Source organism: Triticum aestivum, chromosome 6B (genome assembly GCF_018294505.1).
Source record: "Triticum aestivum cultivar Chinese Spring chromosome 6B, IWGSC CS RefSeq v2.1, whole genome shotgun sequence".
Taxonomy (NCBI): Eukaryota; Viridiplantae; Streptophyta; class Magnoliopsida; order Poales; family Poaceae; genus Triticum; species Triticum aestivum.
This window is the reverse complement of record NC_057810.1, coordinates 449,293,903-449,365,991: the sequence shown is the minus strand read 5'-3', so window position 1 is coordinate 449,365,991 and position 72,089 is coordinate 449,293,903. Positions and strand designations below refer to the sequence as shown.

The 72,089-nt window shown below is 47.6% G+C and overlaps 1 protein-coding gene and 1 pseudogene across 2 annotated transcripts; both read left to right on the top strand.

The window, feature by feature from the left end:
* The first annotated feature begins 38,895 nt into the window (after positions 1–38,895).
* LOC123137429 (uncharacterized) lies at positions 38,896–41,166 on the top strand. 2 transcript variants are annotated; one of them, XM_044557178.1, is made up of 2 exons: positions 38,896–39,163; positions 39,252–41,166. In XM_044557178.1, the coding sequence occupies exon 2, from the start codon at positions 39,278–39,280 to the stop codon at positions 40,406–40,408; it is 1,131 nt and encodes a 376-aa protein (XP_044413113.1). In that variant the 5' UTR covers positions 38,896–39,163; positions 39,252–39,277; the 3' UTR covers positions 40,409–41,166. The 2 variants fall into 2 exon arrangements, with proteins under 2 accessions (XP_044413113.1, XP_044413112.1); XM_044557177.1 differs by having other exon boundaries at positions 38,899–39,163; positions 39,270–41,166.
* Positions 41,167–43,965: 2,799 nt separating this feature from the next.
* LOC123137428 (26S proteasome non-ATPase regulatory subunit 7 homolog A-like) lies at positions 43,966–45,477 on the top strand (annotated as a pseudogene).
* The last annotated feature ends 26,612 nt before the right edge of the window (positions 45,478–72,089 follow it).

Sequence of the window (72,089 nt, the reverse complement as noted above, 5' to 3'; positions counted from 1 at the left end):
GAAGTATATGTTGCTCAACCCCCAGGTTTTGAAGATCCAAAGAATCCTGACAAAGTCTTCAGACTCAATAAGGCCCTCTATGGCCTCAAGCAAGCCCCTCGGGCGTGGTATGATACATTAAAGGAATTCTTCGTGAAGAATGGATTCACACCCGGTTCGCTCGACCCTACTCTCTTTACTAAATCTTATGATGGTGAACTCTTTGTGTGCCAAATATATGTTGATGATATTATCTTTGGCTGTACTGACCAACGTTATAGTGATGAATTTGCCTATATGATGAGTGAAGAATATCAAATGTCTATGATGGGAGAGTTAAAATTCTTCTTAGGTCTTCAAATTCGTCAGCAGCACAATGGCATATTCATATCTTAGGAGAAATACCTCAAAGATGTACTGAGGAAATTCGGCATGCAAGATTGCAAAGGCGTCAAAATTCCTATGCCCACAAATGGCCATCTATGCACTGATGAAAATGGTATTGACTTTGATCACAAGGTATACTGCTCCATGATTGGTTCTTTATTGTACTTATGTGCATCTAGGCTAGATATAATGCTTAGTGTTTGCATGTGTGCCCGATTTCAAGCTGCACCGAAGGAATCACACCATAAGGCTGTGAAGCATATTCTTCGATATCTAGCTCACACACCAACACTAGGATTATGGTACCCCAAGGGCTCTGCTTTTGATCTCATTGGATATTCTGACTCTGACTATGTTGGTGATCGTGTGGACCGCAAGTCAACATCTGGCACTTGTCATTTCCTCGGACGATCTTTGGTCTGTTGGTCCTCGAAGAAACAGAATTGCGTATCACTGTCTACTATGGAAGCTGAATACATTGCTGCTGGCTCTTGCTGTGCTCAACTGCTTTGGATGAAGCAAACCCTCAAGGACTATGGCGTCAACGTGAAGAATGTGCCTATCCTCTGCGACAATGAGAGTGCCATCAAGATTGCTCACAACCCAGTTCAGCACTCGAAGACAAAGCACATTCAAATTCGTCATCATTTTCTTCATGATCATGTGTTGAAGGGTGACATCTCCATCGAGCACGTGAAGACTAAAGAACAGCTAGCTGATATCTTCACTAAGCCCTTGGATGAGAAGAGACTTAGCAAGTTGTGGTGTGAGCTAAATATCTTAGAATCTTCGAATGTTCTTTGAAAAGGACACACATCCTAACACTTATGCAAAATTGATGACTTAGATGTGCAACACATGAAGAAACGTTTTTCTTCAATCAATGAAGAATAACATTCTAAGTGTGAAGAAATTAATGAAGAATTTGATTCTTAGAACCCTACGACAATTGTATGCGGTGTCTGAAATCATCATTCTTATACGGTGGGTCACGCCACCACAAAAGTTGAAAATCTTCAATTTGAGTTTTTCCTCAGTTTTGAAATTCTTCAGTTTTTCAAATTCTTCAACTTTGCAAAATCTTCACTGGTTCCGTTGTTTTTCTTCATTGGTTGTATATATATATATGAGTTTATGTCCTCTACAGCATTCACTTATAGCTATTTGTTCAAGTTGCTTTTTCTGCTAAGTGAATGTGATCGGACCCTTCCCCCTCTATGCTCTACTCAACCCAATCTATTCACAGATTCTTCATGGGCGTCCTATTTGAAACTCGTTCAAAATCTTCACTGTGTCCTTGTCAGCTGAAGAAATTGCGAACGAAACTTTAAAACAAATCTTATCCAGATTTTCAGTTTTACCGCTCAAACCGTTCCGGATCCCATGATGCATTATTCTATTCACCCACGATCTTACACGATCACAATTACACAGTACGTGGGTGACACGTGTCGCGTGAAGGAGAAAGGGCAGGGGCATGTTCGTCCCAAAATCTTCGGGCGAACAGTTTTTCAATGTGACTATAAATACCCCTCTCCCCTTCCTCACTTCATTTACTCCGCTCGACCGCTGTCTCTCGCTCGAGCTCCTCAAACCCTAGCGCCGCCGCTACTCCATCGTCACCGGTGAGGAAGAGCTTCGCTGCCTCGACCTCGTCGCCGTCGTACTCGCGCCGGTTGCGGAAATCTTCACTCCGCCGCCGCCGTAGCTGTCTCCCTCTGCCAAGTTAGGGCGTGGGAGATCTAACCTGACGAACTTCACATCTGTTCTTCTCAGTTCGTCGTGTTCTTCACTTCGGGTAATTAAAAGTTACTTTTATTACTCACTTTGATTCTCAAACTTTCCTGAAAATCTTCAAAGGTGTTTATTCTTCAAATCTTCACACATATGAACACCTCACGGATCATATGATCTTGAACTATTTCTCTAAGCAATCATTTTCTTCAAGATTCCCTATTTGTGTGGATCTTCGATCTGTACAACTCCGGAACCTAAGACAAGAACGCTTAGTGAAATTCCTCAAGGTTCATCTGGTCAAATTCCTCAAAACTTGTCTTTTCGAAAAACCTTCTGAGAACGCATATGACCTCTTCAAATTCCTCGCACCTACACTCTGTTCACAGGTACTCATGTCCGCTGCTGAATCACTAGGTTCTCATCAACTTAACTCATTTGCAGCGTTCCTCGAAGAAAAATTGCATACTTCTTCAGAGTGTTCAATTGTTCAAATTCCTCATCTGAAGAATATGGCTGAAGGCAAGAGACCGCAGAAAGGAGGAAAGAAGCCTGAGGTCATGACTGCTTTCGAGATCCCTGATGACATTTACAAGGACTACTGCACACCTGATGAAGCCAAGTTCGGCAAAGAAAACAAAAATCAGCGCAAGGTGCACATACAGAGGATTGAACGGAGATGGGCAAGAGAATGGAGGGAGTACAGATATGTTACTCCAAAGTATATGAAGAAATTTGCTTTAAATCCTCCATGCCCAAGAGCTCCATTGGCACCTGGCCAAGTAGCTGATCCCACCAGCATCAAGAGTGGTGAGGACTTCCCTGAAGAATGGGCTAAGCGCCAAGCCAAATTGGCAAGACAAGCCAAGGAGGCTGTGAAGAAATTCAATGAGGATTCTGCCGCTGCTGCTGCAACTGAGGCCTCGGTCAAACCAAGGAAATCCATGCCAAAGAAGCCTGCTCGTAAGCCAAGTGCTTCACCAACAGCGCCCTCACGGCCAAGTTCCTCAGCTATGCCCTCACGGCAAATTCCTCACACTGCTACTGCTCCACCACAGTCCTCAGCAGCTCCTTCAAAGTCCTCAGCTCCTGTGCATCTGGCTACATGTCAAAGGACTACGGGTTTCTCGATTGCCTCTGGTGTCTCAGCAAGTTCCTCAGCTGCACCAATGTCCTCATCAGGCCCCACACTGTTGAAGACTAAAGCAACAGCTGGACGCGGTCCTCGGCCAAGTCCAAGGAAGAAACAGGTTGCATTCCATGTGCCATCTGATGATGAAGCTTCTGATGATGAACTTGCAGAAATCATCAGAGACAGACAGGTGAAGGCCGCTAGAGCCAAAGGCACATCTGTGCCACTGCTTTTGGATCTGAGGAAAATCCTCGATTACATTGATCTCTGGCACAAGGATCCAAACACCCCAATGCCTAATCGTCCTCAGCTCCTCCTGCGCCTACACCAACTCCAATTCTTCCATCTGCCTATGAAGTGAAGAAGACCAAGGCTGCAGAGCGAGCTGCAGTGAAGAAAAGGAAGGCATCAGCTGCATCAAATTCTTTGGCTGCAAAGAAAATGAAGCCAATGACCAGCTCACTTGAAAATCCAATCGATGCCGTTCCAATTTCCTCCATGCCATCAAAGGACCTTGTTCCTTTTGGAGAATACTATGTGATCCCAAGCGGATCTGATGAAGAAAATCATTCTGCTGCTTCGTCAGAGCATATTGATGAAGAAATTGAAGTGGATGCAATCCCTTCAACGCCAGTCATTTCCTCACCTATGCCTCAGTTCACAACTGAAGAGGCTGGTGTTGAGGAAATTGAAGATGAAGATGTGGATATAGGATGCACCACACCAGTGATGAATGATGACTTTTGGGAAAGTCAGCATCCCCATACTCCTCTATTCACACCTATCCAACAAATTCCTCAGTCCCCGGCAACAACAGTTCAAATGGGCTCTGAAGAAACTCAACCCACTCCATCTGTTCATGAAGATATTCCAGCCACTAGTGCTGAAGAACCTGCTGCTGCTGATCATCAGGTTGCACAAGAAGAGGAACCAGAAATTCCTCAGCCTGAAGAACCTGAGCTCGTGATTCCTGAGGTGGTACTGCAACTCACTGACACCCCTCTGCCAAAGCCGAAGAATCCGTTCTCAAGCAAACAGAAGTTCAAGGCTGAAGACTTCTTTTCCGAGCATGTATTCTTCACGGACTACAACCCCTATGACTCTGCTCGCATAAGGAAGAGGAGTTTCTGGACTGCTAGTCAAGCCAACTTCTATTCCTCAGTGCTGTTTGACAAAGACAAAATCTTCGATCATGAACATATTCCTCACGTGGATATGGAATCTCTGCCATGCTTCGAGCCAGTCCTCAATGTTATTCACGATGCAGGATTACTGAATTTCTGCACTGACATTTGTGATTGGAATGAAGAACTCATTCTTTAGTTCTATGCCACACTGCATATCACTGGAGACGCTGAAGATGTCAACTCATGGGTGTTGGATTGGATGACTGAAAACACTCACTACAAGGCACCGGCAACTGAATTGCTTCGTGTCCTTCCTCTTGATCCTCCCCATGACAGTGCACGTTGCATCTACAATGACCCTGAACTGACAAATCACTATATGCAAGTGCTCATGAAGCCTTTGAAGCCTGGGCAGGCCCCTCGTACCAAATTCCTCGTCAAGGAATTACTCTATGTGCCTCGGACTGTCTATCGCATTCTGACGAAGACAATGAGTCCTATCAAAGGCCACGACTCAAATGATGAAGAAGTCATTGGCATCATGAAGAATATGCTTTTCAACATCATTCATGGCGTTCCCGTCAACTTCCATGATTTCTTCATGAGGACTCTGGCAAATGTTGCTATGTCACCATTCAAGCTGAAGCCCTATGCTCCTTGGATTATGAGATTCATAAGGACAAGATCTTCACTGAATTACAAAGCTGACACTCTGAACCACGGTAGCTACTTGCCTCCCATTGAAGTCCTCAAACGACCAGTTTCATCATCTGATGATAAAGGCAAGGCAGCTGCTGTGATCGATGAAGGCATTCGTCCATTGGATGGTCAATTTCGCCTGGCTACATCTTACTCTACCAATGACGACTCTGCCACACATGACACTGCCGCAAATACCTCGGCCAAGCAAAATCCTCAAGCCATAGCACCCAGGGTGATGACTGACCGTGAGTTACTCCTCAGTCTTCATCAGAAGGTTGATCGCAATCACAAATGGGTAAAGCGTCAGTTTGGTGCAATTCTTCACAACATGACCTCAACACACAATGCAGTGAAGAAGAACCATTACTACCTTCATGAAACCTTCAACCGCACCTGGGTTGTCCTCACTCATGTCTATAGCGCTGAAGAACTGAAGACTATGGGTCTCAAGGAAGAATTTGACTGGTCTGCACCTCCTCCGAAGAAATTCAAGAGGGTCAAAGTTCCTCCACTGGTGGCCAGCTCTTATTCTTCATCGCGTGACACTGATGAGTATGAAGATTTGGACGACACTGCGGTAGGCCCTGCTACAACAAACAACCCCGACAACGCTGGCGCTCCTCCATCGACTTGAAATTCTTCAGGGGCGTTAGTCCTCAGTTTCAATCCTTTTGGTCATTTGATGACAAAGGGGGAGAAATCTGAGTTAGTCTTCAAGCGGGTCTATATATAAGGGCATATTTTTTTTAAGTTACAACTCTTGTTCTTCTGAAAACTTTTATTTGGATCGAGTTGTAATCTTAAACCCGATGGTGCTCTGATACTTTTGGATGGTGCTCTGATACTTTTGATGCACTATGCTCTGATACTTTTGATGCTTTCGGCATGCTTATTCCTCGTTAATGACATTGCTCGCATGCTGAATTTCATCAGGCACCATATTTCATCATGCATTTCAAATTCTTCATATTATATATCAAATGCGTGTATGAATTACAAGATATAGGGGGAGATCTCCATGATTCAACTCTTCAAATGTGCATTGCCTCAAAAGCAATTTCCTCGCTATGCACATCTTCAGGGGGAGTTCTTCTATATCTTTCAATCAAATTCCTCAATATCAGTATTTACACTTCATATGTTTATCCACGTTGAAAACTTAACCTATGTTGTCATCAATCACCAAAAAGGGGGAGATTGTAAGTGCATCTAGTGCCCCTTTGTGATTTTGGTGTATTGAAGACTTATAGGTTAAGGGACTGATGCGTTTGTGAGTGTACACAGGTCTATAAGTCGATGAGGAGTTCGATATTTACAGAGAAAGTCGACCCCTAAAAATGAAGTTCTTCGACTGAAGACTTTGATATTCTGAAGACTTTCTGAAGACTTTGAAAGTGAAGAAATTGGTGTGACCTTGAAGACTTGGTATTCATTTGAGGAACATGAAGCGTGAAGACTTGTTTTCGTAGTTTCATTTTCTCTATGTCTTCCTGTTTTTGGTACATACTATGTCTTCCTATTAACCATGTTCTTACATCAAACTACTTTTCTTGTGTATCCCTCATCAATCACTTCTGACGAGACACCTTCAAGTTGACAGTGTAATATTGGTTGCATCTTGCATATCATTTCAAACATGTATTGCCTCTAATTTGTTGAAGTGCCACTTATAATGAGACACATCTAACTTGGTAGAGTGATTTTGGTTGGATCTTTCATATGGTGTCTAGATTGCATTGCTTCCAATTTGTTGAAATGCCTTCTGCTTAGCGTTTTTCATACATATTCCATCCTCCTACAATGTGGTTGCCTTACATAAAAGTTGTATTCATCAGTATCATGCATCAATGAATTTGGAAGTGCGAATTTCATTCCTTTTTCTTGTGTGTTTACTTGACAAGGCAAAATCTAAAAGGACGAAGGCACGGAATGATGGTGGTCCTTTGGAGCAACCGAAACAGATGATCTCTGCAGATTCTCCTTCTACTCCTACTGCAGTGCAAGTTCCAAATCTCATCTCCTCTACTCCATAACCCCAGGTGCTTGCTCTAACATGGCAGTGTGATATCTGGTTGCATGTTGCATATGGTGCCTGTAAGTGCATCTAGTGCCCCTTTGTGATTTTGGTGTATTGAAGACTTATAGGTTAAGGGACTGATGTGTTTGTGAGTGTACACAGGTCTATAAGTCTATGAGGAGTTTGATATTTATAGAGAAAGTCGACCCCTAAAAATGAAGTTCTTCGACTGAAGACTTTGATATTCTGAAGACTTTCTGAAGACTTTGAAAGTGAAGAAATTGGTGTGACCTTGAAGACTTGGTATTCATTTGAGGAACATGAAGCGTGAAGACTTTTGTTTTCGTAGTTTCATTTCCTCTTTCTTGAGTCATAGGAAACACCGTACTGTTAAAGGGGGTCGAGGAAATACTAAGGAAAAATCTCCATGTGATGCTCAACTCAAAATCCTACACCTACCAATCCCTTCGAGTGAAGCCATTGGAAATCTCATACAGTTCAGTCAATTTCTTCAGTGACAGAGACGCAGTTCTTCTGGTCACTGAGGACTTTGCTCTGACTGAGGAGTTAGGAATTCGCCAGTGCGAATTACCTACACAGTGAGGAACATGATATCCCTGAGGAATTTGAGAGTCAAATTTCTGACCGTTGCTGTGCTGTGCGCCGGCTGTCCCAAAATATCTTATCCACCTAACGGTCATTATCATTGAAGGGCATTTATGTCTTATCATGTCGGGCTGCTCCCTAGGCTATAAATAGCCGCCCCCTACAACCACGAGTTGGTTGGCTGCTCCGAGAGAACTTGACACTTGTCATTTGAGAGCAACCCACCCTCCGAGGACTTTGAGCGAAAATCATCAAGTGAGGAAAACCCAAAACCAAACCCCTACAAACCCAAAGTGATTGAGCATCACTGAAGAAATTGATCCTGCGTGGATCCGACGCTTGTTACCTTTGAAGATTGTGCTTCTTCCAGACGGTTAGGCGTCATGGTCTAGAGCATCCAAGAGGAATTGTGGATCGCCGAGTGACCAAGTCTGTGAAGGATTGGAAGTCGCCTGAAGACTTACCACGAGTGATTGGACAAGGCCTGCGTGGCCTTAGTTCAAGGAGAATACGGTGAGGACTGGGTGTCCTGAGCTACATGCTCAGTGACTGGGTGTCCGGGACTGCGTGTCCTCGAGTTTAAATACTCAGCCGCTCCAACCAGACGTACAACTGAGACAGCAGTTGGAACTGGTCTACCAAATCATTGTCTTCACCAACCTAACTGGTTCTATTTCCTCAACCCTTTCATTTCCTCATTACTGTGTTGAGTGTTTGTTCATATCTGTGTTTGAAGACTTTGACTGAAGACTTTCTCAATTTCCTCAGTTCAATTTCTTCAGTCTGCTGGTCTTCATCTTGTGTTATCCTGTGATTACGCTTTCTGTACTCTGTGCTAGTTTTCATTTCATCATGATGACCATGCTTGTATTCTGTTACGCTTACTTCTGAGTACTTATTCCGCTGCTAGTAGTTCTTCAGTAAGGAATTTCCTCACCGGCAAATTCCTCAGTGAAGAATTCATAAAAATCGCCTATTCACCCCCCCTCTAGTCGATATAACGCACTTTCAGTGCCTAGTTTGTATTGCTCCTAATTTGTTAAATTGCATCTCCTTAGCTTACACATTATACATGTGAATATGACACGCCTTCCTGTTTTTGGTACATACTACATCTGCCTATCACACCATGTTCTTACATCAAACTACTGTTCTTGTGTATCCTGCATCTATCACTTATGATGAGACAGTAATGTCCGTGGGTTAGTATGAAATGCACTACTCTTATAAAGAGTGCAGTTTCATCCTCCCCACATGATTCTCAAGAAACAGCAAGCCTAAATGAAGATATTGAACGTAGCTCTGTACTTGAAGACCGCATTTCCCCTACACCAGCATCGCAGGTGCTTGCTCTAACTTCGCAGTCTGATATGTGGTTGCATGTTGCATACGTTGTCTAGCTTGTAATGCTTCTAATTAGGGTAAATTGCATCTGCTTAGTTTACACATTACACCTATGAATATGACATGCCTTCCTACCATGTTCTTACATGAAACTACCTCTCTTCTGTATCCTGCATCAATCACTTACGATGAGACACCTTTATTCGTTGCATATTGCATATTATTTCTAGCTTGTTGCCATGTATTGCTTCTAATTTGCTCAAATGCATTTATGAGGCCACCCTTTTAATTTGGCAGAGTGATATTTGGTTTCATCTTTCATATGGTTTCTAGCTTGCATTGCTTCTAACTAGTTCAAACACCTTGTGCTTAGTTTACACTTTATACATCATACATGTCAATATGTCATGTCATCCTGTTTTTCATACATATTCCATCCTCCTATCATGCGGCCGCCTTACATGAAAGTAGTGTTCATTAGTATCATGCATCAATGACTTCTGAAGAGCAAATTTTATTCCTTTTTCTTGTGGGTTTGACTTGACAAGGCAAAATCAAAAAAGAGGAAGGAAAAGAGTAAGGAAGGCGATGATGGTGGTCCTCTGTAGCAACGTAAATGGAGCATCTATACGGATTCTCCTCGTACTGGTAGTGCATTACAAGTTCCAAGTCTCTGCTCCCCTACTCCACCATCCAAGGTGCTTGCTCTAACTTGGCAGTGTGATATCTAGTTGCATGTTGCATATGGTGTCTAGCTTGTATTGCTTCTAATTCATGTAAACTACATCTTCTTAGCTTACGCATGATACGTGTGAATATGGCACACCTTCCTGTTTTTGGTACATACTATATCTGTCTATCACATCATGTTCTTACATGAAACTACTCTTCTTGTGTATCCTGCATCAGTCACTTATGATGAGACACCTTTAAGTTGGCAGTGTGATATTGGTTTGCGTCTTGAATATGATTTCTAGCATGTAGTGCTTCTAGTTTGATGAACGCCACCTATGACGAGACAGTTTTAACTTGCCAGAGTGATATTGATTGCACCTTCCATATGGTGTCTAGCTTGCAGTGCTTCTAATTTGTTGAAGTGCCTTCTGCTTAGTTACCACATCATAGGTGTGAATATGTCAAGCCGTCCAGTTTTTCATACATATTCCATCCTCGTATCATGACCTTGCCTTTCATCAGAGTAGTGTCCGTTAGTTCATGCATGAATGAGTTCTGAAGAGCAAATTTTATTCCTTTTTCTTGTCGTTTGACCTCACAATGCAAAATCAATAAAGTGGAAGGAAATTGGTAAGGCATTGCATGATGGTGGTCCTTCCGAGCAACTAAAACAGAGGGTCTCTATAGATTCTACTCCGCCATCCTCCCAACAAGATTCGCAAGACAACACAAGGCTAGACAGTCAACGTAGCTATTTAGATGATGAGCACATCTCCCCTACTCCACCATCACAGGTGTTTAATCTAACTTGGCACTATTATACGTGGTTGCATGTTGCATATGATTTCTAGCTTGTATTGCTTCTAACTTTGTTGAATTGCATCTGCTTACTTTACACATAATGCCTATGAATATGACACGTGTTCCTGTTTCTAGAACATACTATATCTGATCACACCATGTTCTTACATCAGACTACTGTTCTTGCATATCCCGCATCAGTCACTTATGATAAGGCACTTTTAAGTCGCCACTATGATATTGGTTGCGTCTTGCACATGATTTCTAGCATGTACTACTTCTAATTTGTTGAAACACCAGACAGTTTGAACTTGGCAGAGTGATATCGGTTGCATCTTCCATATGGTGTCTAGCTTGTAGGGCTTCTAATTTGTTGAAATGCCTTCTGCATAGTTACCACATCATAGGTGTGAATATGTCACGCGGTCCTGTTTTCGTACATATTCCATCCTTGTATCATGTGTTTGCCTTTCATCCGAGTAGTGTTCATCAGTATCATGCATGAATGAGTTCTGAAGAGCAAATTTTATTCATTTTTCTTATCGGTTTGACTTCACAATGCAAAATCAATACAACTGAAGGAATTAGTATGGCAGTGGATGATGGTGGTCCTTCGGAGCAACTCAAACAGAGGGTCTCTATAGATTCTACTCCGCCATCCTCCCAACAAGATCCGCAAGACAGCACAAGGCTGGACAGTCAACGTAGTTGTGTAGATGATGAGCACATCTCCCCTACTCCACCATCACAGGTGCTTGCTCTAACTTGGAACTGTTATATGTCGTTGCGTGTCCCGTATGATGTCTAGTTTGTATTGTTCTGATTTTGTTGAATTGCATCTGCGTAGCTTACAACTTATACCTGCAACAATCACTTACCCATAAGACACATTTAACTTGGGAGTGTGATGTAGGTTGCATCTTGCATTGTCTTCTAGCTTGTACTACTTCTAATTTCTTGAAATGGCACTTACGACGAGACACTTTTTACCGATAGAGTGATATTGGTTGCATGTTCATATGGTGCCTAGCTTTCATTTCTTCTAATTTTGTTGAAATTCCTTCTGCTTATAGTTTTTCATACATATTCCATCCTCCCATCATACGTGTGAATATGCAATGCTATCTTTTTCTTGTATATATTCCATCCTCCTATCCTGCACTTGCCTTACATCAAAGTAGCGTTCGTCTATATCATGCATCAACCAGTTATGCAGAGCTAGTTTTATTCATCTTCTTGTGGTTTTGACTTCATAAGGCAATATCAGAAAAGAGGAAGGAAAAGTGTAAGTTAGGGGATGTTGGTGGTCCTCCGGACCGACGCAAACAGACTCTCTAGATTTTCCACTGCTACTGCTAATGCAGTTGAAGTCCCAAGTCTACACGATGAGTTCATCTCCCGTACTCCACCATCGTAGGTGCTTGCTCTAAGTTGATAGTGTGATAATTGGTTTCATGTTGCATATGGTGTCTAGCATGTATTTCTTCTATTTTGATTAAATTGAACCTGCTAAGTATATACGTTATACATGTGCATATGACATGCCTGTCTGTGTCTAGAATACACTGCATCTATCTATCATACCATGTTCTTACATCAAAGTATTGTTGTTGTGTATCCCGCATCAGTCACTCGTGATTGGACGCTTTTAACATGGCAGTTTGATAGTGGTTGCATCTTGCATTGATTTCTAGGTTATACTGCTTCTAATTTTTTGAAATGCCACTTATGACAAGACACTTTTAACTTGGCAGAGTGATATTGGTTGCATCTTTCATATGGTGTCCAGCTTGCATTACTTCTATTTTCTTGGAAATCCTTCTGCTTAGTTTACACATCGTAACTGTGAATATGTCACGCCGTCCTGTCTTGTGTATATCATGCATCAATGAGTTTTGAAGAGCGATTTTATTCTTTTGTGTTGTGGGTATGCCTTGACATGGCAAAGTCAAAAAAGAGCAAGGAAAAGAATATAGTAGGGAATGGTGTTACTCGTCGGGTGCAACGAAAAAGGATCTGCCCTCAATATTCTGCTGGTACTTATAGTGCAGTAAAAGGTCCAGGTCCACTTGCTAAACCTACAAACACAGTATCACCTGCTCCACTAGCTGTAGAATCCGCTTCAACTGTACTGGCATCTCAACGAGTTACTCGTTCGTTTGCTCCACAACTGGCCAGTTCCCAAGCTGCCTTCACACCTAACACTACTTCCGAAGGACTACTGATACAACAGGACTTGGCAAGATTAGATGAACCTCATGAGCATCAACACCAAGACGGTACCTGACCGAGTCAAGTTGCAGTTGCATGCTCCTTTATATGTACTCTCACGGTTTGATGTGCACTAACACTTTCCATGTTCGTTGTTGAACTAGCACCACGGTGCAAGCGGAAACAGACATCCGGGATAATGCTTGAAAGATTAACAAAATCTAAATGAGGAAGAATGGAGATCCATTTTGAGGCAGGTTTAAAAAGGCCACGTGATGCTACAGAGTCACCAAGTTAGTATTAGGGGCAGCTGCTGCCGTTAGGTGTCATGCACGTATCCTCCCAACGTGGATCCAGTACAGGAATGAGAAAGGCGATACCGAGTTTAACACCTTCCTTGACCATTTATCCGTAAGTAATGTTATTATTCATTGCAATTTGTAATATTGTCTTGTTCTATCCCATACTTTCTAGCTTCCTCCAAATAAGACTCACATTCTTTTTTCAACAGATGAGGTTCAAGTTGGATCCGAAAGATGATGCAACTAAACAAGCATGCACTCATGTTTTTTAGTCTGCTCTGCAACAGTATTGGCATCACCTTAGAAAAACTCACTTCGAAGGCAAGGCTAACAATGAAATCGCCCAAACATCTCCAGTGGAATATATTATAGACGAAGATTAGACAACCCTTGTTAAACACTAGTCGGATCCAAAGTATCAGGTAGGGTATATGTATTGGATCAGATCACATATTGAACTTGTATTTACGTATGTGCCTTACAAGTGTATGTTCTTCTAGGCTAACTGTTTGAAGAACAAGACCAACCGTTCTAAAGTGAAATTCCAACAGACAACAGGATCTCGTAGCTATATTGCACACTATGAGGCTCTTGTAAATAGCTGCTACTTCCTTTTTCTGTGTCATCTTATCATATCTATATTAACTTGTTCCAAGTACAGAGGAAAGCCTATGCAGACCAAAAAGAACCTGAACCGAATGCAGTGCAAATCTTCAATGATTGCCACACCAGCAAGATGAAGGGCATGAGCACACCAGTTCAAGCTACTGTTGTAAGTCCTTACTCCTCCTGCCTTTGAACTGCTTGTTATTGTGACATGTTCATTTAACTGCTTGGTTTGCAGCCAATGTCAGTTACTATGTTCACTTTTATACACAGTTGTCTTAACATATCATTTCACCTTACACGGTTTAAAGAGATGAAGGATATTCTTTTGGTCTTGATCTGTAATCTAGTTGTGATGCCCACATAATGATACAATAGCCTGTTTGTTTTATATCTATTTTCCCATGATATGAATGATGTCATACTATGTTCATCCTACTTTAAACCATGTCTCTTTATCCTTACATGTCAATGAATGTGAGGAAATAGACATACAGTAGGCATGCTACATGGACATATGTTCCGAAAGTGACTTTATTATGTACTAGGCACTACAATACATGCTAATGTATTACAATAGTTCACCAAAATAAGTTATGTATAAATGTGAAACCTACTTTGTTTGTTTTTATCTCATTAGTAACTTATCTGGTACACTAATCTACAAGTTCAAACTTTCAACAAGCTATGGAACAAATGATTGAACAGCCACAACCACCTGAAGGTGACGAGGCTACCATAGACACAATGTCACCTCTTGCTGCAGTGCGTCAGTATCTCTCCACTAACAGTGCAAAAAGCACCTTCCTGCGTAATTCTGGGTTGGTTGTCAAGGTAAGCTCAACCAAATTGCCTACTAAACAAAATCTTCCAGCTAGACAGAGTGATATATCTGTGCTCCAGACACAAGTCCAATCCCTAATGCACGTCATTTCAGAAACAAGAATAGTGGTTGACAAATGTCGTCAAGTATTATCGGCATTCTGGATATGGGGGTATCCATCCCTACCTACCTGTGGCCCACTACGTGGCTCCGTCGACGGCCTGGTATGACCCAACTTCAACATCAACAGCTCAAGACCCTCGCGAGGGGCCAAGCCTCACGAGGCGGACGACGCCAAGACCCCCGAGGGGATCGGCCTCTTCAGGCTGGCTCCCAAGGGGCGGAGAGTTCTATGCAAGGTATACCTCATGAGGCTCAGCTGACGTGAGCCATGATGACCAAGGCCAGGCAGGCGCCAGCGGGTGCGGAGCCCAGGTTTCCTCTTAGGTGCGAGGGAGGTAGCCCACAGGCGCGTAGTCCTAAGGAATCAGCCAAAGGTTTCCATTCTGGTGCAACAAGACCAAGACCGCCAGGACGGCAGGACGGAGGTCATCATCGAGCCCACCGCAGCATCACGACCAGAGGCTTTTCGCAGGCGAAGACTACTTTTGTCAGGATAAGCTATACTACTTGTCCCCTTTCAAATCCGGCCATTGTGGGATCCCTTCCCGCCAACATTTGGGAAGAGGACCAAGGCCACTATAAATAGGACTTAGCCACCACCATAGAGGCAAGACAAGCAGAACTAGTTCGCATCCACCAGCTCTCTCGAGCTCAAGAACACCTCACCTCCTTAGGCCAGTTCATCCACTGTACTAGTTCATCCTCAGCCCTCCGAGGCAATCCACCAAAACACTGGAGTAGGGTATTACACCGCAAGGTGGCCTGAACCAGGATAAACTGATGTGTCTCTTTGTCTCTTCGAGCTTGACGCGCTAGGCTTAGGAGAATCACGAGTAGGCAGGCTGGGTAGCTTGAGATCTCCGCACGCACCCCAGAGTTCGAACCTCTCAAGGGTTTGCAGAACTCGTAATCCGACATTTGGCGCGCCAGGTAGGGGTGTGTCGGATCTTCTCTTCCGTCGATCGATCCACCGTCACTCCGACAACTCCATGGCCGACACACGCCGAGCTCGTGCTGAGCGCCGGGCCACGGTCGCCGCTCACGTTGCGCAGACGGATCCGGCGGGCGATGGTTGTGCTCGTCGTGCTCCGTCTCCGGCGGCCAATGCCGCCACGGGCCCTGCCGGCCACGAGCAGCAAGCTTCTTCGCTACACCTGTCGGTGTGCCGCGATGGGTGCACCGCCACTCTGTCACTGACTCCAGCAGCTTCGTCCTCCCACGCACGTCACGGCCCAGCGGATGCACAGGCCGCTCTGCTCATGGCGCGGGAGCTCCTTCGCTACCGCTCGGTCGATGACTTCTACGAGGAATGGCTCGAGTGGATCGCTGAGCTCGTCAGCGTGGCCGGGGGCTCCGCTGCTCCGGCCCGCTCGCTGCCGCGGGCGACGTGGCTCACGGGGCTCCTCCACCACCTCCGGCCCAAGGCGTCATCATCGAGCCAAGGCGTGTGGCACCACAGCGCGACCCGCCTCGCCCGACGCCTGCTCGGGAGGATGTGAGCTTCCAGGTGGTGCAGCGACCTCAAGAAGAAGCGTGCGTACTTCCAGCACCCCCGCACCAGGCCCGCGTACCGCCACAAGAGGTGGCGGTGCGCGTGCACCAAGATCAGGTTCCACCCCCTCGACGGGCTCCAGTGGCCATAGCAGGATGTCGCGCATTCACCCCGGAGCTCCGCAACATCGTCTGGCCGAGCAAGTTCAAGCCTGACCTGCCCCCATGCTACGACGGCACCGCCGACCCCGCTGAGTTCCTGCAGCTCTACGAGTTGAGGATCAAAGTGGCCAGCGGCTACGAGAAGAGCATGGCAAACTGGTTCCCGATGGCCCTCAAGGATGGCGCGCATTCTTGGCTCCTGAACCTTACTGAGGGGTCGGTCTCTTCCTGGGAGGAGATGCGCAGCCGCTTCATCGCCAACTTCCAGGGCACTCGCGACCGTCCGTCGGTCGCGGGTGACCTATGTCACATCAAGCAGCAACCTAGAGAGACGCTGCATAAGTATATCCAGCGCTTCAACAACGTTCGCCTCAAGATCCCCAAGGTGTCGGACGAGGCCATTATCTGAGTGTTCATTGATGGCGTCCGCGATGTCAAGATGAAGGAGGAGCTCGCCATCCATGAGGATTTCTGCACAGCCCTGGAGATGTTCAACATGGCCAACAAGTGCGCAAGGGCTAAGGAGGGGCGCCTCTCCCTTCTCGAGCTCCCCGACGCTGACCCAGAAGACAAGAAGACCAAGACCAAGGACGTGAAGTGCAAGGGGCCGACCGTGCTTGTGGCAGAGCCAGAGATGAAGCGTGGTTGCGACCACCCCGAGTCCTCCAAGAGCAACCGACCATTCTACATCTTCCACAACGTTCATAGCCACAACACCAATGACTAACAGGAACTCATGGCCCTCCACGACGGACGCCTCGGTCGACACCCCGAGCGCAACGATCGAGGCTACGGCCGTGGAGCTGGCCGAGGCAGAGGACGCTGGGACGGACGCGACCACCGTCAGGAGTGGTGTGACCAGCCTCGGGAGGACCGTTGGCAGGGCCAACCTCGCAAGGGCGCGTGAAGGGAGCAGCCTCATGAGGAGCGCCCTGAGGGCAATGCTGGTCTGCCTCCACTGCCTCCACCGCCAAGAAGGAACGAAGATCACCACCATGACGAGGGGGCTGGAGGCTTCCAGGAGCCTCGAGCCATCGCCTGCATCCTAGGCGGCTCGAAGGCCCGAGCTTCCCACTGCATCTTCAAGCAGTTCGCGCGCGAGGTGAATGCGGCGCTCCTCAAACCCGAAGCAACTCACCCTCTCAGGTGGTCCAAGTGTGCCATCACCTTTAGCTCCTCAGACCAGCTCAAGTGCGCGGCCACTGCGGGCGCGCTCCCCATGCTCTGCTCTCCCGTCATCAGCAACGTGGTCGTCACCAAGACTCTCATTGATGGAGGAGCGGGGCTCAATGCCTGTCTGTTCAAACGTTCGATAGACTCCAAGTGCCGTACTACCAGCTTCACCCAACTAAGCCATTTTCAGGAGTGACCGACGGTTTCACACACCCGATAGGGCAGGTCCGCCTCCCTGTCACATTCGGCGAGCGCAACAACTACCACACCGAGCTCATCGACTTTGGCGTCACCGACATTCGCCTGCCTTACAATGCCATCCTAGGGTACCCAGCACTGGCCAAGTTCATGGCAGCTATGCACCACGGCTACAACATCCTCAAGATGCCAGGAAGCAGCGTCATCATCACGGTCGCATGTCAAGAGAAGGATGTGGTGTGCTCCCTCGAGCGCGCCTTCCAGGCTGCAGCAGTCGAGAACCCTGAAGATGAGGGTGGTGCCCTCCCTCCTGAGGTCGCCCCCAAGACGAAGAAGCTGCAGCTGGGTTAGGGATCTCATGAAGAAGCATCACCCGAGGATGCCGTGCTAAGCCTCGCATCGCCTAACGCGGCACCTTCACCCATCGCATAGGAAGGCGTGCCCAGTTCCCCTCTCAGGCTGGGCTTGGGGGCTCTCCTCGGGAGGGCCGCAGACCTAGCCAGAGCCATGAGCGAGGCGCTCGGGCACCATGTGGAGGCGCTCTTCAAAGCACGCTTCCCAGAAGAAGGCATCAGGCGGGAGGCGCCAGGCGTTCAGGAGTTCATCAGCAAGGCAATCGAGGAGATTCAAGAGGCAAGGGTTCTGCAAGGCGATTGTCGCCTGCCACGAGGCGCGGCTCACTTCCTTGGTGAGGGTAAGGAGTTACGCGTCTGCATCGACATCCCCGGGCTCAACAGGGTTGCATCTCGGCATCTCTTCTGACCGTCTCATGTCGGCCGATGCGAGGGTCCACCCCGCAGCTACGTCTGCATGCCTTTCGGCCTGCCGGGCGCGGCTGTGGCATTCCAGCGCTGCATGAGGGATGCCCTGGCGGCTCGTGAGGCCAGGCATCAGGCAATCCTGGTGAAGATGGAGGAGCACCTTCAGGAGCCTCCTGGGCCCTCTGGGCCTCCCGAGGCTCAGGGCCAGAGCGGCTCGTGAGGAACGACTCCAGCAGTGCGCATTTTTGGCTACCCCAAAACCTCTTCAACTACAGTACCAGGTGACATCTCTCTAGTTCGTTCAGTTTGGGGGCGCCCCTCGGTAGCAGCATCCCCAGGCCGCGTGGGTCTATCCCCAAGGCGTGTATCGTTTGCATTCTCCAGAATTGTCTAACTATCTTCTATGAGTTTTTCCTATGATCGTCACTCTACGGCTGCGAGTCCTAGCCGCCTCATGGCCCCCTTGTGTTTGCTGGCTTGTCCCTCGCTTGCCTCCCTGCATTGCAACTCACATCGTCACGACGCTTGTGCTTGGGTCCGTCCTGCAACACTGACAAACCCGAGGATCGAGCTCTGGTTTGCGACCCGCTCTGCATACACCACCTCACCAGGTCCTCGGTGCCTTCGTCCGGTGCCTAGGGCTCCGGGTTGCTAGCCCACTCCGCAGGGGTTCTCGGCCTCTTCTGTCATCTAACCTGCAGGTTCATCTGACGGTGATCTATGGGTCGGCTTGGGCGATCGCCATCTTGCCTCGCGGGTCACTTGCACGTTAAAGGGGGACCTCTCGAGCATCGCGTCTCGGTAGCTCCTACTCGCTCTCCAGCCCTCACCCTCTGGCCTTGGCCACAGCACCTTGACCTGGCATACCAGCGGCGGCTGAGCTCTCTCGAGGGCTGAGACCTGAGGACGTAGAGCACCTGGACGAGCGAGGCAAGGGGGAGGTCATTTCGGGTTGAGCCTGACGACGCCACCACAAACTCCAGGACAGGCATCATCCTCCTGACGGACCAGGACACCAAAAGATAAGTCACGGTTCGCTGCAGCACCGGCCTCGCTCCCTGCACGCCCCAGCCACGTAGTCCTACTTCGGCAATTTTGCTTCCCTTTTTGATTCTCTGGGCGACTGCTTGTATGATAGGGGGACCTCGTGAGCATCGCGTCTCATGAGCTCTCACCAGACCTCGGGCCGCTCACCTCCGAGCCTTGACCACGACATCATGACCTGTCATACTAGCGACGGCTGAAGCCTGCCTGGGGACTAGGTCGCGTCGGTGTAGAGCGTCGCGCTGTCTGGGGAAAAGAAAAGGGAGGAACCGTGCCGGGCTGGGATACGCGAATTCATCACAAAATCAAAGAAAGCAACGCTGATATTAAGTACATCCTGATCCTTACAAATCCCACGAGGGCTGATTTTCATTCTGCACAGGGAAAACAAAAGAAGGAAGGAAGCTATTAAGCCGTTGGGCATCATCGACGACGCCGGGCGGCAGCCGCTACCGTGCTCCGACCACGGCGGGAGCTTGGCGACACGTAGCTGTCGTCGCTTGACTCTGGAGACTCGCTGGGCTCAGGAGATCCAGTGGATTCCCAAGAGTCGTCGCTGCTGCCGGAAGAAGCGCCAAAGGAGACAGGCGCAGGCCCAGCGCCCGCTACTGCACTCCGCAGGCTGCTTCCTCTGGGGCAGCACTCCAGTCGTTCACCCTCGTCGTTGAAGACCTTGAAGAACAAGGTGGCTGCGCCATCATACTCAAAGTGAACCGCTAGGGCTCTCCCTCGCGCGGCAAGCCCGAGCAACGTCACCCCATCCATGCGTTATAAAGACATCTCCGAGGGGCACCACCTCAACTTCAGCTCCGGTGGCCAAGCTGCAACACCCAGCGTGTTGTAGCCACAGCTCAAGCGCCCCCCCTCGGAGGCAGCTTGCTGGCGAAGAACCTCGGGAGCTAGATCCATGAGTCGGGAGGCATCACTGCCCACACCACAAACTCGCGCGAGCTACCCTCGGTGTGAGTTCGTGGCGCGGTCAGCAAGGTAATGGCAGCCCTACCACCATTGTTAGGGACCGCTCGACGGTGCGCATCTTCTTCCTGAGCTCGGGCGTACATGGGGAGGGGGAAGCCAGGCGAAGACCTCGATTGCCAAGGCCTTGCCACCTCTCGCCCCGCACCAGCATCATGAGGGAGGCGGAGCCGCTTCTTCGGTGGGAGAGGATCAGGCCCCTCCCTAGGGGTCTTCCCCTTTTTGGCCGTTGAGAACCTCCTGATCGACGCCATGGAAGCAAGAAAGAGAAGAAGCAGGCGGCAGGAAGACGAAGGAGAGATGAGCGGGGGTTCTGCCACTCGCCCACATTTATAGCCGAGGAAGGCCAACTGCCAGCCTCCATGACCTCGCATCATCATGATCTTCTGCATGCCACATCGTTCCGTCAAATCGAATAGTTGCCGAGGCAGCATTGGGAAGTGGAGTCGCCCACGTCCCATCAATCGCCACAAGTCATCAAGGCTGCAGGCGGTTAGGGCCCGCGGTGCTCCGCACTTGCCCTTTGGCTTCGCCCGGAAGCCAAGTCCGAGCGTGCCTTGGGCCCGGGGGCTACTGTCGGCGTTCTGGATATGGGGGTATCCAGCCTTGCCTGCCTGCGGCCCACCACGTGGCTCCGTCATGGCCTGGTATGGCCCAGCTTCAACATCAACAGCTCAAGACCCTCGCGAGGGGCCAAGCCTCACGAGGCGGACGACGCCAAGACCCCTGAGGGGATCGGCCTCTTCAGGCTGGCTCCTGAGAGGCGGAGAGTTCTATGCAAGGTATACCTCATGAGGCTCGGCTGACATGATCCATGACGACCAAGGCCAGGCGGGTGCCAGCGGGTGCAGAGCGTAGGTTTCCTCTTTGGTGCGAGGGAGGCAAGCCACAGGCACGGAGTCCTGAGGAATCAGCCAAAGGTTTCCATTCTTGTGCAACAAGACCAAGACCGCCAGGAGGGCAGGACTGAGGTCATCACCGAGCCCACCACAACGTCAGGACTAGAGGCTTTTCGTAGGTGAAGACTACTTTTGTCAGGATAAGTTGTACTACTTGTTCCCTTTCAAATCCGGCCGTTGTGGGATCCCTTCCCGCCAACATTTGGGAAGAGGACCAAGGCCACTATAAATAGGACTTACCCACCACCATAGAGGCAAGACAAGCAGAACTAGTTCGCATCCACCAGCTCTCTCGAGCTCAAGAACACCTCACCTCCTGAGGCCAGTTCATCCACTGTACTAGTTCACCCTCAGCCCTCTGTGGCAATCCACCAAAATGCTGGAGTAGGATATTACACCGCAAGGTGGCCTGAACCAGGATAAACTGCTGTGTCTCTTTGTCTCTTCAAGCTTGACGCGCTAGGCTTAGGAGAATCGCGAATAGGCAGGCTGGGTAGGTTGAGATCTCCGCACGCACCCCAGAGTTCGATCCTCTCAAGGGTTTGTGGAACCCGTAATTCGACAAGTATGAATGGTTTTGAAACTAGACTATCAGACATTTGTTTCGTTGTTCAAGAGCAATGGCGGAAAAGGGGGATGATCATGCTGCTCCATCAGATTCTATAACCAGAAACATTAGCACTCAGGTCAAATGATCTATGCTTCTATACATCTGATGGTGCTTTTATCTACAAGGACTGTAAACTTCATGCCAACATGCATTTTTTTGTATGGCTGGAACTTATTTTGTTGTGATACATCATTTATCGTGCTGCCAAAGGCTGTAGAAATTACGACGCTATTTTTGTGTAGTGTAGGTTTATCTTAGTAATGTATTCGGCCGAAAGCTTCGTAGGAGCCCCACGTGCCAACATTCGTTAGGCCCATTCCAATTGGGCTAAAAATGATTATGGGCCATAATTTGCATGTAGCCCACTAAAAATATCTGGGCCTAAATCAGCATAAGCTTTCATATTTTTGGTAGGCATGTGCACCTAGTGGGCCTTTAACAGGCCTAAACATAATTTGGGCCCTCGGTATCAATAGGCCGTGAACATGTGTAAATATCTCAAGCCCATAAATAACATGGCCCTTTAATAGGACGAAAGTTAAATTGGGCCCTGATTGTGCCAAATAACCAACTGGTCATTAGCAGGCCGAAATGTATCTCAGCTCGTGGTGGCCCATTTATAATGTGGATCGTTCACAAGCCAAAATTCAGACGGGCCGTAAATGCACCGACCTACTACACGGGCCTTTAATAGGCTGAAAGTTTAGTCAGGCTTGATTAGTATCAGTTTTATATGGGCCATTAATAGGCCCGATGTGACGTTGGGCCACATATGGCCCATGGATTTTGTCTGACCTTAACAGGCCGAAAATTACAACAGGCTGGAAGTGGCCCAAATCTACAGTGGGCCTCTAACAGGCCGAATGTCAGACATGGACGAATATGACCCAAATCCTTCACAGTCATTTATGGGCCAAAAGTTTCAAGGGCCAAAAATGGTCCCAAATGAAGCAGGACATTAACAGGCCGAAAACACACCGGACCATAATTCGGCCCAAATACTTAGCAGACTGTTAACGGGCCAGAAGTGACCATGGGCCGCGACGATGACAAGTTTAGAACGGGTCATTGACGGGCCGATTTGACAATAGTCATACGGGCCTTAACTACGAATGGGTCGTCTGCAAGCAGGCCGTTAATGGGCCAGCCCGCTAATTTTGATTGGGCTGGCCTTTTTAACCTAAATGGGCCGCTGTTGGGCCTTGCCACATGTTGACATATCATAGGCGCCTCATGTCCATTGGGCGGTTGACATCTATCCTTTTCGGGTGCTGACACGTGGTTGCTATAGCCAATGATAATTTTACACGTGGAAAATCCCCATTGGTTGGGGCTGTTAATGGGTTATTGGATCCAAATCGGAACCCGTTACGGTGGATGCCACGTGTCGGTCACCCTTGACGAAAGCACTTCTATGACGCGCGATTTATCATCATGGAAGTGGACACTTCTGTGATGATAATTTTGGTAATGTCATGGAACACTTCTACGATAGCACAGGTATGCCTATCTTGATTCTATCATAAAATCGTCATGGATGTACATGCATGACAAAAAATGTGACCTACTATGACAAACACGCATCATCACGGAAGTGTATTTTTTGTAGTACAACTGATTCAACCACGCTCTGGCTAAGCCTTCCAGCATCAATGACAAGTGCTTCATGGCCACTTCATCATTTCCTCCACCGATCTACACAGCCACTCGGTAATCCTCTAACCATGTGTGGCTTCGACTCGCCGGTAAACTTGCTCACTCCTGCAGCCAATCAAAAGTTGCGAGGAATCTCAGCAGCTTGAATGGCTCTGCTGAAACACTCAGGCCCAGAGATGAACGCTCTGTTCCCACTCAGATGATCTTTGTCCAGACCTTGTCTGTTAGCCCTGCCTCTGTCAACCAGGCCCTAAACTAGGATTGACCTTGCATCAAACCCAGGTTCTCGGGGGTTGACTAGAATCCTCCGCTCGTCGCAATATGGGCGCCTGTCGTCATACCGCCGGGGCGCATATGAACCACCCCTCGGAGGGGGCGTGGGCACTCGACGACGGTCATCACGATGGTATCGAGGGGCAAACTGCCCGTGGCCTCGACCCAGGTACTGGTCCTGGTGGTAGCCACGATCTTCACGCCGCAGAGGTGATCTTGGACTATGTGCTGACTGAACTTTGTCTGCCATGACAGACCTGCTGTGGATCCTATTGCGCGACTGGGAAACAACCGAGTTCTGTTCTCCGGCCTTCCTGAGCAGTGCCCGAATCTGCTGTAAACCCCTACCGGCCTCGGAACGGGACGGCTGGATCAAATATGCAATACGGGCAACTGCTAAAAAAATTTGGATCGGGGTACAGTATACCTGACACTCTTCACGACGCCCAGTCGGAAACAAGTGTCGCTGCCGTCGACTGGAACCTGGGAGTTGCCTGCGGGCGCGGTCGTTGAGTGACTGCTGAAGATTCTCTAGGCGCGCACGTTCAGCCAGAGTGGCTACGCGCGCAGCCTCCAAGGCCTGAGCCTTGGGGGTATCCCCAACGATGGGGGTCTGGAGAGCTTGATCGTTTCTGCGCTGTAAGGATAGTACTCATTGTTGCCGCACGATGGACTGTCGCCTCCGCCACGGGGAAATCCAGGCGGGTTGTGCTGGGGGTCGTTGCTTTCGCACTCGGAGAGAGTATCCGAGTGGCCAGTCGATAGATCGAACAATCCATAGAGAGATTCATTGGGCTCGATCGCCGCGACTTGGGGAGTGGCCGACTGACGGGCCACCGCGGGCTTCACCCACCGCTGGAGCCGCGAGCGACCAGATCGCTTGTGGTGGTGAGCAGCGGGAAGCGAAGATGCCGCGGGAGCCAACCTATACTGAGTCGATGGCTGCTGCAGGAGGACGCCGCAGGCACTCGCGCGGAAGTGCGTCGCCCCTCAAATGGAAAGCGCCTCGACATCGAGAGGGGCTTCTTGGAGCCAAGCTAGGTCATCGACGATGAAGGTGAGTGTGCCGAGACGGATATCGCAGCCCAAGGACAATCCACCATCAGAAACCATGTTGATGAAGATCGAAGATCGCAACCTCATCGGAAGTCGCTCAGACGCCTGCCCCACGGTGGGCACCAACTGTCATGGGTACATATCTGAAAGTAGAGATAGGGGGTATGGAGGAGGAGGCAGTGCCTAGCTACAGCAAGGTTGTACACTCGGTTTTACGAGTTCAGACCCCTCTCGGAGGAGGTAACAACCCTACCTCTCAGTGCCGCGGAGGCTTGTTGATTGGAGTGTTGAGTTACAGGGAGTGCGAACCCTTGTACCAGAGTGAAGGGGTGGCTTATATAGAGTGCGCCGACCCCTCACTGTCCTCAATCACGCAAGGGTTCAATGAGAGAGTAATGCTATGAACGTTACTAGTAACGTCCGTATTTAATGACCTTTAAGGAGACGGAGTGAATGTCTGGCCGTTGCCATCCGGAGGTGGCTCTAGGTCTTCTGTTCTCCGGGTGGATTCTTGTCTTCGGAGTGAATAACGGTGGTTGAGTGCAATTGGCATATCCGAGTGAGATCTTCCGCCGAGTGGATTTGACTTCATGAGGATTTCAGTCAGTATATTCTGTTTAACTTTGTAGGTCTTGGTCTCTTGTGTAGTGTCCTTGTGTAACGCCCTCGATGCGGCTATAGCTCCCACGTGTCGAGGCACGACTTAGAGGCATAACCGCATTGAAAGCAATGTCGCAAGTCAGGCAAGGAAAGCATATAACCAGCAAGAAGGCACAAAGTGCTAGCTACACATGGCAAGAACGAAGGCAATGCATGCATGGAACACTAACGGTAGCATCGGCGAAATCGCAAACAAGTTGACGATCTGCCCAGATTAACAACGAAGCAAAAGTTGAGCTCGATTGAGTCAACCTAGAGCACTCCAAAAATGCCAACAAAGACATGGATGGATAGAGCATGACATAAATATCAAAACTCCCTTACTGATCATCCTCAAAAGAGGCACGGATCGCTAGGAAACAAGCTGGACATATAGCAACATGAACTAAAATATCCCAGACTTAGTGAAAATCACCAAGTCCCTGAAATCTGCATTCTCAGGTACCCTACTTCGCAAGCTTGCACAAGACAACACACACATCCTAAAAATGCATGGGTGGCACCTCTGGAAAGAAGACAAAATGCTTCACAATACATCCCAAAGGGGCACAGGCATATCATGCATGGATTAAATATAGCAAAAAATGACAAAAGTGCATGGTGAACTAACGGATCTGCAATTTAACTCACGAAGCCTCCTTCTAACAGCATTTTGGGTAACAAGATGACCTCAAATGCAAATGATGCAATGGAATGAAATGATGTACATGTCGAGGCGAAGATTTTGATATATCATACGCCCAAAACGGATCTACGGTTGCGGAGATAACATCAGTCAAAGAATGCATAAAAACTTAACGGAGAGAGGCAAAAGTCAACCCTAGGGTTTACTGTTCACGCGCGGATCTGGATCTGAGCTCGCCGGGGCACGGACGCCGAGGACCACCGGAGAGGCGCGGGACTCGCCGGGGAGAGGGGCTGCGGCCGGGGCCTTCGGCCGGCGACGAGGGGGCGGCGAGGAGGCGGCGGCGAGCTCCGGCGTCGAGCTGGGCGCCTCAGGGCGGCGAACGGCGGCGTGGAACGGCGCGGCAGGGCGGCCGGACCGCGTCGAGGTGGCGGCGGCGCGGCGAACTCCGGCGCCGGCGTCGGGGAAGAGGAGGTCGGGCGCGGGCGGCCGATCGAGGGAGTCGGGCGGCGCCGGTTCTGGCCCGTGGGGGCGAGAGGCGGGCCTCCCGCGGGCCGGCGGGCTTCGGCGGCGGCGAAGCGGTCCCCGGGCCACGTGGCGCGACGCGGATGGCGGAGGCGGGCGGCGGCGGACGCGTCCGGCTGGGGGCGGACGTGTCCGTCGGTGCGGGGAGGTTTGATCTGTTTTTTTTTTTTAGGGTTTCGGGGAGAGGGAGAGATCCGAAAACGGAGGGGTGTATATATAGGCATAGAGGGAGCTAGGAGAGTCCAAATGAGGTGCGGTTTTCGCCCACACGATCGTGATCGAACGCTCTAGGACATGGAGCAGAGTTTGGTGGGTTTTGGGCCAAAATTTGGGGGGTGTTGGGCTGCAACACACACGAGGCCTTTTCGGTCCCTCGGTTAACCGTTGGAGTATCAAACGAAGTCCAAATGATACGAAACTTGACAGGCGGTCTACCGGTAGTAAACCAAGGCCGCTTGGCAAGTCTCGGACCAATCCGGAGATGTTTAAACCCCACACACGAAAGAAGACTAGAAATGACCACCGGAGGAGAACGAAGCGCCGGAATGCAAAACGGACAACGGGGAAAATGCTCGAATGCATGAGACGAACATGTATGCAAATGCAATGCACGTGATGACATGGTATGAGATACATGAAAACGAAAACAACACACGGAGACAAGGACCCGAACCCGAGAAATAAATATAACTTAGCGCCGGAGACGGCAAGAGTTGGAGTACAAAAGGGGAAAGTTACCTCTGGGGCGTTACAACACTCCACCACTACGAAAAGATCTCGTCCCGAGATCTAGGACTGAAAGAACTCCGGGTACTCAGAACGAAGGTGATCCTCGCGTTCCCAGGTGGCTTCACGGTCGGAATGGTGAGACCACTTAACTTTGAGGAACTTGATTGACTTGTTGCGAGTCTTGCGTTCAGTCTCTTCAAGAATAGCAACTGGGTGCTCACGATAAGAGAGATCTTCTTGGAGCTCAATGTCCTCGAAGTTGACGGTGCGGTCAGGAGTCTTGAAGCACTTTCGAAGCTGAGAGACATGGAACACATCATGAACATTTGCAAAGTTTGAAGGAAGCTCGAGTTGATAGGCGAGGTCGCCTCTCTTGCTGACAATCTTGAAAGGTCCCATGTATCTAGGGGCAAGCTTCCCTTTGATACCGAAGCGACGAGTACCTTTCATTGGAGAGACGCGGAGGTAAACATGATCTCCGATCTCGAAAGCCAGATCACGGTGCTTACTATCATAGTAGCACTTCTGGCGGGATTGAGCTGCTTTGAGGTTATCACGAATGACTTTGCACATTTCTTCTGCTTCTGTGATTAAGTCATTACCCAGCAGCTGACGTTCACCGGTTTCAGACCAGTTGAGAGGGGTACGGCACTTCCTGCCATACAGAATTTCAAAGGGGGCCTTGCCCGAACTTGCTTGAAAGCTGTTGTTGTATGAGAATTCAGCATAAGGAAGACAATCTTCCCACTTCATGCCGAAAGAAATCACACAAGCCCTGAGCATATCTTCAAGAATCTGATTGACACGCTCGACTTGACCGCTTGTTTGAGGATGGAAAGCTGTGCTGAAGCGGATGTTGGTGCCCATGGCCTTCTGAAAAGAATCCCAAAACTTGGAGGTAAAGATGCTGCCACGGTCTGAAGATATCACTTGAGGAATACCGTGCAGAGAGACAATGCGAGAGGTATAGAGTTCCGCCAATTGAGCTGCAGTGATCGACTCTTTGATAGGCAGAAAGTGAGCCACTTTGGTGAGCTTGTCGATGACGACAAATATAGCATCATTGCCACGCTTGGACTTTGGAAACCCAGTCACGAAGTCCATTTCAATGTGGTCAAACTTCCATTCTGGAATGGCAAGAGGTTGGAGGAGACCAGCTGGCCTTTGGTGTTCTGCCTTCACTCTTCTGCAGACATCACACTCGTTCACGAATTGAGCGATCTCGCGCTTCATTCGAGTCCACCAATAAGCTTGCTTGAGGTCCTGATACATCTTCGTACTACCAGGGTGGATGGAGAGAAGAGAGTTGTGAGCCTCGTTCATGATCACCTTACGAAGTTCACCTGGCTCTGATACCAACTTGTAACGCCCTCGATGCGGCTATAGCTCCCACGTGTCGAGGCACGACTTAGAGGCATAACCGCATTGAAAGCAATGTCGCAAGTCAGGCAATCATTACAACATCCCATGTAATATATAATAAAAAGGGGGAGATAACATAGTTGGCTTACACTCGCCACGTCACATCAGAGTACATAAATAACAACCACCAAACAAACACTCATGGCCCGACTACGGCGCCAAAATAGAAAAGAACCCAACATGCGACAAGGTCCTGAATCGATAACCCCAACTAGGCACCACTACTGATCATCGGGAAAAGACACATAGTAACGCTGAGAGTCCTCGTCGAACTCCCACTTGAGCTCGTACTCGTCACCTGGAGCGAAATCACCTGGACCTGCATCTGGAGTTATAGTATCTGTGAGCCACAGGGACTCAGCAATCTCGTACCCTCGCGATCAAAACTATTTAAGCTCATAGGAATGGATAAGGCAAATATATGTGGAGCTGCAGCAAGCGACTAGCATATGTGGTGGCTAACTTATACGCAAAAGAGAGCGAGAAGAGAAGGCGAAGCACGAGCGAGAAGCTAAAGGAACAACCTGCGCAAGCATAACTCCAACACCGTGTTCACTTCCCGGACTCCGCCGAGAAGAGACCATCACGGTTACACACGCGGTTGGTGTATTTTAAATAAGGTCAACTTCGGGTTTTCTACAACCGGACGTTAACAAATTCCCATCTGCCCATAACCGCGGGCACGGCTTTCGAAAGTTCAATCCCTGCAGGGGAGTCCCAACTTAGCCCATGACAAGCTCTCACGGTCAACGAAGGAATAGACCTCCACCCGAGACATTCCGATCAGACTCGGTATCCCGGTACAACAAGACATTTCGACAGGGTAAAACTAAACCAGCAACACCGCCCGAATGTGCCGACAAATCCCGATAGGAGCTGTACATATCTCTTTCTCAGGGCACACTCAGATTGTCCTAGGTACGGGTAGGCCAGCCCAGAGTTGCCCCTGGTAGCCACCGGTAGCTGACAGGTGGACCAACACTCAGAGGAGCACTGGCCCGGGGGGGGTAAAATAATGATGACCCTTGAGTCTGTAGAACCCAAGGGAAAGAAAAGGCTAGGAGGCAAATGGTAAATCCAATGTTGGGCATTGCTGGAAGAGCTTTACTTAAGACGAACTGTCAAGGGGTTCCCATAATAGCCCAACCGTGTAAGGAACGCAAAATCCGGGAACATAACACCGATATGACGGAAACTAGGGCGGCAAGAGTGGAACAAAACACCAGACATAAGGCCGAGCCTTCCACCCTTTACCAAATATATAGATGCATTAAGATAACATAGCAATATAATGATATCCCAACAAGTAAATAAATGTTCCAACAAGGAACGGCTCCAATCTTCACCTGCAACTAACAACGCTATAAGAAGGGCTGAGCAAAGCGGTAACATAGCCAATCAACGGTTTGCTAGGACAATGGAGGGTTAGGGGATCACATGGCAATTGGGAGGCTGACAAGCAAAAGGTAGGCATCGTAGCAGTGGCAAAGCAAAAGAGCGAGCAAACTAGCATAGCAAAGATAGTAGTGATTTCGAGGGTATGATCATCTTGCCTGCACAGTTGTCAGAGTTGACTGGATCCTCACAAGCAAACTCAACGGGCTCCTCGGTAGCGAACTCGTCTCCCGGCTCTACCCAACAAGACAAACAAGCAACAAGGATACAATCAACCACGGGCAAGTCCAAGCAATACGATGAAATGACGATAGGCTATGCGGGATGCGATGCGGGATGCAAAATGCAAGATATGACAGGAAATGCATGAACCTGGCATCAACTTGGAAAACCAAGTGTGCCACTGGATAGAGGGGATGAAATCGCTTGAAAACGATATAAAGATCATAGGAATCGGAGCTACGGTTTGGAAATGGCAAGCGTTTTAAGATATGACACCGGTCTGCGATTTACAGCAAGTAGGCATCTAAATGCAACGAAATGAACATGCTACAGCCACCAAACATGAAAACAAAATATATGGCAGTGATGTACACAAGATGGTTGACAAAACACTAGCACTGAGCCCTAGGCAAATTCATCCATTAAGAGGTTCAAACAAGCATGGCTAAAACGCAAATGCAAAACAGATTTCAGACTTAGTGAATTTAACACTAGTCTGAAATTTCAGATCACGATGCTCTCTTCGGAGCAGCAAAACAACATGATAGAAAACCTGAACATGACAGGTAAGAACATGGCATGGAGCTACTCAACAAGCTTAATAAAACACCCAAAGTGACCTGGGGCCAAAAGGGTTCACAAAATACTCTACCGAGCTTACGAACATCGCTCGAACACAATCAGTTTTCAGACTTAGTGAAAACTGAGACATGCTGAAATTTAACTCACGAAGGCATATAAACGAGCTCGATGCACTCACTACGGTGCAAGTCATGGCAAGGAAAGCATACTTGTAACGCCCTCGATGCGGCTATAGCTCCCACGTGTCGAGGCACGACTTAGAGGCATAACCGCATTGAAAGCAATGTCGCAAGTCAGGCAAGGAAAGCATATAACCAGCAAGAAGGCACAAAGTGCTAGCTACACATGGCAAGAACGAAGGCAATGCATGCATGGAACACTAACGGTAGCATCGGCGAAATCGCAAACAAGTTGACGATCTGCCCAGATTAACAACGAAGCAAAAGTTGAGCTCGATTGAGTCAACCTAGAGCACTCCAAAAATGCCAACAAAGACATGGATGGATAGAGCATGACATAAATATCAAAACTCCCTTACTGATCATCCTCAAAAGAGGCACGGATCGCTAGGAAACAAGCTGGACATATAGCAACATGAACTAAAATATCCCAGACTTAGTGAAAATCACCAAGTCCCTGAAATCTGCATTCTCAGGTACCCTACTTCGCAAGCTTGCACAAGACAACACACACATCCTAAAAATGCATGGGTGGCACCTCTGGAAAGAAGACAAAATGCTTCACAATACATCCCAAAGGGGCACAGGCATATCATGCATGGATTAAATATAGCAAAAAATGACAAAAGTGCATGGTGAACTAACGGATCTGCAATTTAACTCACGAAGCCTCCTTCTAACAGCATTTTGGGTAACAAGATGACCTCAAATGCAAATGATGCAATGGAATGAAATGATGTACATGTCGAGGCGAAGATTTTGATATATCATACGCCCAAAACGGATCTACGGTTGCGGAGATAACATCAGTCAAAGAATGCATAAAAACTTAACGGAGAGAGGCAAAAGTCAACCCTAGGGTTTACTGTTCACGCGCGGATCTGGATCTGAGCTCGCCGGGGCACGGACGCCGAGGACCACCGGAGAGGCGCGGGACTCGCCGGGGAGAGGGGCTGCGGCCGGGGCCTTCGGCCGGCGACGAGGGGGCGGCGAGGAGGCGGCGGCGAGCTCCGGCGTCGAGCTGGGCGCCTCAGGGCGGCGAACGGCGGCGTGGAACGGCGCGGCAGGGCGGCCGGACCGCGTCGAGGTGGCGGCGGCGCGGCGAACTCCGGCGCCGGCGTCGGGGAAGAGGAGGTCGGGCGCGGGCGGCCGATCGAGGGAGTCGGGCGGCGCCGGTTCTGGCCCGTGGGGGCGAGAGGCGGGCCTCCCGCGGGCCGGCGGGCTTCGGCGGCGGCGAAGCGGTCCCCGGGCCACGTGGCGCGACGCGGATGGCGGAGGCGGGCGGCGGCGGACGCGTCCGGCTGGGGGCGGACGTGTCCGTCGGTGCGGGGAGGTTTGATCTGTTTTTTTTTTTAGGGTTTCGGGGAGAGGGAGAGATCCGAAAACGGAGGGGTGTATATATAGGCATAGAGGGAGCTAGGAGAGTCCAAATGAGGTGCGGTTTTCGCCCACACGATCGTGATCGAACGCTCTAGGACATGGAGCAGAGTTTGGTGGGTTTTGGGCCAAAATTTGGGGGGTGTTGGGCTGCAACACACACGAGGCCTTTTCGGTCCCTCGGTTAACCGTTGGAGTATCAAACGAAGTCCAAATGATACGAAACTTGACAGGCGGTCTACCGGTAGTAAACCAAGGCCGCTTGGCAAGTCTCGGACCAATCCGGAGATGTTTAAACCCCACACACGAAAGAAGACTAGAAATGACCACCGGAGGAGAACGAAGCGCCGGAATGCAAAACGGACAACGGGGAAAATGCTCGAATGCATGAGACGAACATGTATGCAAATGCAATGCACGTGATGACATGGTATGAGATACATGAAAACGAAAACAACACACGGAGACAAGGACCCGAACCCGAGAAATAAATATAACTTAGCGCCGGAGACGGCAAGAGTTGGAGTACAAAAGGGGAAAGTTACCTCTGGGGCGTTACACCTTGGGTATGGCATTTAGGTCAGGCCTAAGACCCTACCCTAGGAACACCTCATCGTCAGGAGGGGGAAGGGAGCAGCCAAGACGGCGCCCCAAGTAGGCCGAATCCTACTTGGGGTCCTCCCCAAGTGGCGCCCCCTTTCCTTATTTGCCGGAGAAGAAAGGAAAAGGGGGAAGAGAGAAGGAAGGGGAGGCCGAATCCTCCCCCATTTCCTTCCCCACTTGGCCGCCTGCCATGGGGGCACGCCAGCCCCTTGTGGGCTGGTGTGCACCCCTCTTGTGGCCCAATAGGCCCAATACTCTCCTGGGGGTGACCGGTACGCGCCAGCCCCTTGTGGGTTACTGTACTTCCCTCTTGTGTCCCAATAGGCCCAATACTCTCCCAGGGGTGATCGGTACCCCTTCTGGTACTCCGATGACTATCTGGTTTTCTCCGAAACACTTCCGATGTCCGAATACCATCGTCCTATATATCAATCTTTACCTCTTGACCATTTCGAGACTCCTCGTCATTTCTGTGATCTCATCCGGGACTCCGAACAACATTCATTCACCAAATCACATAACTAATATAATATTATATCATCATCGAACGTTAAGCGTGCGGACCCTACGAGTTCGAGAACTATGTAGACATGACCGAGACACCTCTCCGGTCAATAACCAATAGCGGAACCTGGATGCCCATATTGGCTTCTACATATTCCATGAAGATCTTTGTCGGTCGAACCGTTATGACAACATATGTAATTCCCTTTGTCCATCGGTACGTTACTTGCCCGAGATTCGATCGTCGGTATCTTCATACCTAGTTCAATCTTGTTACCGGCAAGTCTCTTTACTCATTCCATAATACATCACCTCGTGACTAACTCCTTAGTCGTTTGCTTGCAAGCTTATGATGTGTATTACCGAGAGGGCCCAGAGATACCTCTCCGATACTCGAAGTGACAAATTCTAATCTCGATCTATGCCAACTCAACAAACACCTTCAGAGATACTTGTAGAGCATCTTTATAATCACCCGGTTATGTTGTGATGTTTGATAGCACACAAGGCATTCCTTCGGTATTCGGGAGTTGCATAATCTCATAGTCGAAGGAATATGTATTTGACATGAAGAAAGCAATAGCAATAAAACTAAACGATCATAATGCTAAGCTAACGGATGGGTCTTGTCCATCACATCATTCTCCTAATGATGTGATCCTGTTATCAAATGACAACCCATGTCCATGGTTAGGAAATCTTAACCATCTTTGATCAACGAGCTAGTCAAGTAGAGGCTCACTAGGGACACGGTGTTTGTTTATGTATTCACACATGTATTTAGGTTTCCGATCAATACAATTCTAGCATGAGTAAATAAACCTTTATCATGAATAAGGAAATATAAAACAACAACTTTATTATTGCCTCTAGGGCATATTTCCTTCGAGCTATATAAAATTGTTGTAAATATGGCATGAATACTTCATAAATTATAGATACGTTGGAGACGTATCACCAGCAATGGCCGATTTCTTCATCACCCTAGAGCTGGACGAGCTCCCTTAACAATTGTCATGTGAGATCCTCGCGGACATTAGCATCAGGAGGCCCGCACCTTCAGGCCGCTGCCACACGCCCCCGAGTTCCGCTGTTCTAGAGAGAGAATGAGAGGCGCATGCTCAGATAGACAAAGAGGGGTGTTGCGTCTTGATTTGTTGCCTCAACCAACGATGCCTTTTCCTGTCGCCACTGATCCAGAGATAGAGGAACAAGATGATTGGGAGAAGGTAGGATTGGTCGATGTAAAGAGGAGCTGCGGCACCGCGATCGGAAGGGTTGACCTAGAGGCAAGAATTGGAGGAAGGAGGGAAGAGGACTATGACACCAAGATGGCGACACATGAGGCGCCATCCTGATCGGCCGTGAGAGACTTGCGGCGGGTAGGGATGCGGGAGGGGTAGGCTTAGGTTTCAAGCGGGTTTCAATGAGTTTCATTCTCTACAAGTTCTACTGTTGAGATAATAAAAATCGGCGAGGACGTGGGAGGCTTTACCAAAAACGGTGGGAGGATGTGCGTAATCAAAGGAGAAGAGATAACCAACGAACTACGTACGGACTCACCTTTTAGGAGTAGAGATCTTGTAACAAACAAAGGCACGAGGAGTACAACTAGTTACACCCTCCCTTCCCTAAAAAAAGGTTACTCCTTTCATTCCAAAATATTTAAAGTTATGGGTTTGGCTTAAGTCAAACATTTTAAAGTTTAGCCAAAAATGTAAAAAAAATATACTAACATTTACAACACCAAATTATCTTCACTAGATTCAGAATAGCATATATTTTCATAATATATATTTGATGTTTGTAGAAATTAGCAAATTTTTCTATAAAATTGATCAAACTTAAAGAAGTTTGATTTTGGACAAAAACTTCAAAATTTTGTAATGTGATCGACAGGAAAAAATTGTTACCACTTGTAGTGTTGCCAATGGTTGCCCCCACAACGACAAATCCTAGATCCGCCATTGCTCCCAATGCAATTTCCTTTGGTAAGGCGTCTAAAGGTACGCAATTTCCTGTGTTCGCGTTTAGGTCTTTTAACAACTTTGTATCATTTGATAGCACAAAGCAGCGGTTAATCGGACATTCCAGAGAGTGAGAGAAGCTGTATGAGATGAAAACCTCATGTGCGATTTTGGAAGAGAGATTTTTTGAATAGAATGAACGACCGAAAGAAAATTATGCGAAAGCTTTGCAAAAATTATTGTGAAGCTACTCGACTAGAAATCAATCCTTACAACTTGAGTTATATCTCTACTATTTATCTCTACTACTTAAAGGAACATAAGGTTCTCATTTCACCTTTTCTCCCACATCCCTTCGTCCAACCTTTCATGTATATGATAATCCATCATTTTAATTTATTTTATCAAACTTCTAATCAAAATATAAGGTAATTCACGGTCAGAATTTGATAAACATTTATTTACACAATCGCATTATTATTGATAGGTAGATCACAAGTTAACGTACTAGAATATTTATATCCCGTTGCAATGTGCGGGCATTGTTCTAGTTACTCTATAAATATACAACCTAGAGTTGTAGGACAGAGAATAGAATAAACTATATTACCGCACATTCGTTTGCTTTTTTTTAGGGTGCACATTCGTTTGCTCTTAATTTCTTGTGTTCGCGTTTAGGTCGTTGAACAACTTTGTATCATTTGATTGCATTGAGCAGCAGTTAATCGGACATTCCAGAGAGTGAGAGGAGCTGCATGAGATGAAAACCTCATGTATGATTTTGGAAGAGAGATTCTTTGAATAGAATGAATGGCCGAAAGAAAATTATGCGAAAGCTTTGCAAAAATTATTATGAACCTACTCGACTAGAAATCGATCCTTACAACTGGAGTTATATAGGGTCTGCTACCCCTCCTCCTGAGTCGTCCCTCCCGAGTCGCCCCCCGCGTGGCGGCCGGGAGGCCCCCAGATCCCGTCGGCCGGACTCCCCCTCTTCTCCTCCTCCCTCACCGCCGCCCAAGGGCGCGGCAAGGCGAAGCCTTGCCTTCACCGGCGGCGAGGGGCTCCTGGTCCTTTGGCTTGTGTGGGGCTGGCGCAGGCCAGAGCGTGGCATCGGGCCGGACGTCACGTTGTGTGGTGGCGGCGCTTCGGCGATTCCATTCCTCCGTGGCAGGTGGCTTCGCGGTTTGGTGCATCGCGGTCGCCAGGGACGATGGTGGCGTGACCGGATCGGTTGGCGGCGTCGCGGCCGGATCTGGGCCCAGGCGTGGGCCTTGGTTGCTGGATTGTCGTTGGTGAGGTGGCGGGTGTGACACGTCGGCAGCTGGGCGGATCCACCAGGATTCTACCCTCGTCTGGTCCTTGACAGCGTGGGCTACTCCGGGAAAACCCTAGATCTCCTTGGGATAGAGCTGCGGTGCTTTTGCATCGTAGTCCCTCTTCAGGGCATCGTTTTGGAGTTTGCTCCGGTTGAAGGGACCAACGACGCCGGCGGTGCACGCCTGGTGGAGCAACTACCGATGAAAATCGTGCCGACTACGGTCATGGCGGACGATGGCGACATTTTAGATGTCGTTTCCTTGTCGAGGCATCGTCGTTGCAGTTTGCGTCATCAGGCTCGGGATGTTCCAGGGGAAACCCTAGATCTGGGTCTCTCGGATCGAACAATGATGGCGTTTTATCGCTTTCCCTCCTGAGGGTTCTGGAGCAAGTGTTGGTTGGAGGGACAAGAGGAGGAGCGGTGTTACATCTACCGCAACACCGACGGCGGATCCAGACGGTATTGGCGCTGCGGAGGTTCGGCGACGGGCGCGTGTGGACGAATATGTGCAGGATGGTGGAGTTGTCTGGCACCGTGGTGGCATCGATGGCAGGCCAGGCAAGGTCAATGCGTCAGTTCCTGCTCTGGAGATGGACCGGCGGAAGATGGCGGCGAGTGCCTTTGAGAGTGCGTCGGACCGGTCTGTGACCCAGTCCCGGTATGTGGTGGGGCTGGGGGATCCGGCTTTAGATGTTAGGCTTGGGGTGCGATGTCTGTTTGGTATTAGGCTTGGACAGTCGGCACACCTTCATCAAGGGGATATGAGTAGCAACCAGTGTTGCCTACATGTTGGCTTCTGCCTTACTGATGTATTTCTCCGTCTGGTTTTTGTGAATAATTAATAAAATGGTTGCATGAATTGTTCAGATGCAAGATGCAGAGGCCGGGTATTTCCTCCTTTTCAAAAAAATATTACTCTATAAATATACAACCTAGAGTTGTAGGACAGAAAATAGAATAAACTATATTACCGTGCATTCGTTTGCTTTTTTTATGGGTGCGCACGTCCTCCACGCCTGCGCGGCTGCGCCTTCCTCGAGCGCGCCCCTGCCGGTGCCGATGTTGGTAGTGCTGGCGTCGGGCTCACCGCTGGTCCACCCGTGCGTGCCAACGGTGATTCCGACCTCGTCCTCGTCCTTCGCCTCGTATCGCAGCACCTCGTTGACCCGGACGCCCCCTTCCCACTAGCCGCCGCCACCATGTTCTCCTCCTCCCGTCGGAGGAGCGGGCGCCGGAGGAGCTGGGATGTGGCGATGGGGCGGCGGCGGTGGCAACCCTAGCTACCCACCCAGGGAAGAGAAAACGAGGAGAGAAAAAAAGGGGGTGGGGGCTCGAGAAGGTTTGCTTCGTGAGGAAGCGAAGGCGCCCGACGAATTGCTTTTTTTTTCTTTCCCTTTCGATCATCTAGCGATACGAAACGATCTATTTTTTCTTTCGTACCTGTGATAACGTGGCTATCGCGGGAAGGCGCCCTTGATGCGTATCTTAATGTGTTTGATGATTACCGCGCATTTGTTTGCTTTTTTTCTTTATGGGTGCGCATTCGTTTGCTCTTTTTTTTGAGGGGTGCGCATTCGTTTGCGGGTAGCGACACCTAAACAAGCCGTGTCTTTTTGTGCGAACTGTCGTTCGGCCCGTGGCCCAAGTCGGTGGTAACCTCCTATGGGCCAGTTCTTTTCGCCCTATAATTCTGGAGAATTATGATTCTGGAAACTGCCCGCAGAATCGTCTGCCCACAGAATTGTCTGTCCAGTTCTTTTTTGTAATTCTAACCTGTAATTGTTGTATGAGGTCGCTCGGTGGGGCTGGCCCGGTGACATATTGGCTGTAATTTAAGTCCCCAATTGGGGTAGTAGTTCAAAACGAACAATTTTCTTTTAAGGGCCCGGCTAGAATTGCCAGAATTGCCGAGTTTCCATGATTCTCAAATACACTAGCGATTTTGATAATTCTCGGATGATTCCTGGGGAAGAAACGAGTTTTTGCGATTGTGATTCTCCGGCCAGTAATTCTTCAGAATTAAGCCAAAAGAACTGGGCCATAAAACGAAGAGCAAGTCTGCAAAACCTAGCTCCCGTCCCAGGCCCCGCCGCACAACCCCCTGCCCCTTGTCCATCCCCTCGCCGCCGGTTTGTCCCAATACCATACAGACCTAGCGTGAAGGCTTCTTGATCACCAATTTCAGGTATGATAATCGTCAAAAGTCTCCATCTTTACGTTCTTGCCAATTTGTTTATTTTCTCCTTTTATCAGAGAGGCTGAGAAGGTCCAAGTTTGTTGTGGTTTTCCAGAGACGAAGATGAACAGGCGGTTTGTGAATCTGGTGACGCGGAACTGGACCCAAGGTGTCTATTCGGTGCGCCGCATGGACCCTTACCACCATTTCTTCTACGGGTCAACAGAAGCTGCACTTGGGGCAGCAGATGAGGCTTGCAAGATGAAGGAATCATTCCCAGCGATGCAGATCCAGGACCTGCCGAGCCCAAGCACGAACTTCACTGCAGCTGCCCCAGGTGGCACCTTGGATATGTTCGCGCTCCTCACCCCCCGCCCCACCAGCGATGGCAGAATGATTTATGCCAATACGATCGGCGAGACCCGGCTGTACGACGCCGACAAACAGGTGCACACCACCCTGGGCCGTCTCAACACGCCTAAGGGAGTCAAACCCATGTGCCTCTCCATCGCGCACCCTGGCGGCGACGAAGACAGCATTTATGTGTTGGATACCGAACCCTTGAAGGACGCCCGTCGATGCTTTGAGGTCCTTGAGCCCACGCCCAGGGAATTCAGGAGCAGCAGCTTGATGCCGCCATGGTGTTGGCGAGTTCTTCCACCGCCTCCTTTTGTCCTCGAACCTTGGTACCAACCATCTTCTATTACCTCCTTTACCACTGTGGTCAATGGCGATGGCTGCTCCACCATCTACATATCATGTGGTGGCCGCATAGGCACCTACAGCTTTGAGACGGCATGCTCTGACTCTAGACACTGTCTAGGATGGAGGCTCTCGGACAAATGGAGCCATGTTGGGGAATGGAAGCTGCCCTTTAATGGCAGAGCTCAGTACGTCCCTGAGTTTAACCTATGGTTTGGATTCTCAGACTCAAGCCCCAACCACCTGTGTGCCATGGACCTCTCTGCCATGGACAATGGACGGCAGCCCACAGCACCCAAAATATGGGAAGATCTGAACCTGCCTGATGGAGAGGCGTGGCTTCCGAAACAGCTCGAGCTTCTCTACCTTGGCGACCGCAAGTTTCTCACCGCTAAGACCTTTGCAGAAGGAGAAATAGGCGGGTGCTTTTCTGTGCTCACCGGCGTAGAGATGATTGCTGGCGCCGGTGATGACCAGCACACCCTTCAGATGGTCAAGCACAAGTGCGCACGTTTTGTCTTCACCGACGAGGACATTGAGTGGGTGCTCTGAATGAATGAATAATCTTGTGTCGGTGATGAACTGATGGTCCAGATCCTTGTCGCAGTCGCATTTGTTATGCGATATCTATTTACTTACTTTTAGGTCTATTTGCACCATTGAGGATTTTTGTGTTTGGAGGGATTTCCCTGTTTTTGTCTTTACTTTTCTTTGTAAAGACAACATTGTACTATCATGTTAAGTGATCTTGGATGTTGATTTCTACTAGTTTTTAGTGGAGCCTGGTACTTACATATTCCACTTATAATCCTGCCAAGAAAGAAAAATAGATTTTCAAAACAACCTTCTCCTCCATGATGATTTGGTAAGAAACAACCTTCTTCTCCCTGATGATTGTAGGTAAGAAACAAGCTTCTCCATGGCGAGCAAATCTGCAGTTGGCGAGACTGATGGTTGCCATACCCGCACTCATATAAACCCAATCTCTCTGCATGGACGGTCCAGGCTACGCTAGGTAAACCAATCTCTACTCCCTGCTCCCCCAAGGTGAGTCTTTGCTTGGCGCCTCCCTTGGAACTCGTGCACAACCTGGGCAAACAAATGTATACTCAGAATGCAGGAAGGCAGCATATAGTAGTAATTTAGAAACAAGGTAGCTTTTATTAATGTCAGCTGTGGCATTTATTTTAGGTTACATTGAAGAAGATGCCGGTTGTCATGACATGATTCATAGGTTTTCATATCCTATTATTTTTATTTCAGCACGATAATTAATCACTTTAAAATTCACAACGAACAAACAAATTTAAGAAAAAAGAATAAACACTGCACACTCAATCGTTTTTCTTAAACATCTATCTGTTTTCAATCGTTTTTCCTTCACATCTATCTATTCTATACTACCTGCTGCCCTTAAAAGTATAACCAAATAAGGAAACATCTTATCGAGGAGGTGGCTAAGCTGGATAGAATTGTTGTGGCCACAGCAATCAAACCTTGTTTGGTCTGGCCAAGTATCAGACACACGCAAGGAACTATTAAATGTAGAAAATATGCATTCAAAAAGAGTACAACAGATGAAATCAGAAGGTACATATCATGCCACACAATCATCTGAGATAAACATCAATAATCGTTATCATCATACATTTGAATTGCATTGTATATTACATTGATAAAAAGAACTGAAAGTAGGCCGTAGAATTTTCTGTCTGACTTAAACAAAATAAGCAAGCTTTGTCAGTCACTAGCAAAGATGATGTTGTTGTTGAGGATGAATTAAGCAAATCTGAAAGAATAGCAAAAGAATGCCACTAGAGAGACAGCATTGGAAACATTGGAAGAGATACATGCTTTCTCTTCAAATTTCTTGGAGCTATTATGTTCTATATTCCTGTCATCCTTAAAGGACGGAATTGGATTCTTACAAGTATAATATTGTTGCTGTTTACAGTCTATATATGCTGTCATCTTATTGTCGCGCTTGATCCAATTTTACTCCTTCTGCGTTTTATTTTTCTGAAGCCTAGTTTTTGCTGTGAAATCAAACTATCCTGATTGGTACCTATTTAAACATTAGAGGAAATGTCCAGTTGTGTATCTTATTTACTTCTGAAAAAATCATTGATGCAGAGAGAATACTTCAAGCAAGGAAAGATAGAGCAGTTCCTACAGATTCTAGAGGAAGGATCAGGCCCAGGTTAGTTTTTATTATAATTCTTTTCCTGCACTATTATTTATGATCTGAACAATAATATCACCTTTGATTGTACCACACTACTCCCTCCGTTCCTAAATATAAGTCTTTTTAAAGATTCCACCTATGTTTTAAGGCGACGCTTCGCTTTAAGGCGCTGGGGGGGGGGGGGGCGCCTCGACGCCTAGGCGTCGCCTTACAGACGCCTTAGAAACATAGATTCCACTGCAAACTACATACGGATGTATATAGATATATTTAGAGTGTTGATTCACTCATTTTGCTCCGTATGTAGTCTGTAGTGAAATCTCTAAAAATACTTACATTTAGGAACGGAGGGAGTAGCTCTTTCTCATTGTTTCTATTTTTATATATATAAGTATAAACCGGCTGTTGTTGAACTATTTCCTCATCTCTGCAGGAATCGATGATTAATATGCTGATGTGAAATATGAGCGGATAGCCATCCTTAATGCTTTGGATGCTTCTCATCCTTTTCTGGGAAAGGCTGAGAGACCGCCACAAAAGTAAGTACATTTCAAAGATGCGACTCAGTACTACAATAGGGCGTCGAGGATAGATGAAACTGAACCGTCTATGTGGATTGGGAAAAGGTTAACTACTTTGGAACATGCTATAAATTTGAAGACAGCTCAATTCCTTTTTGACAGTTCCATGATATTTTGCAGTAATATGCTATAAATTTCAATCATCTTTCTAGAGAGCCCTACGGGGCTATGCAGATTGTCCTGCTGCTGTAAGGCTTGGTATAGCTTTTTGTCGATACAAACTTGGTCAGCTAGACAGGGCTTGACAAGCTTTTCAACAAGTCTTACAGGCTAGTTCTTTTTCTGTCTCTTGTTTCATGTAGAAGAATTGTCTCTTAAGATGAATTCATGTCTTTATTCACGTACAATTACTTCACAGTTGGACCCTGAAAACTTTGCGCTAGTAGCACTTGCGATCATGGAGTTGCAAAAGAAATTTTCTTCTCACCCTTTTTCTGATTATTTTCTAAAATCTGCAACTTTGCCATAGTTGGTGAAATCCGCAGAGGAATGGATAAAATGAGTAGAGCCTTAGAAATTTATCCTTATTGCACTTTGGCACTCAACCACCTTGCCAACCAGTATTTCTTTACTGGCCAGCATTTTGTGGTTGAGCAACTGAGTGAGACTGTTCTCTCTTCAAGCAGTCATGGACTACTGAAATCACAAGCCTACTATAACTTGGCTGGATCATACCATTGTAAGGTGATGCGCCCCATTCATATACCCATTGAATTAGTTGGGTATTATTTCACTAATTCTCTGTGCCGACACTTTGGATTTCCTTGTTGAGAGTCTTGTTTACAACCCTGAACATGTGATGTGTTTTTGATAATTTAATTCAATTCAGGGTAATTATGAGACTGCTGGATGGTATTATATAGCGTCTGTCAAAGAAGTCGATAAACTGCAAGACTTTGTGTTGCCATTTGTTGTTGAGTTTCTTGTTCTCATTCACTTTAGTTCCTTCTCTTATTTCATGGCATCGTTGTGGTATGCAGTTTTTACCATTTATGCATCTCCATGTCTCTACTATTAAATGGGGATCTGTCTGTCATGGTCCTTGTCGTGATGGTTTGACCTCACCCCTCGCGCTAGATCCACGGGGCCCATCGCACGACTCCCGCACACAAAAATCGCACAAAAAAAATCGGTGTCCAAACCAGCAAAACCAGGAAAATAATCTCACATCCCCTACACCCCCACCTTCGCCAGACCATCTCTCCCAAACCCAAACCACCCTGACGCCCTCCTCCTTCGACCGCACGCAAGGGTTCATCCCGCCATACAGTAGATCCGCCGCTAGGGTTTTGCGCCGAGGAGAGAGGGGGGGGGGGGGGGGGGGGGGGGGGGGGTAGCTCTCGGGGCGGACGCTGGAGAAGGTGGTGGTGCACCCGCTGTGCTGCTCAGCATCGTCGACCACTACAACTGCATCGCCCGCGACACCCGGAAGCGCATTGTTGGCGTGCTCCTCGGCACCTCCTCCCGCGGCGTCATCGACGTCACCAACTCCTACACTCGTATGCGAGCGAAGCCCCCGTCTCTGGCCTGCTAGGGTTTGCGCCGTCCGGGTCCGCCCCGCCTGTTTCCGAAGAAATCCGCGCCTCTGCCGGGGCCTAGGGTTCGCGGAACTCGTCCTGGCCGTAGCTGCAGTTAGATCTGCTGGCGTGTGAAACCCTTGCGTGATTAGATCTGTAGAGCTGTTTACGGTGGAGGTTTGCTGAATTTGTTAATTATGGCGGCGTTTGATCTTGCAGTGCCATTTGAGGAGGATGACAAGGACCCGAGGATCCGGTTCCTCGACCATAATTACCATGAGTCTGTGTTCTCCATGTTCAAGAGCATCAATGGTATGCTGTTTTAGAATTCTCATCAGGTATGCTGGACTTGCCGTGTGCGGTTTATTTCTGCTGTGTACTTATGAGTTGTTTCGGATGCAGCCAAGGAGCATGTTGTTGGGTGGTACAGGACTGGTCCAAAACTAAAGGGGAACGACTTGGATGTTCATGCATTGTTTACCAGGTATGATTCTGCTTTGCAACTGTTTGTCCTGCAGTAATCTAGAAGCTCCTCTGTTTATACACAATTATTTGGTACAAGTACTTACAACTTATACATATGGACCAATCTTGGAATGCAAGCTTGAACTCTTTGACCACGCGCAAGGGTTCATCCCGCCATCCACCCTACCTGCATATGCAGGAGCTGTAGCCCGGCATCACCCAACCGCACCCCCAGTATCCGCCACAGTGGGGCGCGATCACACCGCCCATGCCGCTGAACCAGCAAGCGTCACCCCTCCGCAGATGTTGGGCCAGCCGCAGCCATCACAGTCGGCCGCGTATGGGCAGGCACGGGGCGATAGCCCCGGCAGCTTCCCGGCCTGAACATCCCCATTGGTGTTGCCTGCTGTCCCTGGATCCATTAAAGACAGTGGGGGCGATTGGCGACTTGGTGGTGCGGCTGCGGACAACAGTGAGCTAAAATCAGTAGGTTAGGAGCATAAGCCAGGGACACCAGGAAGATGCTACAACAAGTACACCAGGTAGTTCACTCGATTGATATCTCCCTCCCTCTATTCCTCTTTGGGTTTTGGACTTTTGGTCCCTTGGGCTTTCTCTAATTGGTGTTGTTGTGGAAGGAAGATGAAACTAAGCAAGAAGATGAGGTGGGAGGCGACCTACGTGCTGCTGCTACTCGTTTGCTAACCAGAAGCTCGACGGTGAAGAGCCCTTGTTTCTTTGTGCTAATCCCTCCTGACCATGTTGAATAAGAAAATGCAGTTTCGTTCTTTTATTGTCATGTTTCTTTCAGTAGCCTTAAAATAACGAAGGATGCCTAATTATTTCCTTCCATAAGCCTCACACTTTTCTGTCTTTTTTTCTTTATCCTGCTTGCTTGCTTCTCATGCCCTTCTGCATGCTAAATAACAGGAACGGCAGCAAAGGAATAGTATGCATTTGTTAAATGTAAGCATTTCGTTTCCAATTATATGGCTGGCTTCACACTAAGATTGGATTCCTGTTTATCTGTTTAGGACCCTAACTTGCCCTATCCATATACTAGTTAACTAGGTGATACCCTGCGCGTTGCTGCGGGAATCTTGTATAACAAATAAATGTATAAATAGATGCTACAAAATCAAGTAAAACTAATGCAAAGAAAAAAATCCCTGTTTATCTTAAAGTGCAAAATAAAACATTAAGTACAGAGGTATTCTCCGGCATTCAACACGTGTCGTCCATGACAACACAAAAATTTGTCACACATTATCTTAAATTAATCATTCATATCGATAACAAATTTGCAGCCAATAAAGTGACGCTAAACATGCAAAAAAATCAACACGCATATTATTGGTTATATGAGTTGATTGGTTAAGTGGACGAAACTCAACTGTACACCCAAACAATATATTACCAAGGCAACATTCAAGAAAGTGTCTGTCTCATATTGATCAAGTTTCTCCTTTAACCTGTTCCACACTAACCATTGTCCCCTCGTGCTACAAAAGAAAAAGATACTCTCATAAGTATCATTATTAATGAGAGAAAACATATTCACATGCATATGTGCGTGTAAGCATAACTTGGATCAACAACTATACCTTCAATTATGAAATTTTGTCAAATCTGGATGCACACTCCATATCCCCAGCGTAAGCTAGTGTAACAGTATCTGAAAGACATGAAGCAAGTATCTTCTGATCACAATTCAAGCGAAAGGAATCTTGTACGGCAATGAAGTACCAAATTATTGTTGTGAGGCCAATATGTGACAGCCAAAAAAAGCAACAGATAGTAAACTGAAATGGTTGACGAAAATCTTGCTAGTGTGTTGAACTCGTTAAGATGACTATCTATGAAAAAAGAGGAACACATGCTGATATACATGAACTGCCCAAACTATAATTCCATGTGTAGATATCTAGAAAATCAAATTACTTGCCTCTATAGACTTGGTTGAAATGTTGCAGTATCTACCGTTAACAAACAACCATGTGCAGTGTCTTCACCCACTTTATTAGTCTGACATTTTGCCAAATAATTGACGTGCATGCCAGCAAGCAAAGACCCTGGAAAATCCAAAAGGAAATTTGGTATCTATGACCAATCTACCAGATGCTTATGTGGATCCTTGAAACAAAGGAGAGTAAAGTTGTAGCCATCTGAAGGTAACACAGTAATAAATAAACTGTATCGCAGAGGAAACTGATGCATGGAGAATCAGAAGGATTAGTACCTCAAGTCTAAATGAGATCTTCACGAATCTTAAGAACTTCATCTTTTCACTCAATCCAGCCAGGATTAGATTTTCCGGTGGGTGTGTCAAATCAATCAAAATAATGTTCATATTTGGATGTATGCATTCACTGGAGCCAATAGGAATTCATCGCTCGCTAGATGCAAGGGACTGCAACTAATTTATGTACATGGTTCCATAGTGGATGTATTCACTCATGTATGAACAAAAGCAAAAATAAACCACGAGACATGGCATCTTATATATACCTAGATTGGCGGCAAACCAGTAACACATTAGGTGGATCGGAGGGGGGGTGTTCTGGACTAACCTGATACGTTAGAGGATTCATCACATCCCATCTAGCTAATTTTACGCTGCCACACTCCGCCATGGTCCCCTGCCTTCGAAGATCCCTCACAGCCGCCACACGCTGTATACTTCTCACCTCTCCCTCTCGGATCTGAGGCAAGATGAAGGGATGCGCATGGGTTGTTGGGCGCACCTACATGTGCTAGCTGCTGACGTTTTGGCGTCGATTGTCGAGGGCGGATGTCGGCGTCCTGGGAACGGGGGTAACCAGACTTGCCTGCCTGCGGCCCACGGCGTGGCCCCATCGACGGTCTGGTATGGCCCAGCCTCGACATCAGCAACTCAAGACCCTCGCGAGGGGCCAAGCCTCGCGAGGCGGACGACACCAAGACCTCTAGAGGAGCAGCCTCCCCAGGCTGGCTCCTGAGGAGCGGATATTCCTATGCAAGCCTCACCTCGCGAGGTTCGGATGACGTGAGCCATGACGACCAAGGCTAGACGGGCGTCAGCGGGCGTAGTGTATCAGTTTCCCCTTCGGTGCTAAAGAGGCAAGCGCAAACGCAGAGTCCCGAGGAATTAGCCAAAGGTTTTCATTCCCGTGCAACAAGACCAAGACCGCCAGGACCGCAGGACGGAGGTCATCACCGAGCCCACCACGGCGTCACGACCAAAGGCTTTTGCAGGCGAAGACTACTTTTGTCAGGATAGCATGTACTAGTTGTCTCCCTTCGAATTTGGCCGTTGTGGGATCCCTTCCCGCCTTTCATTCGGGAAGAGGACCAAGGCCGCTATAAATAGGACTTAACCACCACCATAGAGAAGGGACGACGACACGGGAGAGGAGACCGGATCAGATCCATTCCATCCTCACACTCACCAGCTCACTCGAGCCGAAGAACACTCCTCCTCTTGAGGTTGTTCTCCCACTGTACTAGTTCATCCTCAGCCCCTCGAGGCCAATCCACCACAAAGCAGGAGTATGGTTTTACACCGCAAGGTGGTCCGAACCTGGGTAAGCTGTTGTGTCTCGTTTCCTTCCTGTTCATTGAGCTAGGCCGTGAGATTGGTGAGTAGGCAGACTGGGAGGTTGAGTTCTTCGCACGCTCCCCAGAGTTTGAACCTCTCAAGGGTCTGCGAAACCCAAAATCCGACATTTGGCGCACTAGGTAGGGGTGTGTCGGAGCCTTTCTTCTTCCAGTCGATTCGCCACCATTTCGCCGTCCCCATGGTTGACGCTCGTCGAGTTCGTGCTGAGCCCCGGGCCGCCCTCGCGGCCCGCGTCGCTTAGACGGCGCCCACCAGTGATGGTGCTCCATGTCGTTCCCCGTTGCCCACGGCCAACGCTGCCACTAGCCCCGCGGCCTTCGAGCAGCAGGCTTCGTCGATGTAGCCCTCTATGCGGCGGGATGGACGCACTGCCACTCCGTCGCTGACCCCGGCGGCCGCTTCACCGTCACGCTCGTCGCGGGCATGCGAACGCGCAGGCTGCTTGCTCATGGCACGCGAGGTCCTGCGCTACCGCCACATCGACGACCTCTACGAGGACCGGCTGGACCGCAACGCCGAGCTCGTCAGCGCCGCCGGAGATTCTCCCGCACCATCTTGCTCACTACTTCACCCGCCGCCTGCTGCGGGTGACTACTACCTCTTGAGCACTGCGTTGGTTTTCCCTTGAAGAGGAAATGGTGTTGTAGCAAAGTAACGTAAGTATTTCCCTCAGTTTTTGAGAACCAAGGTATCAATCCAGTAGGAGGCTACACGCAAATCCCTCGTACCTACACAAACAAATAATAACCTTGCAACCAATGCGATAAAGGGGTTGTCAATCCCTTCACGGCCACTTGCAAAAGTGAGATCTGATAGAGATAATAATAAGATAAATATTTTTGGTATTTTTATGATATAGATTGGAAAATAAAGATTGCAAAATAAAGTAGATCAGAAACTTATATGGTGGAAAATAGACCCGGGGGCCATAGGTTTCACTAGTGGCTTCTCTCAAGATATCATAAGTATTACGGTGGGTGAACAAATTACTGTCGAGCAATTGATAGAAAAGTGTATAGTTATGAGAATATCTAGGCATGATCATGTATATAGGCATCACGTCTGCAACAAGTAGATCGAAACGATTCTGCATCTACTACTATTACTCCACACATCAACCACTATCCAGCATGCATCTAGAGTATTAAGTTCATAAGAACAGAGTAACACATTAGGCAAGATGAAATGATGTAGAGGGATAAACTCAAGCAATATGATATAAACCCCATCTTTTTATCCTCGATGGCAACAATACAATACGTGCCTTGCTGCTCCTGCTGTCACTAGGAAAGGACACCACAAGATTGAACCCAAAGCTAAGCACTTCTCCCATTGCAAGAAAGATCAATATAGTAGGCCAAACCAAACTGATAATTCGAAGAGACTTGCAAAGATAACAAATCATACATAAAAGAATTCAGAGGAGATTCAAATATTTCTCATAGATAATCTTGATCATAGACCCATAATTCATCGGATCTCGACAAACACACCGCAAAAAGAGTTACATCGAATAGATCTCCAAGAAGATCGAGGAGAACTTTGCATTGAGATTCAAAGAGAGAGAAGAATCCATCTAGCTAATAACTATGGAGCCGAAGGTCTGTGGTAGAGGCAAAGGTGTCCCGTGTTTCGATGAGATGGTGGCTATCATTTTGCAGGAAGTCGACTTTGACGATCCGACTACGAACGTGCGAGGACGTCGCGCCTTAGCAATCACTAAACCAACTTCGAGAGGTTATTGACCACGCCGGAGCACGATCAACCTGACCACGAAGGTCTGTTTCCTGTAGGCAAACGAAGAACAAGCAAGAAACTAAGATTGCAATCTGGATATTGCGAATATAAGAGGAAAGCTTTATTGATCAAGGTGGGGTTCTGTGATGCCTTTGTCTGGTCGTTGAACACAAACGAAGTACGCGAAGTTGCAGCTATGGCGAACTTTAATCTAAACAAAACCCAAAGTCTAAACGGTGCCCTACGGGCTGTATATATGGAGGAAGAGGGGGGAATTTCGTGGCCCCTAGTGGAGGGGTCCGAAACCAACCCTATCTCTTGTTTCCCCACACATACGAACTCTAAAAATAGCCTATACTTATGTATTTTGAAATTACATGGGCCTGGCCCAACAAAAAGGTGATGCAGCACCTAGAATAGCCTCCAGACGAAATTTATGATGTTGCATCTTGTATATTTCGTCCAAGGCTTCATGCACTCATTATGATGGCTTCAAAGCTATGAAATCACACTTGTAACCCCGTTCTTGTTCCCCTTGCGCATGCCATCATCTCCTTGCTTGTTCTTGCTCCAATGTTCATCCTTCTCCAAGCTAGGCCCTTCATTTGTAAGCAAAACAAATGTATCCAATTTAGGCAGCATCATATTCTCATGAACATTAGAATCATTACCAAGAAACGAAAGTACCTGGTAATTTAGTGTGACGCCCGGATAATTAAGCTACAGTGATCCCACGCTAATGATGCCACGTCACCTCGGTTACTGTTGATAAACTTGCGTCAGTTCAAAACCCAGTTCAAATTTCAAATTTAAAATAAAGGCAAACAATAAAAGTTTTCTAATATAAAAACTAAATGTTCGAATTGAACCAAATAATGCATAGGTAATTGTGGTGGATAATTCTCACTTTCATAAAATATTTAAGTACTCTAAAATGAACAAAGCAGTAGCAAAAACAAATATTTAAAAGCTTTTATAATAATAAACCATCGCAAACTATTTTACTTTGTGCGCCAAGTTAAATGTGGTTGTGGCATATTTACATATACTAAATTAGGTGCAACTTTGATATTTTAATAAAACTAAGGTATATTGAAAATTAGAGAAAACATATAAACAGGGAACAAATAAAAAGAAAATAAAACTAGAAAACAAAACAAAACAAAAATATAAAAGAACCCCCCCCCCACTGGGCCAGCTGGCCCAGCTGTTAGCCAGGCCGGCCCAGCTGCTGGCCAGCCCAACTGGCCCCAACCGGCCCACCCCGCGCCTGGCCTATATGGCCCCTCACCCCGAAACCCTAACCCCCTCCCCTAGTCACCCACTCCCCCCACTCGCCCCCTCCCCCAGTCGCTCTTCCCCCTCCTCCCCGATCCATATCGGATCGAGGGGAACAAACCTCCCGCCCGACGCCGCCACCCGTCGCCTCCACCTCGCCCTCGTCCGCCGCCACGCCGCCCCACGCCGCCTGGATCGCCCCCTCGCCGCCGCTCCGCTAAGGCCGCCGCCCCTCCCGGACTCCTCTGCGCCCCTCCTCTCACCTCCCTCGACTGGATCGGGGCAGCGCCCTGCTGCCCACGTCGGTGGGCGCCTCCCGTCCCCGCCACCAGGCTGGCGCCCTCGCTGGAACTGCCACGCCTTCGCCGGACCTCCCCCTCTACGTTGCCGTCGTCCCCGTCCTCCTCCCCAAAGGCTCCACCGAGCCTCGCCGACCCTCGTCTCTGCAACGCCGGTGAGGCCACGGCCTCCTCTTCCTCTTTGCGCCCACTCTGCACGTCTCCCCGTCGCCACCCGCACCGGCCTCCCCTGCTCGACGCACCACCGCGCGCGCCCGGCGCTTGTCGCCGCGGCCACCGCGCGCGTGCGCCCCGTGCACGCCTCGCCATCCCACTCATCGCGCCCGCAACCCCGCGCTCTCCGTGCGCTCACCGCGACCACCCCTGCCCGCTCGCGCCGTGGCCGTCGCCCCCGCGGCTGTGTCCGGTGCCCGCGCCCCTGGATTTCCGTAGTCGCCGCGGCCCGGCCTCGCCGCCACCGCTCCACCGTGCTGCCCCGCCTCCAGCCCACGGGCCACTGCCGAGCCGGCGGCCACTTCCAGCGCCCGCGCCCACTGGGGCTCCATCCGGATTGGGCGCCCGTGCGCCCATGCACCCGTTAGGCCTAGGGGCCTATGACAAGGGGCCCCACCCTGGAACGTTTTATTAAAAAGAAAAGAAAAAAAACAATAATAATAAAATAATTAAATAAATAATAATAATGAAATTAATTAACTAATTAAGGGATTAATTAAGTTAATTAATCATAATTAGCTAATTAGTTTAATTAAACAGTAGTTAACTTAATTAACTGCTAATTAGCCTAATCAGTCAATGACGAACGGGACCCACACGTCAGTTTGACTAGTCAACACCCCTGTTGACTGCTGATGTCATGCTGACGTCATGCTGACGTCAGCGTGCACTGTTCTGGATAATGTTTAATTAAAATAATTAACTAAATACTAAAAATGATTTTAATCTTTTAAAATTAATATAAAATAAACCGTAGCTCGGATGAAAAAACTTTGTACATGAAAGTTGCTCAGAACGACGAGACGATTCCGGATACGCAGTCCGTTCGTCCGCCACACACCCCTAACCTATCGAACTCGCAACTTTCCCCTCCGGTTCATCTGTCCGAAAACGCGAAACACCGGGAATACTTTCCCGGATGTTTCCCCCCCTTCGTCGGTATCACCTACTACCGCGATTGGGCACACCTAGCATCGTTACTTGTCATGTCATGCATCGATATGCATTTGTTTGCATTGTATTCATTGTTTCTTCCCCCTCTTCTCTCCGGTAGACTACGAGACCGACGCTGCTGCTGCCCAGTTCGACTACGGAGTTGACGACCCCTCCTTCTTGCCAGAGCAATCAGGCAAGCCCCCCCCTTTGATCACCAGATATCGCCTACTCTTCTCTATACTGCTTGCATTAGAGTAGTGTAGCATGTTACTGCTTTCCGTTAATCATATTCTGATGCATAGCCTGTCATTGTTGCTACAGTCATTGATACCTTACCCGCAATCCTAAATGCTTAGTATAGGATGCTAGTGTTCCATCCGTGGCCCTACACTCTTGTCCGTCTGCCATGCTATACTACTGGGCTGTGATCACTTCGGGAGGTGATCACGGGCATATACTATATACTTACACTATTACATTACCTGTGATACTGTTCGGAGATGGGGGGCTGAAAGGACAGGCGGCTCCATCCCGGTAGAGGTGGGCCTGGGTTCCCGACGGCCCCCGACTGTTACTTTGTGGCGGAGCGGCAGGGCAGGTTGAGACCACCTAGGAGACAGGTGGGCCTGGCCCTGTTCGGCTTTCGCGGATACTTAACACGCTTAACGAGATCTTGGTATTTGATCTGAGTTGGCTACGAGCCTATACGCACTAACCATCTACGTGGGAGTAGTTATGGGTATCCCGGCGTCGTGGTATCAGCCGAAGCACTTCAGACGTCAGCGACGGAGCGGCGCGCGCCGAATTGGACTGGAACGCCACAAGGCTAGGTCTGCTTTCGGCCGCCCTCGCAACGTGCAGGTGTGCTATGGGCGATGGGCCCAGACCCCTGTGCGCTTAGGTTTAGACCGGTGTGCTGGCCTCTCTGTTTTGCCTAGGTGGGGCTGCGACGTGTTGATCTTCCGCGGCCGGGCATGACCCAGGAAAGTGTGTCCGGCCAAATGGGATCAAGCGTGTTGGGCTATGTGGTGCACCCCTGCAGGGAAGTTAATCTATTCGAATAGCCGTGATCTTCGGTAACAGGACGACTTGGAGTTGTACCTTGACCTTATGACAACTAGAACCGGATACTTAATAAAACACACCCTTCCAAGTGCCAGATACAACCGGTGGTCGCTCTCCCTCAGGGATACGAGGGGGATCGCCGGGTAGGATATGCTATGCGATGCTACTTGGAGGACTTCGACCTACCCTCTTCTGCCTGTTGCAAGACGAAGGTGACAAGAAGCATAGTCTTCGATAAGACTAGCTATCCCCCTCTTATTCTGGCATTCTGCAGTTCAGTCCACTGATATGGCCTCCTTACACATATACCCATGCATATGTAGTGTAGTTCCTTGCTTGCGAGTACTTCAGATGAGTACTCACGGTTGCTTTCTCCCCCCTTTTTTTCCCCTTTCCCTTCTTTCTGGTTGTCGCAACCAGATGCTGGAGTCCAGGAGCTAGACGCCACCGTCGACGACGACCCCTACTACACCGGAGGTGCCTACTACTACGTGCTGCCCGTCGACGACGACCCGGAGTAGTTTAGGAGGATCCCAGGCAGGAGGCCTGCGCCTCTTTCGATCTGTATCCCAGTTTGTGCTAGCCTTCTTAAGGCAAACTTGTTTAACTTATGTCTGTACTCAGATATTGTTGCTTCCGCTGACTCGTCTATGATCGAGCACTTGTATTCGAGCCCTCGAGGCCCCTGGCTTGTATTATGATGCTTGTATGACTTATTTGTGTTTTAGAGTTGTGTTGTGATATCTTCCCGTGAGTCCCTGATCTTGATCGTACACGTTTGCGTGCATGATTAGTGTACGATTGAATCGGGGGCGTCACAAGTTGGTATCAGAGCCGACTGCCTGTAGGAATCCCCCTCCACACTCCTTGGCCGAAGTCGAGTCTAGTCACTACAAAACTTTTACTAACATGGCTGTGAGCCTTACGGGCCCACGTCGCCATTGGGTGGTACTAGGATCTTTTACTCCTCGACCTTTACTCTGGGACTCTGAGCTCTCTTCTATTCGGGTTAAATGAAGTTTACTAAATCTAACGTTAGGATCTCGTATTCACTTTCACCCGGAGAGCCCCTTATTACTAATGATTGTCAGCTGCACCAGAAGACCCTGAAGATACTCTCCGCTGTTAACCCGAGAACTTGTGTTCATCGCGTTTGCAATTCACCTTCCACCGCAAGCCCTTATGGATAACTACTGGCATTTGTTATTCTTACATTCATCCCCAGTGGTCTTGTTATTACAAGATACCCTGAAAAACTCGTCATTGTTTCGATAATCCCTTGAGCTTACTGCCTTGCTGTTCTTTGTCACTTGAATACCCCTACGGTTAATTCTCGCACTTATCGAGTATCCACTCATCCCCCAGTTGTTCATGTGTTACACAAAAGTCTTCGAAATACCACCCGATATTCCGAAAATCCTCAGCAACCTATTGCTTTGGAATTTCTTGTTTGCTTTCATTATGATTAATCCCATAAGTATAGAAATCTTATTGACATTCCTTGTCATTATCATTTTGAGTATGTTGACTCAATATGTTGCGAATACACGCAATCATCATTGATCCTTATAAATTACCTTTCCGGCTGAGCTTCCATTCTTTAACTGGAATTGGTTCTCGACCAATCCAATTGTCTTTGATTGTACCCTAAGGCTATTCAACTTATCCACCCCTAATCAGAGCATTGCTTCTGATCCCTTGATTTGGAAATCATAATTCCTTTGCATTTGACAATTGAGTTAGTCAATTGTTTCTATAATCTGCTTCCTCTAGTTGAGTACCGATGCTCACACCAGATCCCTTATGGACCACCAGATCCTTTGTTGGATTTATCTGACAACGCCCTTCATATTCAATAACCTTGTGAGCCTTTCCTCGGATACATAATGCCTTTGGTAAATTGTATCCTCTTCTTTTCTCAACCATGCTCTGTCATCGAGTTTGAGTTAATTACTCCTAAAGATTGTGGTATATGTTTCTAAGAAGCCCCTATGGGTTGAACATATGCTTTCTCTAAACCGTGTGAACCCGAAAGTTTTCACGATTCATACTCTTTTGGTGCTTCGCCAGATAAAATTTCAGCACTGCAACTTCATCAAACACGAGAAGTGAATGAAAGGTTACGCATTGAGGAAGTGGGAGTCGACCTTGAACTTTGTGTTCATGCCCATGGACGTGATGTATATCCTATCATGGAAGCTTCTTGTAATAATAACTATTTCCTTGATAACTAACATATGGTATCTGTGAATTGATCCTACGCAACCGTGGTTCCGACCATGATTGTTCTTCTTTGATTCCATTTCTCGGACAAGTTAAAACAATTGTCTTCTATGGATCAATACACCAGTCCAACCTTTACTTTGATCTTGTGTCGAGTATTACCCCCCTGGTATCTCGAGATTATCATGGAACTACATAACTTCTTATGAGTTCTTCATCAAGTGTTACCTTCCCACTGATTCCAATTTTTCGCGGGCTCTGAGTTATTGAGCACTCAAAGACCCCGATAACTGAACCGAGTCCGCTCTACGGTTCAACAACTCTTCAGTAAGCTTCTATAAGTACGAGTTTGTACCCGATCACGCCATTCCTAGCCTGTTTGGCTATATCATTGTCGTGACGATTCTAACTGTGCTACCTGGTCCGTCTTCTCGGAGCACAATGTTCGACGATGAGCTAAGCTTACGTCGATCTTCCTCGTCATACCATTTCTCCTTGACCAACAAACTTGATTTCGAGTTTGTGTCGTACCCATGGTTTCAATAACCTTTTGCTTCATCATTCCTTTGACTTGATGTCATTGCCAATTGATTACATCTTCGTGAAATCTCTCGACAAATGTGTCGTGATCATCATCAACCTTATGAGCTCTTCCAGGATATCAACCGGATTCATGATGAGAAATACCATCCTTGCCCTCGATGATTTGTGTTGTCATCGATCACTTTATTGCCTTCCGTTCAACACAAACTTGTTCGTGTTTTGTGTTATACCTTAAGATGCTTGCTATCCAGCATTTGTTCGTCTTTACCTTGGACTATTACCATCTTTTATGTCAAGAATGTCGTGAGAATTTCACCACCTCTTAAGAATTCTTGGTATGGAGAAACTTCTCACCATCACCATTCTTTCTTGGTCCTCGTGTTGATTCCAACCGGGGGTACCAACAAGTGGACGGTGTTGATTGAGTTCTGGACTTCTAGCAACCCTATTGCTTTGAAGTTAACGATCGACAGTTCATTCTTAGACTGTTGGTTACGTTGGTTATTGAATCATCACTCTAACATTGATCTTGCTGCCTAGGGTCATATTTCGGGCACACCTTTCTACTAGTGATTGATGGTGTATGTTTTCCTCGAGCATACAACCTTATATCATTTGAATTGATAAGTGTCATCTTCTTGTTCACATTATCGTGGAAATCCATCCGTTGGAATTCTCGATGAATTGTCGCTGAGCCCATCAGCCACCTTCTCATCCTCTCGTTGATTTAATGATGGGCTCTTGTTTCGGGACTTGCTCCCATAGTTCATTTCTCGAGAATTTTACAATGTCTTCTTGTCAATTGTATTACACCTTTTCCTCTCAGGCATCCTGAGTCTGAGGTATCATGACACCAATCGGATCCGAATCTTGGTCGGATATGATGGTTGGGACATTTTCCAAGAGTTATGATGTTGATCCTTTGATGACCCGGTAACATGATGTCATGCCTAGCACCCCCCCCCCCTCGGCTGGAGGACCTATCATTATAGATTCCTTTTCAGCTAGGTTATCCGTTCATCCATGGGGAAATTGTAAGACTTATTCTACAAGTTATTCCTGATGGATCCTTCGTGTTTCCAAAGTCTGATCTTCACCTGATGACCATGTCATTGCTACCTGAAGCATGTCTGTGGTACTCCGTTCATCACCAAGAACATTTGAAGCACAATGCCAAATTCTCTTTATCAATTATCCAAACACCGTTGTACGGGTAATGTCATGAAATTTTTCTCCCCTTACCTAAAATGGTTTTCTACCTACTATCCTGTCATGGATATCATCTGCTTGTCCTTGGGAAGGATATACCCCTGGAAAATGTGTTTAAACACATTTTTCCTTTCCATTCATCTGGTTAAATCCGATAATCATATCTTCCTTTCCATTGTTTGGTGTAACCTTACTTGTGATCTATGAGATCTAAGCAGTAATATTCTCCTACTTTTGTAAATACCTCGGTGTACAATTCTGTCAGAAAGACCCTGTTATTTTGGTGAGGACATTCCGGTAACCACCGATGGACGAGAACTTTGCCTATTGGTCCGCCTCGTTCAACGAGCAGGAAGATGGTTCTCTTCGTCCCTCGCCCTTGATACCGACATTGTTGCCGACATAACTGTCAGGCTATCCTCTAACATGCCTTGCTTACATGATTGTGCAAGACGTCACTGCCTTTCCTTCTTTTAACCCACATGGTGGGCCCATAACCCACAGTTCCACAGGATCGAAACCTGACTCTCCTGCACACCCCAGTTTCCAAAGTTATTCCTCCCGCATGAACTCGTAAGTAATTCATGAGCCACCTTTCCGATGAGATCATCAATTCTGGCATCGGACACAATAATTATCCCGTTGCTTTGAAACCACTTTCACCTTCTGACTAGGCATTGAACGATTGCCTGGCTACTTGAAACTTCTTATTGTACCTCCCAACTTTACTCTCGATGTCTTTTAAATGTTCAAACTCGAGAGGTACTCATATGCTCATTCATGGGTTAATCCCAGATTATAACACTTATAACATTCTGTCGTTGCCGACCTGCCCCGTTACCTATTCGTAAATGCGATGGAGTTCTCGAAGAAAGGAAGCCGACTTCATCATGATGACTGAAGCATAGGGTTGAAGACATCAATGTTATGGATCGACCTCTTCGAGAAGAGCAACAACGATCAAGAAGAATCACTAGGATTTCGTAACCTATTCTTCCCCCTTACACACCTCTTAAATCTCGGGACGAGATTTCTTGTAGTGGAGGAGAATTGTGACGCCCGGATAATTAAGCTACAGTGATCCCACGCTAATGATGCCACGTCACCTCGGTTACTGTTGATAAACTTGCGTCAGTTCAAAACCCAGTTCAAATTTCAAATTTAAAATAAAGGCAAACAATAAAAGTTTTCTAATATAAAAACTAAATGTTCGAAGTGAACCAAATAATGCATAGGTAATTGTGGTGGATAATTCTCACTTTTATAAAATATTTAAGTACTCTAAAATGAACAAAGCAGTAGCAAAAACAAATATTTAAAAGCTTTTATAATAATAAACCATCGCAAACTATTTTACTTTGTGCGCCAAGTTAAATGTGGTTGTGGCATATTTACATATACTAAATTAGGTGCAACTTTGATATTTTAATAAAACTAAGGTATATTGAAAATTAGAGAAAACATATAAACAGGGAACAAATAAAAAGAAAATAAAACTAGAAAACAAAACAAAAAAATATAAAAGAACCCCCCCCCCACTGGGCCAGCTGGCCCAGCTGTTAGCCAGGCCGGCCCAGCTGCTGGCCAGCCCAACTGGCCCCAACCGGCCCACCCCGCGCCTGGCCTATATGGCCCCTCACCCCGAAACCCTAACCCCCTCCCCTAGTCACCCACTCCCCCCACTCGCCCCCTCCCCCAGTCGCTCTTCCCCCTCCTCCCCGATCCATATCGGATCGAGGGGAACGAACCTCCCGCCCGACGCCGCCACCCGTCGCCTCCACCTCGCCCTCGTCCGCCGCCACGCCGCCCCACGCCGCCTGGATCGCCCCCTCGCCGCCACTCCGCTAAGGCCGCCGCCCCTCCCGGACTCCTCTGCGCCCCTCCTCTCACCTCCCTCGACTGGATCGGGGCAGCGCCCTGCTGCCCACCTCGGCGGGCGCCTCCCGTCCCCGCCACCAGGCTGGCGCCCTCGCTGGAACCGCCACGCCTTCGCCGGACCTCCCCCTCTACGTTGCCGTCGTCCCCGTCCTCCTCCCCAAAGGCTCCACCGAGCCTCGCCGACCCTCGTCTCTGCAACGCCGGTGAGGCCACGGCCTCCTCTTCCTCTTTGCGCCCACTCTGCACGTCTCCCCGTCGCCACCCGCACCGGCCTCCCCTGCTCGACGCACCACCGCGCGCGCCCGGCGCTCGTCGCCGCGGCCACCGCGCGCGTGCGCCCCGTGCACGCATCGCCATCCCACTCATCGCGCCCGCAACCCCGCGCTCTCCGTGCGCTCACCGCGACTACCCCTGCCCGCTCGCGCCGTGGCCGTCGCCCCCGCGGCTGTGTCCGGTGCCCGCGCCCCTGGATTTCCGTAGTCGCCGCGGCCCGGCCTCGCCGCCACCGCTCCACCGTGCTGCCCCGCCTCCAGCCCCACGGGCCACTGCCGAGCCGGCGGCCACTTCCAGCGCCCGCGCCCACTGGGGCTCCATCCGGATCGGGCGCCCGTGCGCCCATGCACCCGTTAGGCCTAGGGGCCTATGACAAGGGGCCCCACCCTGGAACATTTTATTAAAAAAAAACAATAATAATAAAATAATTAAATAAATAATAATAATGAAATTAATTAACTAATTGAGGGATTAATTAAGTTAATTAATCATAATTAGCTAATTAGTTTAATTAAACAGTAGTTAACTTAATTAACTGCTAATTAGCCTAATCAGTCAATGACGAACGGGACCCACACGTCAGTTTGACTAGTCAACACCCCTGTTGACTGCTGATGTCATGCTGACGTCATGCTGACGTCAGCGTGCACTGTTCTGGATAATGTTTAATTAAAATAATTAACTGAATACTAAAAATGATTTTAATCTTTTAAAATTAATATAAAATAAACCGTAGCTCGGATGAAAAAACTTTGTACATGAAAGTTGCTCAGAACGACGAGACGATTCCGGATACGCAGTCCGTTCGTCCGCCACACACCCCTAACCTATCGAACTCGCAACTTTCCCCTCCGGTTCATCTGTCCGAAAACGCGAAACACCGGGAATACTTTCCCGGATGTTTCCCCCCCTTCGTCGGTATCACCTACTACCGCGATTGGGCACACCTAGCATCGTTACTTGTCATGTCATGCATCGATATGCATTTGTTTGCATTGTATTCATTGTTTCTTCCCCCTCTTCTCTCCGGTAGACTACGAGACCGACGCTGCTGCTGCCCAGTTCGACTACGGAGTTGGCGACCCCTCCTTCTTGCCAGAGCAATCAGGCAAGCCCCCCCCCCTTTGATCACCAGATATCGCCTACTCTTCTCTGTACTGCTTGCATTAGAGTAGTGTAGCATGTTACTGCTTTCCGTTAATCCTATTCTGATGCATAGCCTGTCATTGCTGCTACAATCATTGATACCTTACCCGCAATCCTAAATGCTTAGTATAGGATGCTAGTGTTCCATCTGTGGCCCTACACTCTTGTCCGTCTGCCATGCTATACTACTGGGCTGTGATCACTTCGGGAGGTGATCACGGGCATATACTATATACTTACACTGTTACATTACCTGTGATACTGTTCGGAGATGGGGGGCTGAAAGGACAGGCGGCTCCATCCCGGTAGAGGTGGGCCTGGGTTCCCGACGGCCCCCGACTGTTACTTTGTGGCGGAGCGGCAGGGCAGGTTGAGACCACCTAGGAGACAGGTGGGCCTGGCCCTGTTCGGCGTTCGCGGATACTTAACACGCTTAACGAGATCTTGGTATTTGATCTAAGTTAGCTACGAGCCTATACGCACTAACCATCTACATGGGAGTAGTTATGGGTATCCCGACGTCGTGGTATCAGCCGAAGCACTTTAGACGTCAGCGACGGAGCGGCGCGCGCCGAATTGGACTGGAACGCCACTAGGCTAGGTCTGCTTTCGGCCGCCCTCGCAACGTGCAGATGTGCTATGGGCGATGGGCCCAGACCCCTGTGCGCTTAGGTTTAGACCGGCGTGCTGGCCTCTCTATTTTGCCTAGGTGGGGCTGCGACGTGTTGATCTTCCGCGATCGGGCATGACCCAGGAAAGTGTGTCCGGCCAAATGGGATCAAGCGTGTTGGGCTATGTGGTGCACCCCTGCAGGGAAGTTAATCTATTCGAATAGCCGTGATCTTCGGTAACAGGACGACTTGGAGTTGTACCTTGACCTTATGACAACTAGAACCGGATACTTAATAAAACACACCCTTCCAAGTGCCAGATACAACCGGTGGTCGCTCTCCCTCAGGGATACGAGGGGAGGATCGCCGGGTAGGATATGCTATGCGATGCTACTTGGAGGACTTCGACCTACCCTCTTCTGCCTGTTGCAAGACGAAGGTGACCAGAAGCGTAGTCTTCGATAAGACTAGCTATCCCCCTCTTATTCTGGCATTCCGCAGTTCAGTCCACTGATATGGCCTCCTTACACATATACCCATGCATATGTAGTGTAGTTCCTTGCTTGCGAGTACTTCGGATGAGTACTCACGGTTGCTTTCTCCCCCTTTTTTCCCCTTTCCCTTCTTTCTGGTTGTCGCAACCAGATGTTGGAGTCCAGGAGCTAGACGCCACCGTCGACGACGACCCCTACTACACCGGAGGTGCCTACTACTACGTGATGCCCATCAACGACGACCCGGAGTAGTTTAGGAGGATCCCAGGCAGGAGGCCTGCGCCTCTTTCGATCTGTATCCCAGTTTGTGCTAGCCTTCTTAAGGCAAACTTGTTTAACTTATGTCTGTACTCAGATATTGTTGCTTCCGCTGACTCGTCTATGATCGAGCACTTGTATTCGAGCCCTCGAGGCCCCTGGCTTGTATTATGATGCTTGTATGACTTATTTATGTTTTAGAGTTGTGTTGTGATATCTTCCCGTGAGTCCCTGATCTTGATCGTACACGTTTGCGTGCATGATTAGTGTACGATTGAATCGGGGGCGTCACATTTAGTTGGCGTGCGCGAGCTCTAGTAACTGGTCCAGTATGTATAGCAGCAGGGGCTGTGGGTGTAACAATGGTATTGATGTCCTCATCATCCTCCCTTCTTGAAATGAAGTCATCCTCGATGGAAGTTCATCTTCCTCACCCAAATAAGGCTTCAAATATGCAATGTTAAAAGTGGGACTAACCCCAAAATCTGCAGGCAGCTCACGTTTATATGCATTATCATTTATTTTCTCTAACACCTTAAAGGGACCATCAACACGTGGCATTAGCTTTGATTTGCGCAAATAGGGAAATCTATCCTTACGCAAATGTAACCAAACAAGATCTCCAGGTGCAAACACAACATGTTTTCTACCCTTATCTCCAGCAAGTTTATATTTAGCATTCATACGCTCAATGTTTTCCTTAGTTAACTCATGCATTTTTAAAATCAATTCAACACGTTGTTTAGCATCAAAATTAACCTTCTCCGAAGATGGAAGAGGCAACAAATCAATAGGTGCACGAGGTAGGAAACCATACACAATTTCAAAAGGGCACATCTTAGTAGTAGAATGCAATGAACGATTATAAGCAAATTCAATATGAGGCAAGCATTCCTCCCACATTTTCTTATTATTCTTCAAAACAACCCTAAGCATCGTACAATGTTCTATTGACTACTTCAGTTTGTCCATCAGTTTGGGGGTGACAAGTAGTACTAAAAAGCAGTTTAGTCCCCAACTTAGCCTATAAACATCTCCAAAAGTGGCTAAGAAATTTAGTATCACGATCTGAAACAATAGTATTTGGCACACCATGCAAGCGAATAATTTCACAAAAGAACAAATCAGCAACATTATCATAATCATCGCTTTTATGACATGGTATAAAGTGTGCCATTTTCGAGAATCTATCCACGACAACAAATATGCTATCCCTCCCCTTCTTTGTTCGAGGTAAACCTAAAACAAAGTCCATAGATATATCCTCCCAAGGAACACTAGGTACAGGCAAAGGCATATATAAACCGTGAGGATTGAGTCGTGACTTAGCTTTTTAACATGTAGTGCAGCGAGCAATAAAACGCTCAATATCCCGTCTCATCTTTGGCCAAAAGAAATGTGTAGCAAGTATGTCCTCCGTCTTCTTCACGCCAAAGTGTCCCATTAATCCTCCTCCATGCGCCTCCTGCAACAACAAAAGACGAACGGAGCTAGCTGGAATGCATAGCTTGTTAGCACGGAACACAAATCCATCATTAACGATGAACTTGTTCCACATTCTTCCTTCTTTACAATTCTGCATTACATCTTTAAAATCAGCATCATGCACAAATTGATCTTTGATGGTCTCCAAACCAAATATTTTGAAGTCAAGTTGTGAAAGCATAGTATAGCGACGAGACAATGCATCAGCAATAACATTTTCTTTTCCCTTCTTGTGTTTAATGACATAAGGGAAAGTCTCAATGAATTCAACCCATTTAGCATGTCTATGATTCAGTTTAGCTTGACTTTTAATATGTTTCAAAGATTCATGATCAGAGTGTATAACAAATTCTTTGGGCCATAAATAATGCTGCCATGTTTCTAAAGTCCGAACAAGAGCATATAATTCGTTATGATAAGTAGAATAATTCAGACTAGGCCCACTCAATTTTTTAGAAAAGTATGCAACAGGTTTGCCATCTTGTAATAACACACCTCCTAATCCAATTCCACTAGCATCACATTCAAGCTCAAAAGTCTTATTAAAATCAGGAAGTTGGAGTAAAGGAGCATGTGTCCACTTATCTTTCAATATTCTTCCTGTGCGGTACCCCAAAGAAAAGGCACATCTTTCTTTGTAAGCTCATTGAGAGGTGCAGCAATGGTGCTGAAATCTCTCACAAAACACCTATAGAATCCAGCGAGGCCAAGAAAACTCCTCACTTGTGTGGCCGTTTTGGGCTGCGGCCAACTCTCAATAGCTTCAATCTTGGCTTTGTCAACTTCAATTCCCCGTGGAGTAACAACATAGCCAAGAAAAGATACTCGGTCGGTGCAAAAGGTGCACTTCCCAAGGTTACCAAACAAACATGCATCACGTAGAGCAATAAAAATAGCACGTAAATGTTCCAAATGTTCTTCCAAAGATCTGCTATAAATCAATATGTCATCAAAGTAAACTACCACAAATTGTCCAATGAAAGCACGTAAAACTTTGTTCATTAATCTCATGAAAGTACTAGGTGCATTAGTTAACCCAAAAGGCATGACTAACCACTCATATAACCCAAACTTAGTTTTAAATGCTGTTTTCCATTCATCTCCCAATTTCATACGAATTTGATGGTATCCACTACGCAAATCAACTTTGGAGAATATTGTAGAGCCACTCAATTCATCAAGCATATCATCTAGCCTAGGAATAGGATGACGATAACGAATAGTAATATTATTAATGCCTCTACAATCAACACACATACGTGATGTACCATCCTTTTTCGGCACTAGAATAATAGGAACAACACAAGGACTAAGGGATTTGCGTATATAACCTTTGTCGAGCAGCTCTTGTACTTGACGCATAATCTCCTTCGTCTCCTCTGGATTGGTACGGTATGGTGCACGGTTGGGTAATGATGCACCGGGAATTAAGTCATTCTGATGCTCAATCCCTCGAATGGGAGGTAATCCTGGTGGCACGTCTTGTGGAAAGACGTCAGCGAACTCCTACAAAATGTTAGTGACAGCAGGAGGCAAAGAGGAAGGCACGTCCTCGAATGAAAATAATGCCTCTTTGCACACAAAAGCATAGCAAACAGATTTGCTGAAATCTAGCTCATTAATATCAGATTTAGTGGCAAGGAAACATGCCCTTTTCAATTTAATTTCAGAAGCAACACTAGATGGTTTACTATTAGGCTTCATTTGTTGCTCAAATTCTTTTGCCACAATCTGATTTTCACTCTTATTTTCTCCTATTTTGCTTTATTAGCTCTACTAATATCATCTTTCAAAATGGAATCAGGAGTCGTAGGAAGCAAAGTAATATTTTTATCCTTATGAACAAGAGTATACTAATTGTTTCCACCATGGTGTACAGAATTTTTATCAAATTTCTATGGTCGACCAAGTAATAAGGAACATGCTTGCATAGGTACCACATCACAATCAACATAATCAGCATATGTAGAGATACTAAAATGCACACGAACAGTACGTGTTACCTTAACCTTGCCGCTATTGTTGAACCATTGGATGTAGTAAGGATGTGGATGTGGTCTTGTGGTGAGAGATAGCTTCTCCACCATCTCCATGCTAGCCAAGTTGTTGCAACTCCCTCCGTCTATGATGACGCGCACAGAACATTCCTTCACAACCCCCTTTGTATGGAACAAATCGTGCCTTTGATTTTGCTCAGCTTGTGTCACCTGCACACTCGAAACACGTTGAGCAACTAAACATTCATACCTGTCAGCGTCTTCAGGTGCCATGTATTGCATCTCATGATCAGAATCATCTCCACCATGTTCTTCACATGTAATAAGAGCCAAAGTCTCCTCATCATAGTCACTAGCGGACTCATACCCACCATCCTCAGTAGCAATCATCACACGCTAAGATTTGCATTCTCTCGCATAATGACCTCTTCCCTTACAACAACGACAAATAATATCACTTGTGTGCCCTGTTGATGCCATGGAAGAAGAAGAACTCTATGGAGGCCCGGCAGGTGCGCTCTTGGCAGATAATGGTCGTTGTGCCTGCTTTCTTGTATCACGGCTGGAGGTGGCACCTGATGGAGGTGCTGGTGCAGTTGAAGTAGAAGATGCGCGCGGTGTCCATGATGAAGGTCGGCCTGCAGAAAAGTTAGTTCGCGCCAATGCTTGTCGATCCTGCACTTCACGTTCAGCTTTACAAGCAAGATGGAATAAACGAGTGATATTAGTATACTCCTTATACTCTAGAATGGTCTGAATCTCTCTATTTAATCCACCCATAAAACATGCAAGCATAGCTTCATTCTCCTCAATAACACCACATCTAATCATGCCAGTTTGTAATTCCTGATAATATTCTTCTATAGAATTTTTCCCTTGTCTTAAGCGCTGCAATTTTTGAAGCAATTCACGTTGATAATATGGTGGAACCCAACGAGTATGCATAGCAGTTTTCAAAGCAGCCCAAGTAGTTGGAATAGGATATAATCTACAGTGTTCAGACGACCATACACATGCAAAACTAGTGAAAGCACAAACAACAGCAGCAACCCGTCTCTCCTCAGGATATTGTAAACATGTAAATCGTTGTTCAGTTTCTAACTCCCAAGTAAGATATATATCAGGAACATATCTACCCTCAAATGGTGGAATATTCAATTTCAGTTTAGGAAGATGGTCATGATCTCGTACCTGAGGGAGAGCCCTACCATTGTGATTATTTGCATGTGGACGACCTGGTGGTTGTGGTGCTGGTGGTTGCACATAGTTCTGATTTTGATCAACCTCAACCTCGTAATCTCCCGCATAATCATCCTCCGCATCAGCAGCAGGAGCCACAAAAGTATCAACAGCAGCACCAATAGTTTGGCTAGGCTGAAGAAGGACACGGCTCGCTCGGCGGAGGGCTGTTTCGCGACGTGGAGGTAGTAGTAGTTATTGTTGTTGTTGCAGAGGTGCGGCAGGTGCATGTTGGGGAACTTTGCAGAAAACAAAAAATTTCCTACTCGTTTCACCAAGATCATCTAGGAGTTCATCTAGCAACGAGTCATTGGATGCATCTACGTACCTTGTAGATCGCGAGCGGAAGCGTTCAAAGAACGGTGATGATGTAGTCGTACTCGACATGATCCAAATCACCGATGACCAGCGCCGAACGGACGGCACCTCCGCGTTCAACACACGTACGGAACAGCCACGTCTCCTCCTTCTTGATCCAGCAAGGGAGGGAGGAGAGGTTGAGGGAGATGGCACCAGCAGCAGCACGAAGGCGTGGTGTTGATGGAGCTGCAGTACTCCGGCAGAGCTTCGCTAAGAACTATGGAGGAGGAGGAGGTGTTGGGGAGGGAGAAGGAGGCAACCAAAGGCCAAGGCGTTCAGGTATGAAGTCCCTCCTCTCCCCCACTATATATAGGAGGGCCAAGGGGGGTGGCCGGCCCTAGGAGATCCAATCTCCTAGGGGGTGCGGCGGCCAAGGGGGGTTTCCCTCCCCCCCAAGGCACCTAGGAGGTGCCTTCCCCTCCTAGGACTCTTCCCCCTTCAAACCCTAGGCGCATGGGCCTATGTGGGGCTGGTGCCCTTGGCCCATTAGGCCAAGGCGCACCCCCTACAGCCCATGTGGCCCCCCGGGACAGGTGGACCCACCCGGTGGACCCCCGGGACCCTTCCGGTGGTCCCGGTACAATACCGATAACCCCGAAACTTGTCCCGATGCCCGAAACAGGACTTCCCATATATAAATCTTTACCTCCGGACCATTCCGGAACTCCTCGTGACGTCCGGGATATCATCCGGGACTCCGAACAACATTCGGGTTACTGCATATACATATCCCTACAACCCTAGCGTAACCGAACCTTAAGTGTGTAGACCCTACGGGTTCGGGAGACAAGCAGACATGACCGAGACGACTCTCCGGTCAATAACCAACAGCGGGATCTGGATACCCATGTTGGCTCCCACATGCTCCACGATGATCTCATCGGATGAACCACAATGTCGAGGATTCAATCAACCCCGTATGCTATTCCCTTTGTCTATCGATATGTTACTTGCCCGAGATTCGATCGTCGGTATCCCAATACCTCGCTCAATCTCGTTACCGGCAAGTCACTTTACTCGTACCGTAATGCATGATCCCGTGACCAGACACTTGGTCACTCTAAGCTCATTATGATGATGCATTACCGAGTGGGCCCAGTGATACCTCTCCGTCATACGGAGTGACAAATCCCAGTCTTGATCCATGTCACCCAACAGACACTTTCGGAGATACCCGTAGTCTACCTTTATAGTCACCCAGTTACATTGTGACGTTTGGCATACCCAAAGCACTCCTACGGTATCTGGGAGTTACACGATCTCATGGTCTAAGGAAAAGATACTTTGACATTCAAAAACTCTAGCAAACGAACTATACGATCTTGTGCTATGTTTAGGATTGGGTCTCGTCCATCACATCATTCTCCTAATGATGTGATCTCGTTATCAATGACATCCAGTGTCCATAGTCAGGAAACCATGACTATCTGTTGATCAACGAGCTAGTCAACTAGAGGCTCACTAGGGACATGTTGGTGTCTGTTATTCACACATGTATTACGATTTCCGGATAACACAATTATAGCATGAATAAAGACAATTATCATGAACAAGGAAATATAATAATAATGCTTTTATTATTGCCTCTAGGGCATATTTCCAACAGTCTCCCACTTGCACTAGAGTCAATAATCTAGTTACATTGTGATGAATCGAACACCCATGGAATTCTGGTGTTGATCATGTTTTGCTCTAGGGAGAGGTTTAGTCAACGGATCTGCTATATTCAGGTCCGTATGTACTTTACAAATCTCTATGTCTCCATCTTGAACATTTTCACGAATGGAGTTGAAGCGACGCTTGATGTGCCTTGTCTTCTTGTGAAACCTGGGCTCCTTGGCAAGTGCAATAGCTCCAGTGTTGTCACAGAAGAGCTTGATCGGCCCCGACGCATTGGGTATGACTCCTAGGTCGGTGATGAACTCCTTCACCCATATTTCTTCATGTGTTGCCTCCGAGGCTGCCATGTACTCCGCTTCACATGTAGATCCCGCCACGACGCTTTGCTTGCAACTGCACCAGCTTACTGCCCCACCATTCAAAATATACACGTATCCGGTTTGTGACTTAGAGTCATCCAGATCTGTGTCGAAGCTAGCGTCGACGTAACCCTTTACGACGAGCTCTTCATCACCTCCATAAACGAGAAACATTTCCTTAGTCCTTTTCAGGTACTTCAGGATATTTTTGACCGCTGTCCAGTGTTCCTTGCCGGGATTACTTTGGTACCTTCCTACCAAACTTACGGCAAGGTTAACATCAGGTCTGGTACACAGCATGGCATACATAATAGAACCTATGGCTGAGGCATAGGGGATGACGCTCATCTCTACTATATCTTCTGCCGTGATCGGACATTGAGCTGAGCTCAATTTCATACCTTGTAACACAGGCAAGAACCCCTTCTTGGATTGATCCATATTGAACTTCTTCAATATCTTATCAAGGTATGTGCTTTGTGAAAGACCTATGAGGCGTCTCGATCTATCTCTATAGATTTTGATGCCTAATATATAAGCAGCTTCTCCAAGGTCCTTCATTGAAAAACTTTTATTCAAGTAGGCCTTGATGTTGTTCAAGAGTTCTATATCATTTCCCATCAAAAGTATGTCATCTACATATAATATGAGAAATGCTACAGAGCTCCCACTCACTTTCTTGTAAACGCAGGCTTCTCCATAAGTCTGTGTAAACCCAAATGCTTTGATCATCTCATCAAAGCGAATGTTCCAACTCCGAGATGCTTGCACCAGCCCATAAATCGAGTGTTGGAGCTTGCACACTTTGTCAGCATTCTTAGGATCGACAAAACCTTCCGGCTGCATCATATACAATTCTTCCTTCAGGAAACCATTAAGGAATGCCGTTTTGACGTCCATTTGCCATATTTCGTAATCATAGAATGCGGCAATTGCCAACATGATTCGGACGGACTTCAGCTTCGCTACCGGTGAGAAAGTCTCATCGTAGTCAACCCCTTGAACTTGCCGATAACCCTTAGCGACAAGCCGAGCTTTATAGATGGTCACATTACCATCCGCGTCTGTCTTCCTCTTAAAGATCCATTTATTTTCTATGGCTCGCCGCTCAACGGGCAAGTCAGTCAAAGTCCATACTTTGTTTTCATACATGGATCCTATCTCGGATTTCATGGCTTCTAGCCATTTGTCGGAATCCAGTCCCGCCATCGCTTCTTCATAGTTTGAAGGTTCACCATTGTCTAACAACATGATTTCCAAGACAGGGTTGCCGTACCACTCTGGTGCGGAACGTGTCCTTGTGGACCTTCGAATTTCAGTAGGAGCTTGATCAGAAGTATCTTGATCATTATCATTAACTTCCTCTCTAGTCGGTGCTGGCACCTCAGGAACATTTTCTTGAGTTGCGCCATTTTCCGGTTCAAGAGGTAATACTTCATCAAGCTCTACTTTCCTCCCACTTACTTCTTTCGAGAGAAACTCTTTCTCCAGAAAGGACCCATTCTTGGCAACAAAGATCTTGCCTTCGGATCTGAGGTAGAAGGTGTACCCAATAGTTTCCTTTGGGTACCCTATGAAGACGCATTTTTCCGATTTGGGTTCGAGCTTTTCAGGTTGAAGTTTCTTGACATAAGCATCGCATCCCCAAACTTTTAGAAACGACAGCTTAGGTTTCTTCCCAAACCATAATTCATACGGTGTCATCTCAACGGATTTCGACGGAGCCCTATTTAAAGTGAATGCGGCAGTCTCTAAAGCATAGCCCCAAAAAGAAAGCGGTAAATCGGTAAGAGACATCATAGATCGCACCATATCTAATAGAGTGCGATTACGACGTTCGGACACACCATTACGCTGAGGTGTTCCAGGCGGCGTGAGTTGTGAAACTATTCCACATTTTCTTAAGTGTGTGCCAAACTCGTGACTCAAGTATTCTCCTCCACGATCTGATCGCAGAAACTTGATTTTCCTGTCACGTTGATTTCAACCTCACTCTGAAATTCCTTGAACTTTTCAAAGGTTTTAGACTTGTGTTTCATTAAGTAGACATACCCATACCTACTTAAATCATCAGTGAGGGTGAGAACATAACGATAGCCACCGCGAGCCTCAACACTCATTGGACCGCACACATCGGTATGTATGATTTCCAATAAGTCGGTTGCTCGCTCCATTGTTCCTGAGAACGGAGTCTTGGTCATTTTACCCATAAGGCATGGTTCGCACGTGTCAAATGATTCATAATCAAGAGACTCTAAAAGTCCATCAGCATGGAGCTTCTTCATGCGTTTGACACCTATGTGACCAAGGCGGCAGTGCCACTGGTATGTGGGACTATCATTATCAACCTTACTTCTTTTGGTACTCACATTATGAACATGTGTAGCATCACGTTCGAGATTCATAAGGAATAAACCATTCACCATAGGAGCATGACCATAAAACATATCTCTCATAAAAATGGAACAACCATTATTCTCAGATTTAAAAGAGTAGCCATCTCGAATTAAACGAGATCCCGATACAATGTTCATGCTCAAAGCTGGCACTAAATAACAATTATTAAGGTTTAAAACTAATCCCGAAGGGAGATGCAGAGGTAGCGTGCCGACGGCGATCACATTGACCTTGGAACCATTCCCGACGCGCATCGTCACCTCGTCC

Coding starts and splice junctions, on each gene's coding strand:
- LOC123137429 (XM_044557178.1), top strand. CDS start 39,278: ATGAACAGGCGGTTTGTGAATCTGGTGACGCGGAACTGGACCCAAGGT.